Source organism: Bidens hawaiensis, unplaced genomic scaffold (genome assembly GCF_021521415.1).
Source record: "Bidens hawaiensis isolate Kalapana, Puna unplaced genomic scaffold, B.hawaiensis_p1.1 tig00010056_1, whole genome shotgun sequence".
NCBI classification, from domain to species: Eukaryota; Viridiplantae; Streptophyta; class Magnoliopsida; order Asterales; family Asteraceae; genus Bidens; species Bidens hawaiensis.
The window spans coordinates 431,078-487,588 of NW_027491759.1; the positions used below are offsets into that span (position 1 = coordinate 431,078).

The 56,511-nt window shown below is 38.1% G+C and overlaps 2 protein-coding genes across 2 annotated transcripts; both read left to right on the top strand.

Annotated features, from left to right (window-relative positions):
* Window positions 1–20,157: 20,157 nt before the first annotated feature.
* LOC143534070 (cysteine-rich receptor-like protein kinase 2) lies at window positions 20,158–23,899 on the top strand. The gene is made up of 7 exons (XM_077028666.1): window positions 20,158–20,899; window positions 21,330–21,443; window positions 21,666–21,805; window positions 22,180–22,390; window positions 22,484–22,718; window positions 23,271–23,421; window positions 23,527–23,899. The coding sequence occupies exons 1-7, from the start codon at window positions 20,158–20,160 to the stop codon at window positions 23,866–23,868; spliced, it is 1,935 nt and encodes a 644-aa protein (XP_076884781.1). The 3' UTR covers window positions 23,869–23,899.
* A 9,391-nt stretch (window positions 23,900–33,290) lies between these two features.
* Window positions 33,291–47,193, top strand: LOC143534084 (cysteine-rich receptor-like protein kinase 2). Its single transcript, XM_077028678.1, has 7 exons — window positions 33,291–34,345; window positions 34,440–34,553; window positions 44,215–44,354; window positions 44,469–44,679; window positions 44,770–45,004; window positions 45,772–45,922; window positions 46,555–47,193. The coding sequence occupies exons 1-7, from the start codon at window positions 33,553–33,555 to the stop codon at window positions 46,891–46,893; spliced, it is 1,983 nt and encodes a 660-aa protein (XP_076884793.1). The 5' UTR covers window positions 33,291–33,552; the 3' UTR covers window positions 46,894–47,193.
* Window positions 47,194–56,511: the final 9,318 nt, after the last annotated feature.

Here is a 56,511-nt window from a genome sequence, read left to right on the forward strand (position 1 = left end):
TTCACTTGGTGGTATTGGGATTTTCGGTTTGGCATGGTGTGTAAATTTGTTTTGCGCGTCAAGAATTTGAGATCGATCCACTGAAAGCTTGAATCAAGTCAAGTTCGTTACACTGATAAGTTTGACTAGGCTCTAAATGAAAATGTTATAATAACTCAGACTAAAGGGCGTGTGGTTTAGCGATATCAAGGTGTGCAAATGGCGTTCCTCTCATATGGTTGGTTGACAGAGCTTTTCGAATTCGAGAATCGTCAAAAATTTTTGGGCGGAAAGCAAGAAAAAATTTGGGTCTTAAGTAAATGTTTTTTTTATTGGGTTTAAACAAGGTATATTGGTTTTTATTAATCCCAACTATCACCTTTTGGTCACTGCCAGTCCCAACTATCGAATTGGTTGCTGACGGCCCCATCTTTTAACATATTTGTTCCCAATGGTCCGCTATTAACAGAATCCTCCTAAAGCCGTTCCTTGCAAGTCGCCAGAAAAACGCTTTTGGTCGGAAAGTTACATTTTTATCCGGAAAACTCCACCTGAATACCGCCCACCACCAACTAACTCACCACCAGGCAACTACCACACTTGAGCACAACCAACCGATTCCGACGATGGTTCTAGGGTTCCGGCAACCTCAATAATTAGGGCTTTTACTATAAAAAGGTTCCTAAAGGTCCGATCGAAGGTTTCAAAGATGTTTGGGACGAAAATGTTTAGTTTTCCCGTAAACATGTGAGTTTTCCGGCCAAAAACATTTTTCCAGCGACCTGCAACTACCGGCGTTAGAATTATGTTAATCGCGGACCGTTGGGAACAAATTGATAAAATGTTGAATCGTTATCAACCAGTTCATTAGTTGGGCCCGACAACAATACAAAAATGATAATTGAGATTAATAAAAATCAATACACATTTAAACAATTATATTTATATAATATATATTAAGAACATTTCAAAATTTTTAAAAACCAAAAGATTGAAGCTATGTAGAAGTTGACTATTCAACCAATTACAAAACTGGCCGGTCTAGAACAATAATTGATGTTATGTGAATAATGCACGAAATATATGCATCAAACATCAATGTCAATATGTCACTATGCCATAGCTTGGCATTGGGTCTAACTATTGTCTTTTATATATCATAACATAAAGTGCATTTTGATCACTTTGTTTTACCTATTTGGATTTCCATAATATGCTTTCAGCCGTTCAAGGACTGCTTCAAGATTTTGATCGGTGTCCTAGTGTCAAACAACGCGTTGTAGTTGTCGATGGAAATTTCATAAACGCAAGTGTAATTTAATTTGATCGAAGTAGCAATATGATAAAATTGTGTACCATCCTAAGGAGTAATTGAAGTGCATCCTGAACAAATGTCCATTAAATATTATGCAACATATGCTAACAATTGCGTAACATATATTAAGCCTTTGTACGCTTTATACGTTAAGCTTCCTTTGTGTATGTCCGAAAACAACCTGTGTTAATAACTGAGGTTAGTGTAAGTCCTAAATCACCAAATCTGAAACGATACCCATTTACACAAAAACAAGATTCTTTTTTTTTTAATGAAAATTGATTTTGGCGAAATTGGGAAGTCCATTATCAAGTCCTAAAACACCAAAAGTGAAACGATACCAATTTTAATTTACACAAAAACAACACTCTCTTTTCAAATGAAAGTTTATTCAGAATTTTTTTTATATAACCAAAGCCTGGACAACTGAGATCACCCCTGGCAAATGAAACAACATTCCGTCTGAAGAACCGAATGCAATGATCCCGCCCACTCATCAAAAAAGAAACCCATAACTGGGAATAGGAGTCTTGCGTGAAGCATTTTGTTACGGGTTAAATAAGAGTCTTGCCTAGACCATAGCTAAGTTCAGTTTTTTGTATTGCTCTTCTCTCATAATTCACAATGATTGATCAAACACTTAGTTGAACAATAACATCAAAATTAGAGTATAGAGTACAAATTTGAGAAGAGCATTTTGTTTTATGTTGTGGATTCATGTGGCCTCATGTTCTAGAGAACTCACCTCTCAAATGAATGGGCTTAAAGTAAGACAAATTATTATTATTGTTATTATTATTATTATTATTATTATTATTATTATTATTATTATTATTATTATTATTATTATTATTATTTTTTCAGACTTTTAACTTCATGGGCTACGTGGTGTCTACTGGATCGCCAGTGCCATACTGCCATGTACTAAATGCAAAGTTGATGGCATTGAAATCCACATCTCATCACAACTCAGAATGAGCAAATTTCGCACCGAGTGTTTTCGGTATTAATTCGGTACTCATTTTTTAAGATTTTAGGATCAACACATTATTACTATTTTGTCTCTGTATACCGTACCGAACCGATACCATACTTTTAGAAGATTACAATCTCAAAGGTAAAACACATATCATCAAAACGCCCCTAATCAACATGAAGTGATGAAACTTAAGTGTAGGTCAAGAAGCTACTTAATTGTCAAAAACTATTATTTTCCCTACGTTGATGATTGCTTCTAATCTTCCTATATATCTCATAATTCACACTCTCTCTAAACGCATGCACACACTTGACTATGATGAGATATATGTCTTCAATCTTGGAACCCGATTTGAGGGTCGTCTCCAAGAATTTAAATACCTCGGCCGAACCCTAATGAGTAACGGAATATATAAGCTAATTTTATATATAAATGACGATTAACGTTATAAATCAAGTTTACTTCGCTTAACCTCATAAGCCCCTGTAGATTCAATAGTGACAAGTTTTACCCCATCTAATGATGCTATTGATTAACAACCCTAAGCTTATTAATAAGATTTATTTTACCCTAGTCATTTATGTAAACAACTAAACATCATAACCCAAAGTCATTGAAATGAAAATTAGTATCTTATTTATAAGTTATAATAAGAGCCATAAATCTTTTAACGTATGTTAGTGAAAATGAGGACTATGTAATAAACCATAAACATAAATAACAAATGATGAGTAAAGATGAAGGACGAAAGATGTAATTCATGTATAGTTATAAGGATAAAAAATGTAATTTACTTTTTGTTATATTTAGTTATTTACTCAACTTTGGTAGGTCTCATATGGGGAAACCATGGCTACTTCACAAGGTTACCGGTGTCGGTGACTCCGGTAGCAGTGATACTAGCAAATCATTATTTTCCACCAAGAACACAATGTGCGCTAGAAAATCAAGAAAATAGGCGGAGACAGACACATTCCTCCTCATTCTTCTTCTCCTTCCTTGGGTTGCATGAGTGCCATTTTCCATAAGTTTCATACGCACAATCGTCACCTTCATTTTCACCAATCTTCTTTCAACTCGGAAACTTTCATTATCCATCAACAACCAAGCAATATCATCAAAGGTATCCTTCTCTCTCAATATATATATGTATCTATTTTATCTATAAATGTTTGCAATAAATTTATGCAGAATTTGAAGAGGAAAAAGAGGTTCATGAAGAGGGTGCTTCAATATCTTCATCTAAACTTAACCAAGAAACAAACTTTAACATTTATTTAAGTTTCTTTATTTTATCTTTTGAGTGTAATAAAATAAACAATTAATGGGATTTACTAAGTACGATGATGATTATTTATTGTCAGATCAAGAGTGGAATTGAAAATATTAAAACAAAAAGATCAAGATTGATAGAAGATCAATATGTGTCATCAGAATCATGTTGTAGTTCACCTAGTACAAAAACACCTAATCTTGTTGCAAGATTAATGGGTCTTGATCTTCTTCCAGATTATACTAATTTATCTCCTAGATCTTCTTTAACTAATTCTCCAAGACCTTCATGTTCCCCATTAAACCCTATAATTTCAAGAGTAAGCAAGAAAAAAGAACCAAGAAAGGATGAGTTTCTTGAGGTGCACAAGACAGAAGCCATGGAGAAACCAAGAAATGATGATCAAGGTAAGTATTATTATTATTATTATTATTATTATAAAAACATGAATTCGCCAATAGTATTATCATCAAGTTATCAAAGCTCCATCAGGGTGTCCGGATGAAGGATCAGGATGCTGGTCACGTCAACAAAATGATGTAAAGAAAAGATGTAAAAAAAAGGAGAAAATTTCGAGGAAATGGGAACTCCGAGAGTGTGAACACCGCCCCTCTCCATATAGTAGTGATCAAAATTCCTTCCGAGCGAAAGTCCCCAAAGAGCGCTCCGTCCAGCCTCGGCGAGTGAAAAATATGACAGAAGGAAAAAAATGGACCCAAAGAACGTCAACACTACAACAAAGTTTTTATCTTTAAAGAAAGACCTGGCATCAAGTACAATATTAACTAAAAAACAGGTACTTGCCTAACCTAGTACCCACATGCAACACTGTTAGGCTGAGGGGTGTGGGGGGCGCGAGAGGGGGCGTGAGTGGGGGCGCCAGCCAATAATATTGTGACGTGTGGCAGAGAGAGAAACTTGATAAGATGGGTGTTGGTAGTGGTGATAGCGCCCCGGGCCATGGTGTGGAGGGGCGCGAGAGGGGGCGCGAGCGGTTTATTTTTTTATTTTTTTATAAATGTATTAAAAAAACGTATTATTAAAAAAACAAGAAATTATTTAAAAAAACACACATTAATTAAAAAAACACATTAATATATAAAAAAAAATTAAAGTACTAAAGAAAAACATTATTCTTATTATTCGGCTTCGTCTTCTTCGATCAACCTCTTCCGGATACGTTCCTTTTGTTTTTCCATCAGCATTTGGTCGACCGGATTTAGGTGGCTGAAGTCTCTTGCAAGGAAGTCCAAATCTCTCATTCTTTTTTTTTTCCTTTTTGTCAATAGAGACCACCTCCATGGTTTTGTTGAATTTATTGAGGGATTCAACAAGATCGTTGATGTTTACGGCTTCCCCCTCAGCCGGTTTTTTCCCCCTGGCGTCCCTTCCCAATGGCCGCCTCCTCGGCGGTGAAGACGTTTCCTCCCCCGCAACGTTTAGGTCGAATCCAACCCGGCAATCCGACCCGGCGGAAGTGCTGTACGCTCCAGACGAACTGGTTTTAGTCCGTTTCGGCCCTACTTCCGCATCAAGGTCCGGCGCCACTAGCTCAACCCACTTGGAACACCTTCTCAACCTCTCCCACACCTTTACATCGTCCCACGTCTTCACCGTCCCATACCTCCGCAGGCACTCCTGCCTCCACTCTTCGACAGTGAAATTATAGACCGCCAAATCGTCACTGCCACTTGGTCTCATACGACCGACGTTCCTGTTGAACAGATTAGTAAACAAGCCGACAAATTTTCTGATTTCGGTCCACCGACCCGAAATCATATCGGCGTTCCGCTCTGTACTCCCAACGAGCGAATAGAACGTCTCCCTAACCTTTGTCCAAAAGACCTTGCTCTTTTGGTAGTCCGCTGCAAAATGCATAATAAATTTGTATGTCATTTAACTTTTTTATTTAACTTTTTTATTAAAAATCATTTTTAAAAACGTTAAAACAATTACCGCAACGCCGATCCTCAGAAGTGGCTATCCAAGCCCGACACAGGGCTTCCTTCTCATCCGATGACCACGGAGTGATTTTCCGTTTCGCCCTTCCGGTCGAAGCCGAACCCGACCCGTCCGTTGCAACTTGTTTTTTCCGGTGGACGCGTCTTCTTTGTCCCGCAGCTTCACCTTCTGGTTCTGGTTCTTGTGTCTCCGGAACTACAAAGTTAGGAGACGGTTGTATGTTGGATGGTTGAAAGCCGGATGGTTGTTGCGACCCCGAATAAAACATCGGTTGGTCCGGTGCCGACCATAAATCGTCGTAACTGTAATCTGATTCTAGGTTTGGGTACCAATTTCCAGCCATGTTTTTAAAAAAAGGTTTGGAATATGGGGTGATTTCGGGTTTTGGGTGTGGTATGTGATATTGGTTTTGGGTGTGGTATGTGAGAATGGTTTTGGGTGTGGATATATGTGATATATATTGTGATATATATAGAGGAAAAATTTTTTTTTTTTTTTATTCACATTTAAGCCTCCAACGGCTCTTTCACCATTCCCCAAGCACCCTCACGCGCAACAGCTCCCGCGAGCCCCCTGGCGCCTGCATCGTTTTCCGCTCTCGCGCCCCTCTCGCGCCCCTATCGCGCCTCGGTGGTGTGGTGCTCGCGCCCCGGGGCGCGATCGTCTGGCCTCTTGCGCCCTTCCTAGCGCTCCACACCCCTCAGCCTTACTTATAGGAGGATCAGTCTACACCCAACAAAATATTTTAGAGCTAATTAAATTATTTAACTAAATTATGCATTAAATAAAAACTATAATTAAGCCGTGTGGATAATCAGTTTCATACGCAAATTGACTTTGACAAAGACAAGATGTAATTTCTAATTTTACTCTTATTCAAAGTTGAACTTGAGTCTCAATCAGATTGATTGCTAATAAAGATAAATATTATATCAACTTGGGATTAAATTACATTTATTTAAACTTGTTCCAAGCAGTATGATTTGGACATTTAGCCATCACCACTTTTATGGAGCGGTTATAGAGGTTTTTACAAGAACTTCATAGAGAGATCATGAGTTCGAGTCATGTAAAACTTTTTTACCCATATCTCCTACATTATTAAGAGTGTTGGTTGTAAAAGAAAAATATATGATTTGGAAATTTGATTGGAATGAAAATATAATTATGCACACATTAAGAGTTAGTATAATTTAGTTGAGACGAAAAATGTATATTTTTTAGCAACAAAGGGCCAGACACTTGGGATCATCCTGACAAGTGATAACTTTATCATATTTCTATCCGAATAATAGAATGTGGTGACTCGGTCCATCCTCTCAAGAGAAAACCCAAAATTAAGAAAGCTCAACCTATCACGCTGACAAATATGAAAAAATGTATTTTTATATTTGGAATTTGACTTATGAAAACTAAAACTGATATTAAATGAAATTGAATTAAACTAATTCAATTTCAACTGACAAACGTACAAGGCGCATGCGTTGTTTAATAAACTTGAGGAATGAAGTTCAGGTTCACGGTCACAATATAGTCAACTTTGAACCAAACCATGAATAATGTGTTTTCTTTTTTGGAAGTTGAGGGTTCGGTCTTGTGATGGATACTAGTGTACTATTATTACTAGTAGATTAGTTTGTCATTAGAAAAAATCAACCTCTAATATTTAATAAATCCACTTACATTATTTCAAATGTTTGATGTTATACAACTTATTAAGAATTTTGTGATAATTATAATTTTCATTGTGCTCTCTATAATTTTATTTGTTATTTACTATTTTATCTCTAGTATAAATAGTAAGATAGTTATTAAAGTTTTATTAACATTATCCTTACCCTTTTCACTATAATCTTTTCCGTTTCTTTTGAATATAAATTATTTCATTCGTTTTGCATAAATAGAAATTTTCTACGTAGTTTTTAACTTTTTATAGTTTCATAAAATTAAAAAAATAATAATAAAAAGGTAAAAAAGAGTTCTTAGCATAAAGAAACTGCACCATGAGTTTTGGTCGGACATGAGACAACTGAAATCCCGTCATAGGTAAACTCGAAAAAATGCTGATAAAAGAAAGGTATGTTGGTTTTTATTAATTTCAACTATCATTTTTTGGTCGTTGTCGGTTCAACTAATAAATTGGCTAATAACGATCCACTGTTGGGACCGACAACAACCAAAATATAATAGTTAGAATTAATAAAAGCCAATATACCTAAAAAAATACATAAATTGCAAAATGGTGTACAGTCCAGGGAGTGTTTTGTAACATTTGCAAAGTGGGTCCCACACAAATTCTGAATTCCATAAAGATCGGCTTCTAGTTCTCCTTATATCATTTGCTTATTGCGTAGTTATCGTTTACCTTTAACTTGATCCATCAATCCATTAGTCTTCCACTTCTATTGTTGACTCATTCTATACATATACATATGCATATATATATATATATATCACCAACACTTCACCATTATATATTATAATCAAGAACACCACAAGTTCAAGAATCAAATGAGAGTTTGAGGATTCAAATGTAGACAAAAGGTATGATCATTCTTTTAATGTTAGTTTGTTGAGTTATATATATGTTTATGATGTTAGTCAGTTAGTTTTGGGTTGATATTATTGATTTGATCAAAACTGAGAGGTGTTATGGAGTTATGGCTGTGAATTTTCACGGGTTTGGGTTTGGTATAAACGGGTTCGGGTAAGTTTCTGGTTGAAGCTACGAACCCATTTAGCTAACGGGTTGGGTAAACTGGTGAATATGCGAGTCGTGTTCAGGTTTTCGTGTCTTTCACAATTTTCGATGTCGGGTTGGCTAATGCAAGAACACTAGTAATCGAAAAATATTTTTTTATTAGTTTATTCATTTAAAACTATTTTTATAAATATATTTTACCATTATTTGCTATTGAATTAAGTGGACTAAATAATAAAACTTAAATAACCATTATTTCGTATTCAGTTTTATTGAAACCTGAAATTAAATTACAGATTTTGTTTGGTTTAAAATGGAATTAAAAACCAAATATTGATTCGATATTCAGTTTATAGCTGAATAACAAAACAACATATACTTTACACGACCAACCATTAAAGAAATTAACAAGTATATCTCAATCATAAATAACACATTTACCAAATATATATATATATATATATATATATATATATATATATATATATATATATTCTTTTAAATGACATGTTTACTCCAATGGTGTTAAATCACCAATAAGGTATACCACAAGCACCACCCGCGCCATTTCATTAACATGTAACTTAAAAAGAAAATGTATCAAATCCATAACATAAATTTACCAAATCGATCAACTAGGTAACTAATTCGTCATTAAAGTATCCTCTATATATTGTATACTATGTTATATATAAGTTTGTACATGTAACTTAACAAGAAAATATATCAAACCCGTAACATAAATTTACCAAATCAATCAATCAATCAAGTGACTAATTCGTCATTAAAGTATCCTCTATATATTGTATACTATGTTATATATACGTTTGTACATGTAACTACCAGAGTCAAAAACACAGGCAAGAAAACTATGCTGTAAAGCACTGAACTATCAACTCATCGATGACATCCTTTACAGACGTAACTTTCTTGGCCCCCTCCTCAGATGCGTTGACGACCAAGATGCCAACTACCTCCTAAGGGAAGTACACGAAGGCATCTGTGGGATACATGCAGGTCCACGCGCAGTTGTAGCTAAGCTAAACAACGCGGGATACTTTTGGCCGGGGATGCATACGGATGCGCTGGCGTACATCAGAAAGTGCAGGTCTTGTCAGCTCTACGCACCCAACACGCATCGCCCGAAGAATGAACTTGTTCCAGTCACCTCTGCATGGCCATTTCAGAAGTGGGCCATCGACGTGACAGGCCCATTTCCCACAGCAGCAGGGAACGTCCAGTTTCAAGTGGTTGCCATCGACTACTTCACCAAGTGGATAGAGGCAAAACCCTTAGCCCAAACGACCGCGAAACATATCAAAAAATTCATTTGGGAATTTATCATTTGTCGTTTCGGGCTTCCACAGAATTTGGTGAGCGATAACGGCACCAACTTTGCTGACAAGAAGTTACAACAGTGGCTTAAAGAACTTCAAATCACCCACACCTTTACCTCGGTGGCGCACCCGCAGGGTAATGGTGAGGTAGAAAGAGCAAATAGGAGCATCGTCGACGGCATAAAGAGAAGACTATTGGAGCACAGATCCGGCTGGGTGGACGAAGTTCCACACGTACTTTGGGCACACAGAACGATGAAAAAGGCAAGTACGAGAGAAACCCCGTTCAGCCTCGCTTATGGCACTGAAGCCATGGTCCCGGTCGAAATTGGTCTACCCTCACCAAGGGTCATGATTCAACCAGAGGACAATGATGCGGAAAGACGGTTAGACCTTATGTTAACCGAGGAACGCAGAGACTTAGCCGCAGCGCGTGAAGAGAACTACAAACGACAAATGCAAAAGTACTACAACACGCGGGTAAAACTCTGCAACTTCAATGTAGGAGACTACATATTGCGTAACAACGAGGCTTCAAACCAAGAGCGCCCAGGAAAGCTGACCCCTGTCTGGGAAGGTCCGTACGTTATCAAACAAGTACTGGGAAAGGGCGCATACCGGCTCGAAAGGCTCGATGGCACTCCCGTCCCACGAACATGGAACGGAGCTCAATTACGCAAATGTTACATGTAGATCAATTCCAAATTTGTAAAGGCCCAGAGCCACTTCTAATGGAAATGATTCTCCTTAGAACATCGACGCTGATGATTTTACATTTATACTTTTAACTTTCCACACGGATATGCCGGTCTTCACCGCATACATAAGTGAAAGAAAGCCGTTGCGTGGGGAAGGCGGTAAAACCCGCATAAACCCAAAAAACGGCAAACCTTCACGCAGGTCAGTCATAGGTAAACTTTGGTCATCCCACTAAATGAAAGTGCAGGTCCTAACCGCACAAATCATGAGAGGAAACCGAACCTATTGACAACCGCGCGTCGAACGGTTAACTTATCCAAAACACTGGGAAAATTGCTAAAATAAACTAAAATATGCATACGCAAGTCATGTAACGTTTATAACGCAAGTCCCAAATATTCAAAAGTAAGTGGGAAAATACCACTTACCTTGGCAACCAAGTAACTATAAGACGGGTGCGAGTACAGTGTTAAGGCAAAACCCTTCACATACTTAGCACCTGCAAGGAATTGAAGCCAAAAATACCTCGGCAACCAAGTAACTATAAGACGGGTGCGGGTACAGTGTCAAGGCAAAACCCTTCACATACCTAGCACCTGCAGGGAATTGACGCCAGGAATACCTTGGAAGTAAAGTAACTATAAGACGAGTGCGGGTACAGTGTCAAGGCAAAACCCTTCACATAGCACTCCGCAGGGAAATGAAACCAAGAAGGATCTTCTGGGCCATGCTTGCGGAAACGGGAATAACATCCCAGCATAGCAGGAACGTCGAGAACTAGATTGTTTGAAGCTTCAAGATAGAATTGGTGGTTTTAACATAATTGATCACTATGTTCAAAACTACCAAAACCTCATGGAGAATCCACACAACTAGGACTCAACGCTCCTGACTTGCGAGGAGGTTACAGACCTACCCGCATCATACCCAAAGATCAAGCAGGAAAGTCGGGAATTTCTGCAAGTGACATTAGGACTTCCGCGGGAAAAATCCCCATGGAAAACCTTAAAACTAAAACCTTTTCAAAAACCCTTTGCTTAAGTCCAAAAGTTCACCTCACTTTATTAAACATTCATGAGAAGAACATTGGACTGGGGGACTTGAAGAGGTAGGTCCCAGCAGAGCCCAGTTGGACCCGTAAGACTCACCTCAAAGAGAGATGTCTGCGCAGTTGGACCCGCAAGACTCACCTCAAAGAAGGACGTCTGCGCAAAGACCAAACTCGCAAGACTCACTTCAAAGAGAGACGTCTGCGCAGAAACCAACTGGATCGGCAGAACCCACCATGCTCAGAGACGTGACGTCCTTACGCGCAGTACGCTAGCTGTTCCCGCAGGAAACGCCTCCCAATGGTTTCCAAGTACTCCGCCTGTTCCCGCAGTTACGGATACCAGCCATCAGGGAAGGCTACCCGCGCAGCAAGGCTACACGCACAAGGCTTAACACTCATAATAATTCAGTAGTCACCTGAAGGAATGAGCAAGCCGGGAACAATCCCGCACAAAGGCGGGAGGGGGAATACTCCCGCCCAAATGAGCCAGTCCGTACGATACTGAAAGATCTTTTGTACTGTACCTGACGAGGTATGGGCAAAAGATCTGACCAAAGATACGACAGCTCATTGACAACAGTATGGCGAGCAGCATGCTCTTGTACTGTATGTCATTATTAGCCGCTACCTACTCACCAACTCCTGTCATACCACGTGCATAGCCGGCAGTTGGTGGAAAATGAATAGTACACAGCAGGCCTGGTCACTGTCAGCCGCTGCCTACCCACCAACTACCAGCATGGCACGTGCGTAGGCCACAATTGGTAGAACAGGAATACTATTCAGCTGGCTACACCTCCTTGGAAACCTACCTTCGGCTATAAATACCCCAAATGGTATGATCATCTCATCTTATCATATACTATCTTGTATCTTACATATTATACCTGATATCTGCTCTAGCAATCTCTTAATATACATTTATATTCAAGAGCAATCTAGTCTGATTCTCACGCCGGAGGGTGGTCACAAGAAGGAACCCCCCCTTCTCAGTGACGAGCTCACGGTGTCTGTTTTGCAGGTTATCAGAAGAACCATCTTTGCAGGATCTAACCTCTCGTGGGAAACATCTATCTAACCCCCAGATTATCCGTAATCTGCCCGGGGTCCATTAGTGTTTCTTCAAAAATATATCAAACCCGTAACATAAATTTACCAAATCGATCAACCAGGTAACCAATTCGTAATTGAAGTATCCTCTATATATATTGTATATTATGTTATATATAAGTTTGTACATGTCACACCTATTAATTGCTAGATGTGAATGCATGTTCCACAACCTTTTGATAATCAAATAGGGTATTACTTTATACATAACGTAATCCAACATTCAATAACATGGGCCTACATATTTAATTGCAAGACACCTCACACATTATGACATTATTACACATAAACTAGTTGCACCTAAAAACAGATAAGCATTAAGTCAACAACAACAAAAGTGACTTGAATTCACACTTTAGACATGTCACAAGTCACAACTAATACCAAAGTCCACATTATTACACATTATTATTATTATTATGAAAGTTGACATTCTTTTGTCACAACTTTTTTTTTAATGGCTAACAAAACTATATATAATATACATTGTTTGAATTAGTATTCGCGTGTTTCTTGTACTCATTTTTTCAGGTTTTGGTATGGATATATAATATACATCTTTTGTCACCTCAAAGATGATGAAAAAAAAGTAAGAATAAATAGAGAACTAGACATGTATATATTCGGATGAATAAATGGTAACGGGTATCACTTGTACTCATTTTTTCAGGTTTTGGTATGGATATGGTATTAGTATTTTATTAATTTTTTGCTTTCCAGTATTTTTCAGTATGAAAACCCATTTTTAATTATTTTTAATATCAGTACCGAGCTCATTTCTATATGTATATTTTGTTTTAGTTGTAACCACCTTGTCACTATTTATCTCTTGGTTGAATTAGCTAAATACAATATTATATGATTATTTTCTTATTTCTTAAATTAAAATTGGTTTCATATCCAGTGTTATATTTTTAAAGCATTGTAAGTCTTTGACATTTATCAAGCAACCATGAGGTATTGAGGCTTTAATCAATGAATACCGCAACTTCTCACAAAATTTTGTAGCTTTTCACAGTTGTAAACACGTAAATTCGGACATTGATATTTCATTCATGTGAACAGTTTAAAATAGAACAAATTATATTTTGTAAACTTTCACCCGTGCTCGTCCCATGCTCGCAAAAATTTTTAAATCCTAATTTCATATCGGCTCATACCCATCAGATTTCGAATACACCCGTACCATATGTTTCAGGCATGCCAATCGAGATTGGACCGTACTTTTTTACCATCCCTCTGGACTCAATGTTTTCCAACTACAACTTTAATTCGGTTCATCAAACTCTCTCAATAATTCATACTCGATTCATGCTCTCAACCTGAGTTTTATTCGGTCAAAGCATTTGAGTATTTGACAATCACATATAGTTTTGATTTGAAAGTACTCTGATGAATAGTTCTGATGAATATACACATATAGTTTTGATTTGATTTGACAATCACATATAGTTCTGATGAATATACATACATGTTTTTCTGCAAAAATTCCCCAACACAAACATCTCTCTCATATACATTGCTTCTCTGTGTATATAACACAAGGAATATATAATCTTAATTATATAATATAATGTACACCCGTACCCATCATAAATACACAAGTAACAACATGTTCTTGTCTTAAAGTCTATTTAATGATATATATATTTAACAGTATTCATATTCTATAATATAAGTTGTCTACTAAGCCAACTCTGCCAATTTTATTTACTTAAATATTTAGAGCATTCTCATCCAACTCCTCATTTAATGTGAGGGGTGTTTTTATAATTTAAAGAGTGATTTAGGGTGTTGTGAGTGAAGAGTTTTTATATTTTAGAAAAATTAGTGATTTTTCTGTATATTTGAAAAGTTACTGTTCATCCCCTATAATTTTTTAATATATTTTAAGAGTGGTTGTGAGTGAAGGAAAGAGAAAAGGTATAAAAAGTATTATTTAATTGAAATAGAGAGAGAAAATGTAGTGAGTTTTAGTGTAATTTTTGGCTTAGGGATAAAGGGTGGAATGAGAATGCTCTTACAGCTTGCCTTCAAATTCTATATCATTCTCCTTGACTGCCTTAGGTGTTGTTTGTTTTTTAAGAGGTAAAATGTCTGCAGTCTGCGGACCACATCTGCAGACATCTGTAGCAGAAGAGGTGCACCAAACCTCTGCAGTCTGCAAGAAGAAGACTGTTTGTTTTTTAACACGTCTGCAAACTGTTAAAATGAACAAAAATTTAAATAAACTGAATTTTTAAACATAAAAAAGGTCTTCAAACGACTTAAACTTTAATAATTGAACAAAAACTAATAATAATTCAACAAATCAAATTCTAAAAATCAATTTCTTAAAAAAAACTAATAAAAATTCAACAATAAGTGAAAAATAACTCTCGAGCTCTCGTAAGTCAAAACGAGCCAAGCTCAAGCACGTTTACACAAAATAAACCTAAATTGATATACACGACATCAATAATCACTCGACGAACATCAATTAAACTTGATTTCAACAAATTCTGATCTTATAAACTTTCAATAGTATAATCCGATACACAAATTCAAATCGATTACATCACAAATCATACAAATATAGGTAAAGTACACAAATCAACAAAACAATAATACCCGGACTGGAGTTGTGGATGTGTGGCAGCGGGCGGCGGAGACGGCGAACCTGCGGCAGTTGAAGGACGGTGGAGATATGGGGTGGTCGGAGAGAGGGCGATGGAGGCAGGGGAGGGGCGACGGAGGTGTAGGGTGGCTAGATAGGGGACAGCGGCGCAGGGGTGTGGCGGCGGAAGTGTGGGGTGGCTGGAAAGGGGGGGGAGGAGGTGTGGGGTGACCGGAAAGGGGGCGGCGGAGGTGTGGGGTGGGCGGAAATGGGGCGATGTTGGAGAAGAGAGGGGAGGGGTGGAGGAGTTGCTAAGGTTGATGGAAGGGTTTGATGAGAAGATGTGGGAAGATGTTAGAAGTTGATGCAAGTCTTTTCCAAGAAGAGGGCGTGCAGACGTTTTTTAATGAAATGTCTTCCAGAAAACAAACAGCCTTCAGACCATAACATCTGCGCGTGGTCTGCGCGGCGCAGACATAAGATGCCAGGAAGATCTTCTGGCAAAAAACAAACAACAACTTAGTCTATACATACAACTTATTATGTATATCTATTACACAAACATCATCATCATCGTACTCGGCAAATCCCATCAATAACAAAGCTGTGGTAGGGTTTGAGGAGGGTAAGATGGTGACAGCCTTACCTTTACCCCTAGGAATAAAGAGACTGCTTCCGGTGATACCCCCGACTCGATAGTAGTTTTGCATCAAGCCTTGAACATAAGACACATAACACTCAACCATTGCTGTTTTCACGAAATTAATAAAATAACATCAAAATTAGTGTAATTTTATTTTTACCCGCTCTGAGACCCACACATATAAACATTACACATTTACGGTATTCATATTCTATAATATAAGTTTTGTCTACAAAGCCAACTCTGCCGACTTTATTTACTTAAATATTTTCAGCTTGACTTGGAGTTGTATCATTCTCCTGAGACCACCTCCTTGACTGACTGAGTCTATACACATATAAATATATACACAACTTATATTATGTATATATCTATTACACAAGTTGTCACCTATTAGTTATGACCTACTCGCCACCGTTGTATTTTATTAATGAAACTGCAGACAACTTGAACACGAAATGAGCATCCAATCAATCAATCTCTTTGGCCTGGGATCATGATTCCAATATAAGCAAATTAAGGTATGAACTCTGATCTGATAGACTGATATTATTAATTCTATCTTGTTGTGTGTTTGTTTTTGAGGCTTTAAATCTATTACTTTGATTACAAGTTTCGTTTGTAAATCGATTGTTTATTAAAGCAGAACTGATTATTGCAATTTGTTTGATTGTTTATTAAAGCAGAGATGAGGTTTGTATTTAAGTTCCATACTTCATTTGCCAAAATTTCTGAAAGTAAGAAACGAGTCCGAGCTCGGCATATTTAACTTACAGAGAGCTCAAGCTTGAGCTTGGCTTTTTTCGAACTCTATTTTCAAAGTTTGAGCCCAGTTTGTTTCGAGCTCAAAATTTTAAAGCCCAAGCAGCACAAAATTTTAAAGTCCGACCTCAGCGTGTTTTGAGCTCAAAAATTGTAAAGCTCGAGCTCGGTTTTTGAGTAGTTTTTCAAGCTTGAGCTCTGTTCGGGCTCGACTTGTTTATTGTTTATTAATTAATTAATATATATTTATAATTACTTTTATGTATTTATTTATAGCTATTGTTATATATTTATTTATTTTTATCATAGTTTTATACATAGCATTTATTTAAAAAAATAGATTTCCAATAAATTAAATAAGAATTATATAAAAAACCCAGCTCGTTTAGGCTTGCGAGCCAGCTAAAGCTCGATAAGTAAAGCTTTGGTTCAGGCTCATATACTAAACAAGGTTATTTTTAGGTTTGGGCTCGTTTAACCTTTGCTCACTTACTTTTTTTCAAACCGATCTTGAGTAGCTTGGCTCGTTTACACCCCTATGTTTTACAACAAAAATAGATATGCCGTACAAGACATGCCTATCTTTGAACATAATCTGGTGTTGGTTTAAAACCGGCTTGTGTCTTAGTCATGATTAAAGTTGATTTAGATACCAGCTTTTAAATTTAATTTTAGTCATAGTTAAAAGACTTTAATCTAATAACTTGTTTGTGAAGTCAGTTTAATCTATTCTATTTCCTTATCATTTAGATTTTTGGATGTATGTTTTGGTACTTGATTTAACAAGGACAATTTTGTCTTTAGGTATATGTTGATTTATAGAAATTGATGGGCAAGGCATATTGAATTAAACGTTTTATTTAAGTTTGTGATAAGTATGTGTGTAGATTGAAAATATATTATTTCTGCCCATTGTATTTTTCATACCATGACAAAAGTTCTTGATACTTGTTTGCTAGATTTCATCGTACAAAATGTAGTCTAAGGCATTAAGGCTGAGGGGTGTGGGGGGCGCGAGAGGGGGCGTGAGTGGGGGCGCCATCCAATAATATTGTGACGTGTGGCAGAGAGAGAAACTTGATAAGATGGGTATTGGTAGTGGTGATAGCGCCCCGGGGCATGGTGTGGAGGGGCGCGAGAGGGGGCGCGAGCGGTTTATTTTTTTATTTTTTTATAAATGTATTAAAAAAACGTATTATTAAAAAAACAAGTAATTATTTAAACAAACACACATTAATTAAAAAAACACATTAATATATAAAAAAAATTAAAGTACTAAAAAATTAAAAAAACACATTAATTAAAAAAAATTAAAAAAACACATTAACATTATTCTTATTCTTCGGCTTCGTCTTCTTCGATCAACCTCTTCCGGATACGTTCCTTTTGTTTTTCCATCAGCATTTGGTCGACCGGATTTAGGTGGCTGAAGTCTCTTGCAAGGAAGTCCAAATCTCTCATTCTTTTTTTTTCCTTTTTGTCAACAGAGACCACCTCCAGGGTTTTGTTGAATTTATTGAGGGATTCAACAAGATCGTTGATGTTTACGGCTTCCCCCTCAGCCGGTTTTTTCCCCCTGGCGTCCCTTCCCAATGGCCGCCTCCTCGGCGGTGAAGACGTTTCCTCCCCCGCAACGTTTAGGTCGAATCCAACCCGGCAATCCGACCCGTCCGTTGTGCTGTACGCTCCAGACGAACTAGTTTTAGTCCGTTTCGGCCCTACTTCCGCATCAAGGTCCGGCGCCACCAGCTCAACCCACTTGGCACACCTTCTCAACCTCTCCCACAACTTTACACCGTCCCACGTCTTCACCGCCCCATACCTCCGCAGGCACTCCTGCTTCCACTCTTCGACAGTGAAATTATAGACCGCCAAATCGTCACTGCCACTTGGTCTCATACGACCGGCGTTCCTGTTGAACAGATTAGTAAACAAGCCGACAAATTTTCTAATTTCGGTCCACCGACCCGAAATCATATCGGGATTCCGCTCTGTACTCCCAACGAGCGAATAGAACGTCTCCCTAACCTTTGTCCAAAAGACCTTGCTCTTTTGGTAGTCGGCTGCAAAATTATGTAAATAAATTTGTAAGCCATTTAACTTTTTTATTTAACTTTTTATTTACAATCATTTTTAAAAACGTTAAAACAATTACCGCAACGCCGATCCTCAGAAATGGCTATCCAAGCCCGACACAGGGCTTCCTTCTCATCCGATGACCACGGAGTGATTTTCCGTTTCGCCCTTCCGGTCGAAGCCGAACCCGACCCGTGCGTTGCAAGTTGTTTTTTCCGGTGGACGCGTCTTCTTTGTCCCGCAGCTTCACCTTCTGGTTCCGGATCTTGTGTCTCCGGAACTACAAAGTTAGGAGACGGTTGCATGTTGGATGGTTGAAAGCCGGATGATTGTTGCGACCCCGAATAAAACATCGGTTGTTCCGGTGCCGACCATAAATCGTCGTAAGGGTAATCTGAATCTAGGTTTGGGTACCAATTTCCAGACATGTTTTTAAAAAAAGGTTTCGAAGATAGGGTGATTTTGGGTTTTGGGTGTGGTGTGTGATATTCGTTTTGGTTGTAGTATGTGAGAATGGTTGTGTTTGATATGTATTGTGATATATGTATTGTGATATATATAGATGATTTTGTTAAAAAAAAAAAAATATTTTTATTCATTATTAAAGCCTTCCAACGGCTCTTTCCCATTTCCCACAGCCACTCACGCGCGCGAGCCTCCTGGCGCCTGCCTCGTTTTCCGCTCTCGCGCCCCTCTCGCGCCCCTCTCGCGCCCCGGTGGTGTGGCTCTCGCGCCCCGGGGCGCTATCGAAGTCCCTCACGCGCCCTGACTAGCGCTCCGCACCCCTCAGCCTAACTGGAATCTTCTATAATCTATTTCCCTGTTTTTCAGTGTTATGGTCACCAGATTTAGATTATTTATTTATTTATTTATTATATTTTAACTTTTTTTTTTCTTTTAAAATCTTATTTTCTGATTTATTTAGCACCCCATAGCATATTCACACCAAAACCTTAAGTTTCTTCATATTTTAATTTGTATTTTATGTATAGTGTTATTTTTTATATTATTAATGATATATATAAGTTCTTAAATCGGGTTTGATCGGCGTACCCTTAAGACGACCGGTTCATTTCCCGGTCTGACTACAAAAACATTTTCGTTTGCTTGAAAACTTATAAATGTATTCGAGTGATAGATTGATTCCTCTTATGAGGAATAGTTTTTGCTGTTTACCGGAATCCGGTGATCTAGCTTATGATCTTCTTTGAGAATCACTATAACAATCAATCTATACTTGTGTAAGACAATACTACAAAGGTGCCATAATGCAGCGGAACCCACACATTGAATTTTATGCTGGTATATTTCTTAAAATAAATATTAACATATGTAAAAGTTGTTAAGCTGTATTATACAGAAAACCTTACTATAAATCACACGCAATAAGTCTTTTACAATATTCAAAAAAGTAAAAGTTGTTTCACCACCTCATACCAAATTCAAACATTGATACCTTTTAAGAGCAGAGGGACCCACAAAGCACTATATTCATCAACTTTGAATTCAAGTTAATGTTCTTTTGTTGAAAATAATATAAAGTCTTTGAAAGTGTCCAGAAGCCAAGCTTGACTTACATTATTCACTTATGTACCCACTTGCAACATTAATAATATATATCTTGATCATATTATTAACACTCTTTCTCTATAGACAACTCTAATGTGCCACAATATGAAGATCTTCATCACTTTGATATTAATTTCAATATTAATATCCAAATCAAAAGGTGATGGTAGAGCCAAGATTATCAAGTTACATTGTGACAATGTGTTAAGTGCAAACTCATCAATATTTGTCCAAAACTTCATACACGTAATGGAAATAACTAGCACCCAAATCCGAACTTCTAACAACTCGACAGCGTCGGTTGGTAGTGGACCCGATGCACTCAACTCGCTAGCGCAATGTTACGGTGATTTAACATCACAAGACTGCATATTATGTTACGCCGAATTACGTACCTTTTTTCCCACTTGTTATCCGCATAACGGGGGCTATGCATTTCTCGACGGGTGTTTTATGCGAATACAAAACTATAGTTTTTACGACGAGTATACTAGCCCAAACGACACGACGGTTTGTGGGAATGCAACGAGGAAAAGTGATTACTTTCGAGAGGAGACAATGCGGGTGGTGGGGAATGCGGTGAGGGGTGCTTTGAGAAGTAGTGATTATTTTGGTAGAGAACAAATGGTGGGTTCGGGTGGTGGTGATTCGGTTTATGTGTTGGCACAATGTTGGCAGACGTTGAGCCCGAGTTCGTGTCGGGCGTGTTTGGAGAATGCGTCGGTGGAGATGTCGAAGTGTTTACCGTGGTCCGAGGGACGTGTGTTGAACACGGGGTGTTTTATGAGGTATTCGGATACGGATTTCTTTAATCATGTACTGGTTTCAAGCTGCTCTAGTAATAAAGGTAACATTTAGGATGGTTTGTTATAACTTATAAGTTTTTATTAGTTTATTATGTTTTGATACAACAATAATTACTTTTAGTTAAACATTTTTTTTTTATTTGGTTAGGTATTCGGTTACGACTGAATAAAAAATCATAACCGAATAAATTGGAAACTGAACCGATGAACATCCCTAGAAATCATCGAACTGTCTTTCCCAGTAACTGAAATTAACGAACCATTTGTAACGGATGCCAGTCAATTATATAAATTTAAAAACGACGCATTTGGTTATAAGTACGTTTTAAGTCATACCGGACCCGACCCATGTTACCCCTAGTAAAAATAATTTTTTACACGTCACCTTGTTAAGTTATTATATATAGTTTTCCAATCTAATCATTTTTGAGATGTTAAAAATTTTAAATATTATTAATGATTTTTTTGCAGGGAGGATAATAGCTATAGTATTTTCTGTTGTTAGTTCTGTGGTGGTTTTAACAGTTGCTTTGTTGATTATTTTATACATCAAGAACCGTAGATATGTAACGCAAAAGAGAAAAGGTATAGCCGTATTGATCATGTTTAATATTTAGGCTGTGTTTAATTGTTTATCTTCTTATCGGCGTATTGTGTTTCGATACAACAATAAGTTGTTTTGAAACAATTTAGGATTGCTTATTAAAACTACTTAGTTAAAAGAACCATAAGCAAACGAGCAGTTTTAGTAAGCAATCGCGCAATATTTAATGAACTTATAATAATGATTGCTTAAATAATATTCAGGTTCTTATGATGCCGAGAAAATGGCAAAGATTCTTAACGACAGTAGCTTGAACTTCAAATACTCGACTGTTGAAAAAGCTAGCGGATATTGGAACGAGTCCAATAAGCTAGGACAGGGAGGATTCGGGACGGTCTACAAGGTACTAACTTTTAATACAAATTGGGAGGACGGGTTGGGATGGGTCCAGGGCGGGGAGGGCGGCTGTTCCTGTCCCGTATTCTTAATATGTTTAATATTTAAACCCAATTATCCAATTCAGTTAACCTCATTTTTTATTATAAAAAAAATTAATTTTGAATGGTCCAAACCATAACCCGATAAGGCCATTTAAAAATTTAATTGTTTAAACACAATAAAAAAAACAGTTTTATTTAAGGCCCAATTTTTTTCTTACCCCAGGCCCCGGCCCAAATTTTTTAACAATTCTCGGGGACGACCCTCGGTAACAGGTCAAAACTGATAATTTGGGTACCCGCCAAATCGAGCTGGGCTGACCCGAGATGCGCTTTTCAGGGGGTTCTTTCAGATGGAAGAGAGATCGCAGTCAAGAGACTTTATTTCAACAACAAATTCCGAGCCGTTGACTTTTATAATGAAGTCAACATGATTAGCAGTGTTGAACACAAAAACCTTGTTAGGTTGTTAGGTTGCAGTTGTTCGGGACCCGAAAGCATTCTTGTATACGAATATTTACCCAACATGAGCCTCGACCGCTTCATTTTTGGTAAGTTAGTTTTATAGTTTAAACCAGTTAGTGATAGCGTTAAATACTAATCACGAAGCTAATGATTTACATTGTATTTTTTAAAATTTGTAGACCAAATAAAAGGTAGGGAAATAGTGTGGGAGAAGAGGTTTGATATTATTATTGGTGTAGCAGAAGGCCTGGTATACCTTCATGAAAATACCAAAACGCGGATTATTCATCGAGATATTAAGGCTTCTAATATCTTATTAGACTTGAGGTTTCGTCCGAAAATAGCCGATTTTGGGTTGGCCAGATCTTTTCAAGATGATAAAAGTCACATCAGCACTGCCATTGCTGGAACACTGTAAGTTTCAGTGAACTGTCTATGAACCATTTGGCCGAAAGTTTGTTCATGTCCCTTTGTTTTTATAAACGAACGAACATAACGCATGTCTCATTCGTTCATTTATGTTCGTGAGCGTTCGTTTATGTTCATTCTTTACATTCATTTATATTCGTTAGTTTTTTTTTTTTTTAAGATTGTTCATTTGTGTGTTTGCTTCAAAATTTTAGCCCATTACAACTTTAGCTTATTTTTATGAATTCTAGTTACAATTTAGTCTAGTTTCAATAACCTTTGTCCTTTAGGCCTAATAGATTTATGTGCATGTTTACATGTAATTAGTGCACGATCAGTTATGTTCTTTAGTGTATGTTCAGTTATGTTCGTTCGTTTACGTTCGCGAACCATTCATTATACTATTAATGAACAAACATGGTACGCAAACACACCAATTTTCTTAGTGAACGAACATGAACAAGAAAACCTCGTTTGTTTAATTGTTTGTGTCCGATTAGTTTTCAATTAAAGTTATTATAGCCTAATAATTTAATTTTTTATATTTTATATCACTAGTGGGTATATGGCACCAGAGTACCTAGCCCACGGTCAGTTAACCGAAAAGGCAGATGTCTATAGCTTTGGTGTTCTAATTCTTGAGGTGGTCACCGGCATGGAAAACAACAAAAGCAAAACTACAGAATATACTGACAGTTTACCGTCAATCGTAAGTTTTCTAGCTATATTATTAACCAAATTGTAGTTGAGTTATTATTTCTTAAACATTATTCCTTAAAACAATAAAACTTATGTGTTACTAATTTATTGGTAGGCATGGAAGCATTTTAAGGTAGGTACAGTGGATGAAATATTTGACCCAAACTTAATGATGCACATTTATCCCAACATTAATTTCCAAAAGGATGCTATAAAAGTTGTACATGTTGGACTTCTTTGTACACAAGAAGATCCATCTTTGAGACCGTCCATGTCAGCAGTACTAAAAATGTTAGCAAAAAACGATGAACCGTTACCTGCCCCCTCTAATCCTCCTTTTATAGACGAAAATACTATGGAACTTACCCACATCACAAAAAAGTTACTGAATCACTCGGACCGTGATGATTGTAGCTCGGTTGCTTCGGTTTCTCACAGCCATTTCTACCCTAGGTAACACTAGTTAGTTACTAGATCTAATTTTTGAAAATGTTTATATCTTTGTTCATATAAAATGTGTGTGTGGCTTTTGATTTGTGTGAAGGGTATTGAATACTAACCGCGCTTTTGATGAGTTGTAACACGTACGTATTATTTGCACATAATAAAATACGGTGTTTATTGTTGTTCCTAGATCAAGAATAATTAAAGAGAGAACAAAATTGTTTTTAGTCTTTGATTGTTAAACAAGGAATCATAAATATAATAAGCTTATTAAGAGCAATTTATCAATGTATCGAGCCTTTTTATCGCGTAGCAGCCAAGTTGGCCGTAAGTCCTCACCTATCACAACGGGTTCATAATTAATACAAGTAATGCCCGAACAAAAGTAAAAACGGCTTGGGTCTTGGTCGGGTTGGATTGACCCACACGAGATTTTTTCCTAATACGTATAATTGCATAAACTACATTGTTATTTTATACTTTAACATAAAACATTTTATGAAGTTGTGATTACGAAAAATACCACCTTTGATTTGATTCGGTTTACAATCAATAATAATGGTGCAATGATCCTTCTTAATTAATGATTTATATCAAGGCTAGACATCAAGCCATTATTATGTCCGCCCCATCTAATTGTCTAACCAAACGATGCTCATTGGTTAGAGCCAACCCGACACTTTCACTGTGTTCCAGAGTTTCATTTTAAAGAAGGAAATTGAAGGAAAAGGAGGGATGGAGAAAATATGTTGTGTTTCCGAGTTTCATTTAAGAAAGGAAAAGGAAGGAAAATATAAAAAGGGTGTTCTCGAGTTTCATTAAAAGAAAGAAAAAAGGGGGAGGGGAGAAAAAATGATGACTAAATTAAGAGAATTTGTATCTTTTCAATTTAGAAAGATTTGGAAGGAAAATAAATTGAAGAAAATGAGGAGATGCCAAAAGAAAAGATAAGAAGAGAAAACTTTCTTTTCCTTGCTTTTCTTTTCATAAATGAACTTGAGAACACAGCGAAAGCTCGAGTCTAGACGTGCACAAATCGGGTATTTAAAAAACCCGGAACCGGGTAGGAACCGGTTCCGGGTATGGTCAACAAAAGTCAAACCAGGTTCGGTTCCGGAACCGGTTCCGGGTATAGTCGGGTATTTGACCGGGTTTTGACCAGTTCCGGGTCGGGTTTTGACCGGTTCCTCCGGGTTTTTTCCACCGGTTCCGGGTCGGTTCCGGTTCCGGAACCGGCTCCGAGGAGAAATCCTATACCCGGTCAGGAACCGGTTACGGGTATGGGTTAGAACCGGTTCCGGGTCGGTTCCACCGGTTCGGTTCCGGAACCGGTTATTTTGTGCACGTCACTCGAGTCATATGATTTTATTGTGTGGGCCGTGATGATAGAATTATTGATTAGAATTAAACACACTTCAGCCGTGGCCCATTGTTGGTTCTTGGCCCAGTCAGGAGGCTAACCATCGGCCCATTTTCTTGCTTAAATTTCTTGTTGCAACAATATTGTTCCAAGTGATATCATGGAATATTTTTATTTCATTTTATATAATCAACTAAATTACCCAATGTTGTTTTTTTCTTTCTATAAATGTGATTTAAGCAGTTTCTTCATTCACACCATTCACGCTTGTTCTAGCTCGTCGACGACAACACCGTCGTTGTGTGTGGCATTTATAATTTCGACCCGTCATCCAAAATCATGTCCCAGGCTTCTTTTATCATAATTCCAAATGCTTAGTTATTCTCCGCAATCACTTCATACCTCCAAAAACAATATAACAGACTAACAATCAACAGTATATTTCGTTTCATCAAAACTAGTGTTGCGTGAAATAATGAGATAGAATATGATAAATGCATGATACTGGTAAAAACTGAATGTTTAGAGTGATATAAGTGTGTCTAAAAATGCAACTAACATTTATACGTTGGTTATTTAAATAACCTGGTATTTGTAGCTGCAAGTCATGAATGCATTATGAACACAAAGACAAAAATCAATAGAAATTGAACTTTAAACCATTCATTTAAGTTTGTTTGTATTTGATTCAAACACTTTTTTAAATATATAGTATAATAATTTTTTTAATTATCATGTATTAAAATACTCACATATGCAAGACAGATGTAATCATTTAATGTTATAAAACTAATATCATATATAACAAACTTGTTACTTCTTAAAATTAGGTCCCAAACAAGTCACTCTTGGCAAACTACCAGAGCCATTTGAGTAATTAACTTTTTTGTATGACCACTTTCAAAATAAGTGAATATAAATAATAGGAAAGCTGTTAGAGACCCAACCAGCTACCAATTGAGTTTATTTGAATAACCTTAATTTATTTTTACTTAAATGCTGATAAAAACCTCTAAGTAACTCCAAGAAATAAACTTGATTGATGAACTTTAGAAAAAAGAGAAAAGAAAAGAAAAAGAAATATATACAAAAAGCATATTAAGATTGAAACAAGTCATTTTTGATACAGCCCGGGTCAAGGTTGGATGGATAGACTTGTAAGCACTTTAGATACTGAACAATAATTTACACTATTATATAACACTAATAGAGGTATGGTAAGTAAGAAATCAATTTGTTGGTGGTGATTTAAAAAATACTATATAACGTATGAAAAACTATATAATCATATTGTATTTAATATGTCCTTATTATTGTGGTGTATAGGTAGGAAGTATGAGTTTTTTAATAGAAACCTAAGTTTAATCCTTACTCACAGTACTGGGGGGAGGGGGGGTGATGAGTGGCTCAATGAAGGAAAAATGGGATCCTTGTCATTTCCAGTTCGATCCTGAGAGCGTCGGGGTTTTACCACCAGTGGGCCTTTGGGCGGGTGGGTTTCCTCGGAATTGGAGATAACCTGGAGGCGCTTAAAAGGCTCCTTACGGCTGGGTTGGACCAGCTGGCGATGACCTTTTGTCATTGGGCCACCCCATACAAAGTAGGTACGCATTCTATGTTTGTTGGTCGTTAAAAAAATTATATTTAATATTTGCATTACTTTTGATATTTAAATAAAAGAGACTAAAACGTGTCAAGTAGCAACCAGAACACAGAGACTAATAACAAAAGAAATATTAATTAGTTATGAAACAAAACGTAAATTAACTTTCATTTATATTTTTGTGTATTTTTTGGTGATAATGTAAATATTATAGTATAATGACTAGTTGCGTACCTTTTTAATCAAATGCAACTTTTTACTTGTAAAAACCATATTTAAAGTTGTTCTAAGTGGATTCACCTCATAGATTATTATTTGCTACTTTATTTAATTATAACACGTAATGTCACACTTAACTCACATTTTTATTATAAATTAAGAATGTTAATACGGTAAATGAATCAAACATTTGATAAATTGTTTGCGAATTGTTTGACATAAAGGTAGTTTATGCTCGTTTGTTTAATAAATGGCGAACATGAACAAAGAATATTGTTCAATTAACTAACTGATCGGACACGAACAGCGCCCATGATTGTTCAAATGTGTTGATGAACATTCAATAAGGTGTTTGTTTATGTTCGTTAATGAACAAACACAAACATAAATTTTTGCTCGGATAGGTGTTCGAGAACCATTAACTTATTTGATAAAAGTTTAACGAACGAACATAAACAAGTTTTTGTTCAATACGGTTGCATCCAAAGATATTATTTTTCTTCTAATGACGTCATATAAATTGATTTTCAACATTCAAAATTATCCTTACACAAATTAAGGTGGCACATGGTTGGAATATTATACGTTTGTAAGAAAATGAAGGAAAGATAATATATGACTTAAAAATGTTGATTGTTGATTTGTTGAAGTTTATACTCAAGGTTTATGACCTTGGATCCAACCAATATTTTTTTATGGTCTTAAAAGACGGGTGAAAGCTTATCTTGAAACGAATTAAAATAGGTTTGTGTATTGGCTTGACTTGTTGGTCGAGTTGGAGGCTACTATCTCTGGATGATTTGAGTAAAAGAAATATTAGCGTTCATTGGAATTGTGCATGGCATGTGGGGATCATGTTGAAACCGTGGAGCACGTTTTCGTGTCGTGTGGGTTTTGCCAGCCGACTTGGCAAGTGGTGTCTACGTGGTGTAAAGTTTCGCACGTTTACACTTTTAGTGTTCGAGACCTTTTGGAGCTCTACAAATTCACGAATTTTTCAACGAGAAAAGCTAAGGCGTTTCATGCCTTTTTCTTATTGCGTTATGGATGTTATGTAAAGCAAAGTATGATTTGGTGTTTAATAGCATGTGAATTCGGTTGGATAATGTGGTGGGGTTTTATGGGGTAGTGTTTCTTGTTTGGGAGGATTGGAGTTGTTTCAAGTTGAAAGCGTGATTGGTTGATGTAATTAGTTTGGCGGGCTTCTTGCCTTACTGCGATTATATATTTACATATATCTAGTTGACCCTCATAAGCGAAAGAAAATCAAAGAGATTAAAGTGGCAATTTGAATGTTTTGCAAGCTTTTTTAGTTTGTTTGAATATGAATATGTCGAAGTTAGCAATTTGAATGGCTTAGGGGTGTCATTGTAAACGCGTCAAGAATTATAAACGGTGAGAATCAATCTTTGTTAAGATCAAATTCCGTGTTCATGTTTTTTGTTTTGATAACTTGGTTTCTAATAACATCACAACATTTGGTTTAAACCACAATAAGACACCAAAACTACACTTCTAGGCATACTATTGCGACTGTCTAATTAAAAAAGCATAAGTTGACCAAACAAAAGTTATATATTCCATTCAAAAGAAACCAACTACTCCCACAAATATATCTTGCTTTAAGCCTTTAAATAACTTTCTATTTGAAAAGTCAATTAATTTGTGCAATGTTAAATTATAAACAAGTTATTGACCTAATATGTTGACAATATATAGATTTCTAAATAGGTTAAGCCTTTTATTTTATAGTAGAAAATTTTTAGAACCATCCGTAATAACTAATTTCTACAATACATTCATAAATTATTTAAATTTATGTTGGGTGTATTGACCGATCGTTTCAGATAATGACCCGGTTCTCATATTTGAAACATGAATTGAAATCGGTTTAAATCAATACTGGTATTTTAAATTCGTTTAGAATAACTTAGGTGCTGTTTGTTTTTGCAGACATAAACTGTCTGCAAGCTGATTTCATCTGTTTTCATGTCTGCAACTGAAGATGTGGTCTGAAGATCTGCAAGCTGAAAATATAAGACTGTTTGTTTTTATAAGCTGATACTGTCTGCATAACTGTCAAACTTATCTCACAAGATAGAAGTCATTTATTCAAGTTACATCTAGTTTTTAGTCTTTGCTTGCCATGCCGATTTGGTTTTGGTGGGTGGTGGAAGGTGGTGGTGGTGGATGGTGGTAGTGGCGGCGGACGGTGGGTAGTGGCGGTGGATGGTGGTGGTGGACAATGGGTGGTGGTGATGGATGGTTTTGGTTGGTGGTGGACGGTGGTGGTGATGGATGGTGGTGGTGGTGGGTGATGGATGGTGGTGGTGGCGGTGATGGATGGTGGTGGTGGTGATGGATGGTGGTGGTGATGGATGGTGGGTGGTGGACGGTGGTGGTGATGGATGGTGGTGGTGGTGGCGGACGGTGGTGGTGATGGATGGTGGGTGGTGGACGGTGGTGGTGATGGATGGTGGGTGGTGGACGGTGGTGGTGGCGGTGATGGATGGTGGTGGTGGTGGGTGATGGATGGCGGTGGTGGCGGTGATGGATGGTGGTGGTGGTGGCGGACGGTGGTGGTGATGGATGGTGGGTGGTGGACGGTGGTGGTGATGGATGGTGGGCGGTGGACGGTGGTGGTGGTGGTGGCGGTGGATGGTGGTGGACGGTGGCGGCGGGGTACGGGGGTGGTGGTGGCGGCGTACGGTGGGTGGTGGTGTTGGCGGACGGTGGTAGGAGCAGTGGATGAGAGGGTGGCTGCAAAGGGAGAAGAGTAGGGTTTTTTTGTGAAGATGTTTTAAGCAAGATTTCCTTGCTTTTCTTTTAAGATGAAAGAAGATAACTTCAGATCTGTTTTAAGAAAAAAAACAAACAGTCTTCAAGGGTAATGTCTGCGCGCCTGCAGACATTAGCTCCTTGAAGATGTTTGAAGAAAAAACAAACACCCCCTTAGTAACACTCAATTTGTGAAATTGTAAAATGATGGGAAATATAGTTCTAGGTTTTAAAAATAGTGAATTATTGGCATAAAAATATAAAGTGAATAGTGAATACCATGACAAATAGCATAATAATAATTATTATTTTTAAAGTATCTATAAAAGACGGCAAAAGAAAATGTTATACCAACCATTGACTAAACTACTGGACACCACCAAACCCAATTTGGTTACTGTCATGTTATAAAGGTACACCAAAAAGGAAACAAATGTCTTGTTATTTTAAACTGATATAAAATTTAGTTTTTTTTAAACAACTTTATTATGTGTTAAGTCAATACATTGTTTAATTTGGAGAGCCCGTTTACTCACTCTAGTCAGACTATGTTGTCTTAACCGGACTCACGCCGGCTTCAGAGTTTGGCTTGGCGTTCCCATGGGAAACCATGTCGTCGGCTGCCACTTGACAGTCATTATGCCACCACAAGAGCATAACTCTTTAGCGTAACACACGGTGACGCTAAACCCCGGGTGGACTCGGGATTCGAAATGATAACGTTGCAAGGTCTAGCTTAAATCCGTCATTGTAAATATCCAAACCAAAGTGTCACTCCATTGAATAACCCAAACATTTTACCACTAGGCCATAAGTGGGAATAATTATATAAAATTTAGTTGATGGTTATACTTAATGTAATTATATAATGAGATATAATTTAGTTGATATGTATATTTAAATAGAATTATTTTCCTAAAAATTGTCTTTAACAGAATAATTTTTCTTTTTTTTCACTTTAAAATCTATCAAACCTTGCATGTGAAAGAATTCAAAATTTTGAACCAACATCACTTTTGTAACGGAAAACACGTTAACACTGACCAATAATAGGTCATGGGTTTCTAATGCAAAAAATTAATGTTGTTTCACAATATGTCTCTGCTAATATGTTTTTAATAGTTGATAAAATAAGTCGAGAACCCAACATCACATCATGGTGATCAGAAATAGGTATTATAAACTAGTCGTAACGAGTAAATTATGTTAACATACGAGTAGTTTACAGAAACAAAAACAAGTCAAGTTGCCATAAACTAACCGTGATGAGCACGTTCATTAATCATTTAGTCGCCACGACTAAAGAAATTGCATGTCTCGTAATCAACGCTCACGAGTACTGCATAAACGTTTAGTCACAACGAGTAGATTACAACTTTTTGAGACAAGAGTAGTTTACTAAACTAACCACGACGAGTTGATTTGTTTACCAAATGCATCGAACCGGTTAGTTTTACAATAAACCAACTGGACTGATTAGTTTGAAAGCTCAATTAGTTATTACGAGTAGACCTTGGTCAACGACTAGTTCTTCCGGTATGCATTTCCTATACGAGTGGTATATTATCAGTTAACTCGTCGTGACTAATTTGACCTTACAATCTACTCGTGGCTACTTGTTTTAGCGGTGATATGATTTATTTAAAAAATATATAAAAATATTACCCAATCCCTTATTTTTGTCATTTAAAAAGATATTATGTCATGCCCTTATTTTATGTGATTCTCTATTTTTTATGTCACTTTTCATAAAAAAAATTATTATGTCGTGTATCATATTTTTTATGATCCCTTATTTATATATCATCTTTTATATATATTATTATGTCATGTCTCCTATTTTTTTGATCCCTTATTTTTATGTTATTTATATGTTTTGGGAGCCTTTGTGCATCATAGGTTGCAAACCTTGCTTCATCATTTGTACACTCTATATCTTGTTTTTACATATATACAATCCCAAATAAGATATAAAACAAAAAATTTAATTGGTGTGTTGGAAAAGTTGTTGAGGGTGAAAACCCAAGTCTCAAGTTCAATTCTTAAATTGGTTGGTTTTTGTATTTTTTAAATATAAATGTTCAAATAAGTTTGTTTTTACACGCGCATATATATACACTTTCAAGTAAATTTTTAAACAAAGAACAATATAAATGTTCAAATAACTTTGTGTAAATAAAGCAAAATTCACACACACACCACCACCTCAATCCAAAATCCATCCAATAACAATAATCTGCTCCAATTCACAAATGGTAAGCAACCACTTCATTTCTGAAATTAATGCATCTAATTATTATTATTCATGCATTCATTCATTCTGTTTTCATCAAATTGAATGTTAAAACCTAACGATAAGTTCAATTTCGTTAGCTAATTTGGAAACTGAGCTTACTAATGCTGTTCGAGCTGCTAATTGATGTGTATATCAGCTGATTATTATCTATTCTGCTTAGTTTTTATAACGGATTGTGATGACGTTATCAGACAGAAGATGACGCACCACGCCACCACTTCGGTACTGCTTTAAATGCTATTTAATTACGAAAATCGTTGCAGTTAGGGTTTGTTATGATCAGTTAATGTATTCTAACTTAAATTCTTCGATTAATACGTTTTGTTTGAATGTTAAACCTAATCAGAGCTCCGTAATTACAATTTTGTTAGCTAATTTTGAAAATTGAACTTGCACAGTTGATGTGTATATCACTTGATTATCTAATTTGCACGGTTGAATCGTATTTTGTTTAGTTTTTGTAACGGATTGTGTGACGGTATTGGATCGGAAGATGACGCGTGATTTTGTTGATTTAGATGTTATTTAATGACCAAAATTCATTGGAGTAAGGGTTTAATGTAATCAATTAATATATTCTAACAGACTGTGTGTAAATTGTAGTTAGATTGTAGCTTGAATTTTTTGAGTTTGTTACTCCTGGAAATTACTGGCACGGAAGAAGAGGCACGGAGTTAAACAAGTTTAGGTTCGTGTTCGTGTTTGGTAAAAACGACACGGTTAGTTTTCGTGTCGTGTTTGTATTCGTGTCTAGCACCACAGGCAGTGTTGTAGAAATCGGGATTAATTGAATCAGACTTTAATTTACAATTTTCAGTTTTATATATGTACACACACATTTTTATATGTGATTTTCAGTCTTATATATACACATATACATGGAGATTGGCCAGAATCTCGTCGGAAACCACTGATTTTGGCCGGATTTGACCATTGGCCGACTAGCCCAAAATTAATCAGTGAGGTGGGGACTAGCGATTAATCGGGGGTTAATCTTCGACTAGTCAGGATTTTTGCAACACTGACCACAGGTGATCGTGTCTTATCGTGTCGTGTCTGACGTATTATTTGAACGCTAGTTGTGATGGCTGATACCAAATTTAGGATATGGATTAATGTACAGTGCTCCACTATATTGCTTTAAATGCTATTTAATGACTAGCATTCAGTTGGAGTTAGGCTTATTGTATCTAACAGGATTTATGCAAGTTGTAATTAGATTGTAGTTTGAATTTCTGAATTTGTTAGGGTTGCAATTAATGTGTGTGAAAGTGATGGTGTCACAGTATCATTTATGATTTTGCTTTGCTTCAGTCTGAACTGTATTTATTTGCTTCTACTCAAAGAATTTAACTAATTCATTATTGCCTCTTGACCAGCCACACCACCAGCATAAAGCCACCATAGCAAGGCCTAATTCAATCTGCATGTGAAGAGGCAGATGATCCAAATTTCAAGATCTTTATTGAAGATGAAGAGATCAACAGAGATATCTTTTGTTGTTCTTATGAATATAATTATAGTTTTAGTTATGGTAGATAGATCAGAGGGAGTTCCTAGAAACCAGATCATTGGCTTATCATGTGATAATCAGACCGAACACAATCAAACGGCTTTTGTAGCAAACTTCATCCGAACAACGGAAATGCTTGGCAACGAAGTTCGATCTTCAAATTTTGCAACAGCAAATGTAGGTGCAGCACCTGATGCTAATTATGGACTTGTTCAATGCTATGGTGATCTTTCAACAACTGACTGCATCTTATGCTATGACTCGGCACATTTTGTTATTTCGCGTTGTTTCCCTAGTACTGGTGGTATTGTTTACCAAGACGGTTGTTTTATGAGATTCCAGAATTATAGCTTTTATGAGGAAATTGAGGGACCTAGTGACACTACTATTTGTGGGAATACCACAAGAAAGAGTAGTGTGTTTCAGGATTCAGCAAGGCAGGCTGTGTCAAATGCTGTTAGGGATGCGTTGACAGGTGGCGGTTATTTTGCAAGAGAAGAAGTGACAAGGCCTAGGACAGTGAACGAGTCAGCATATGTGTTGGCGAATTGCTGGCAGACGTTGAGTGCAAATGCTTGTAGGGCTTGTTTAGAAGCGGCATCTGAAGCTGTATTGCAATGCTTGCCTTGGTCTGAAGGGCGTGCGTTGATGACTGGGTGTTTTTTGAGGTATTCGGATACTGATTTTCTCAATCCTGTGCCAGTTAGATCCAAAAACAGAGGTAAAGATGAGTTCTTTTTACAAATTTGATACCATTGTTAAACATGTTACTGGATATTATAGATAGTTACAATGTTTGTTGATTGGTTTTTCAGGGAAGATGATGGCTGTTATTGCATCTGTTGTTAGTGCCATTGTGATTCTTGTATTTGCATTGTTGATTGCTTTGTATATCAGAAGACGGAGATGGTTAGAACAGAAAAGAACAGGTCATGCAAATTGGAAACAATCTTGACTTAACTTTTTAATACTAAAAGAAAGCATGATTCAGTACTAGGTAGCAAAATGGGTTGATCAGGCAAGTTGGGTAAGATTTGGGTCTGAAGAGGTAGGTCCCAGCAGAGCCCAGTTGGACTCGCAAGACTCACCTTGAACAGGGACGTCTGCGCAACGACCAACTGCTCCCGCAGGACCCACCATGCTCAGATAACCTTACGCGCAGTACGCCAGCTGTACCCGCAGGGAAAGCCTCCCAATGGTGAAGTACCCCGCCTGTTCCCGCAGTTGCGGATACAAGCCATCAGGGAAGGCTACCCGCACTAACAGCAAGGCTACACGCACAAGGCACTAGCTATTTCAGTAGTCACATGAAGGAATGAGCAACGCGGGAATACTCCCGCCTAAATGAGCCAGTCCGTATGCTTCTGGAAGATCTTTTGTACTATACCTACTAAGGTATGGGCAGAACAGACGATTTGACCAGAACAGCCCATGAACCAATCACAGGGTGACAGCTCACCGACAACAGTACGAGGAGGAGCACCCTCTAGTACTGTTTGTCACTATTAGCCGCTGCCTACTCACCAACCCTTCGATAGGACGTGCGCAGCCTACAGTTGGTGGAACAGTGCGTAGCCGGCAGTAAAGGAACAGTGTACAGCCGACCTTGTTACTGTCGGCCGTAGCCTATCCACCAACCAGCATGGCCTGTGCGTAGTCCACTGTTGGTGGAACAGGAATACTATTCAGCCGGCTGTACCTTCTAGGAAACCTACCTTCGGCTATAAATACTCCAACACCTTGGAATGGTAAGGACATCATCTGATATCTCTCTTATCTAGCAATCTCTTAATATACACTTATATTCAGAGCAACCTAGTCTGATTCTCACGCCGGAGGGTGGTCACAAGGAGGAACCCCCCCCCTTCTCAGTGACGAGATTACGTTGTCTGTTTTGCAGGTCCCCTGAAGAACAACCTTCTCTGCTGGACCTCATCCTCGTGGGAAACATTACTTAACCCCCAGATTATCTATAATCTGCCCAGGGTTCACTTAGTGTTTCTTCATTGGCGCCATCCGTGCATAAAAGCTAGAACTAATTATTAGTTTTTTCAAAATTTCTGAAGAAATGGTTAACGTTACTCCGGTCCCAAGGCCAGTAATCGACCAAGAAACCCCGGTAACCACAACCCCAGCAACTGGGGGGAACACCGGCGGTTATACAAATCTTACGAACACTACCCCGGTTACCCAAGCCGGGGCAAGTGCAGTAAATATTCCACTGGGGTTCACTGATGCCCAGTTGGAAAAACGAACGAGGGTCCCTCGCCAAACACTAGATCAAGTTAAGGCGTGGGCCGAAGCACGTCAGAAAGAGTTCCAAGCTGAATTGGATGAACGCTTGCGTTCAGTTCAACAGGCTGACGAATTCGGCAGTACTCGCCAACATCTCAATATGAACAGTGAGTGCGAGTACTCAGACGATGAGAGGGAAGAATCCGATACCGACGCAAACCCTCGCCATAAGGCGAAAGGGAAGCGTAAGGAAACGGACTTCCAACCAAAAAGGAATTTTGGGGAAGCCTTTAAACCAACGAATGCGGAGAGAAACCCGCGTGACTTCTCCAAAACCTTTAGACCAACTGCTACAAATGCAGGAAAGTCAAAGTTCGCAAGGGACATTGCGGAAGCAATCGCCCCGAGAAGTGCCAAACAAATGTCCAACATTGGCACTTATGATGGTCTATCCGACCCAGACGACCACTTGAACAGATTCATTGCGGGGGCAACCGTCAGTAACTGGACGGAACCCACGTGGTGTTATATGTTCCAGATGACTCTGGTTGGAGCGGCCAGGGCATGGTTCGATCGTTTACCGGTCCACCACATATATGATTGGGCGGACTTTCAAAACAAGTTCAGCCAACACTTCAGCCAACAAAGGAAATATACTGAAGAACAGTGGACGATCCTCAACTGCGTCAGAGAGGAGGATGAATCTTTACTAGACTTCATCACTCGCTTCAACTCCAAAAAGCTAAGTCTGGGCAACATAAGTGAAGATCTTGTTCGCGCCGCTTTCATCCAGGGCGTCGAATACCCAGAGCTTATCCGCACATTGACGGGTAAGGACGGCATGCCATCCACATGGGATGCCATCATGACGGCAGCCAAGCGCTTTGCCGAGACGGAGAAGCAACTGGGAAGGGATCTTCCCCAGAGTACACACCTCTACACGCAAAGGACCAGAGAAAACAATGTTCGGATCGCCCGGCAGAACAAAAAGAGGAAGCTAGGTATTTGACAGTCAAGGGTAAACTTTGACACCTCATCCAGCTCTCACCCTCTTGTTGGCGGAAGAAATAACACACACCCTTCAAGCCAAAAACACCGGTGGACGCCACTCACCAAAAGCGTCACGGAGATATTTGTCACTAAAAAGCTACCATGGCCAAAAGCTCCAATGATCCGGCAGCGACCTAATGCGGATCAGAGCAAATCCTGTGACTTCCATGGGACAAAAGGTCATAGTACGGAAGAGTGTACATCCTTGAAGAATATTGTTGAAGCATTCATCAAGGATGGAAGACTGGCACACCTGGTGGCATCAATCAAGAAGGGAGGAAGGAACGACAACCGGTACCGAGGCAACGGACGAAAGCCCGTTGACATCAGCATCAACATGGTTCATGGTAAGATCAGAAGAAGAAAAAGGCGAACGACAGAACCATGTGCGTGGAAGGAAGCTGAGGTGCGCTTCCCGCGAGTGCCAGGAGGACCCAGCAAAGAAGGCCCTATCGTCATCAAAAGCCAGCTGGGGCACTACATCACTTCTCGCACTCTTGCTGACAACGGCGCCTCGTCAACGGTGATGTACAGGCAGTTCTTCGACAAGCTAGATGACGAAGACAAAGAACGCCTGGAAACGATCTGCGCCTCGATGGAAGGGTTCGATGGCAGCACAAACACCCCCCTGGGTATCCTATCTTTCCCCGTCACTCTTACGGACGGGAATCACTCACGCACAGAAGACGTGGATTTTGTCGTAATGAGGAAGCCACACCACACATACGACATTCTCTTCGGAAGAGACGGGATGGCAAGATTCAACGCCGTGGTATCCTCAGTCCACGGCATGATGGGATGGCCAACAGCTGAGGGTGTAGCGATGATCACCGGCATTCCCCAGGTATGCATCGCATCTGTCTCATCTAAACCCAAACCAAAGATGGCTAAACCAACCATCACCGAACCAGAAAGATGGGCCCCCTTCAACGGCAAATACCCTGACCAGGCCGTCTCCATTGGCCCAACAGTTGTTGATCCCACACGCACCTTACTCAAGCGCTTATTACAAAAAAAACGCTGACATCTTCGCGTGGACACCAGCTGACATGACTGGTGTACCCCGAAGTAAGGCAGAGCATAAGCTCAAATGCGATCCGGCTGTTACGCCAATCGTACAAAAGCGCAGAGTAATGGGGCCAGAACAAACTAACGCGTGTAGAACCCAAGTCAAGGAACTCCTTGACGCAGGCATCGTACGCGTTAGTAGATATCAAACTTGGGTTGCAAATCCCGTTATGGTACCGAAGAATAACAAACAATGGCGCATGTGCATAGATTTCAAGGACTTGAACAAAGCATGCCCCAAAGATTGTTATCCGTTACCTGAAATTGATCTTAAGGTGGATTCGTTGGCACCGTTCCGCCTTAAATGCTTCCTGGACGCGTATAAGGGGTACCATCAAATCCACATGCCCGTTGATGATCAGGACAAAACCGCTTTTCGGACGCCCGATGGCACATTTTGTTACCAAATGATGCCATTCGGACTTAAGAATGCCGGGTCCACATACCAACGCCTGATGGACAACCAGTTTCATGCCCAAATTGGGAGGAACTTGGAAGTCTACATGGATGACTTGGTCATCAAAAGCTCTGACCCAGAAGCGATGTTGAAAGACATCGAAGAAACTTTCAACACGCTCAGGAAGATAAACATGAAGCTCAACCCGAGCAAGTGTGCCTTTGGAATGGAAGAAGGGAAGTTCTTGGGGGTTATCGTCACTAAAGATGGCTTCAGAGCGAACCCTGAAAAGGTCGAAGCCATAATTAAAATGGAATCACCTACCACCATCAAACAGGCTCAGACACTGAATGGACGACTAGTGGCACTTAATCGCTTTTTGGCAAACCACGCGGATAAGTCGTTTCCCTTCGTGTCAACGTTGAGAAACTGTTTAAAGAAAACGCACTTCCGCTGGACACCAGAAGCGGAAGCAGCTTTTCAGGAGATTCGGTCACGCTTAATCGAACTCCCAACGCTCACAGCACCAAAAGCGGGAGAGGAGTTAATCATATACCTTTCCGCAACAGATAGAGCAACCGGGGCAGTCCTGCTAGTAGAGCGAAAAGGCATCCAGATGCCAATCTATTATGTCAGTCGTATCCTAACAGACGTAGAAACCCGGTACTCTACCCTCGAAAAATTAGTCTTAGCACTTATACACGCTTCACGCAGGTTAAGACGATATTTCCAGGGTCACCCAATCACCATTCTCTCCAACTTCAAACTTGCAAACGTTCTAGGCAAACCCGAGTTATCGGGACGCCTAGCCAAATGGGCAATTGAGTTGGGGGAGTACGCGATAAAGTATAAGCCAAGACCAGCCATAAAAGGCCAGGTTTTGGCCGACTTTATTGCGGAAGTGCCTGCATCGCGGGAAAAATAGTGCCAGGAAGAGGCTCAACCCTCTCCAGCACAAGACATCAATGATGTCTGGCGACTCTACACTGATGAGCAGCCAGTAACGAGGGTTCAGGCGCAGGGCTGAAACTAACCAACCCAGCAGGCCAAGAATACACTTACGCTATTCGGCTGGATTTTCCAAGTACGAATAACGAAGCCGAGTATGAGGCATTCTTGGCTGGGCTGAGAATTGCGCGTAAGATGGGAGTGAAACACTTGGAAGCCCACGTGGATTCCATGTTAGTAGTCAATCAAATCAATGGGACATACACGGCCGTGAACGACACAATGGCCCTGTACCTCGCACAAGCAAAATCCCTTATGCGCGATTTCAACGACTGCAAAGTCATACACGTCAAGCGAAGTGAAAACAAATCTGCGGATGCGTTAAGCAAGCTTGCATCGTTAGCCTTCACCCACTTAGGAAAGGACATCCGCATTGAACTCCTCGAGACACCTTCGGTCCCGCACAAGGAAATTTGTGTCATCCAAACCGGCACAGAAACATGGATGACACCAATAATAAAATACCTTGCGGCAGGTACACTACCAGAGTCAAAAACACAGGCAAGAAAACTACGCTGTAAAGCACTGAATTATCAACTCATCGATGACATCCTTTACAGGCGTAACTTTCTTGGCCCACTCTTAAGATGCGTGGACAACCAAGATGCTGACTACCTCCTACGGGAAGTACACGAAGGCATCTGTGGAGTACACGCAGGTCCCCGCGCTGTTGTAGCTAAGCTAAATAACGCGGGATACTTTTGGCCGGGGATGCATACGGATGCGCTGGCATACATCAGAAAATGCAGGTCTTGCCAGCTTTACGCACCCAACACGCACCGCCCTAAGAATGAACTTGTTCCAGTCACCTCTTCATGGCCATTTCAGAAGTGGGCCATCGATGTGACAGGCCCATTTCCTACAGCAGCAGGAAATGTTCAGTTTCTAGTGGTTGCCATCGACTACTTCACCAAGTGGATAGAGGCAAAACCCTTAGCCCAAACGACCGCGAAACATATCAAAAAATTCATTTGGGAATTTATCATTTGTCGTTTCGGGCTTCCACAGAATTTGGTGAGCGATAACGGCACCAACTTTGCTGACAAGAAGTTACAACAGTGGCTTAAAGAACTTCAAATCACCCACACCTTTACCTCGGTGGCGCACCCGCAGGGTAATGGTGAGGTAGAAAGAGCAAATAGGAGCATCGTCGACGGCATAAAGAGAAGACTATTGGAGCACAGATCCGGCTGGGTGGACGAAGTTCCACACGTACTTTGGGCACACAGAACGATGAAAAAGGCAAGTACGGGAGAAACCCCGTTCAGCCTCGCTTATGGCACTGAAGCCATGGTCCCGGTCGAAATTGGTCTACCCTCACCAAGGGTCATGATTCAACCAGAGGACAATGATGCGGAAAGACGGTTAGACCTTATGCTAACCGAGGAACGCAGAGACTTAGCCGCAGTGCGTGAAGAGAACTACAAGCGACAAATGCAAAAGTACTACAACACGCGGGTAAAACTTTGCAACTTCAAAGTAGGAGACTACATACTGCGTAACAACGAGGCTTCGAACCAAGAACGCCCAGGAAAGCTGGCCCCGGTCTGGGAAGGGCCATACATTATCAAAGAAGTCCTGGGAAAGGGCGCATACCGGCTCGAAAGGCTCGATGGCACTCCCATCCCAAGAACATGGAATGGAGCTCAATTACGCAAATGTTATATGTAGATCAATTCCAAACTTGTAAAGAAAAGGCCTAGAGCCACTTCTAATGGAAATGATTCTCCTTTCACAATGTGTTGATAGCCTTACCTTTATACTTATGAACTTCCCACACTAATGTGCCGGTATTCACCGCATAAATGGGGGAAGAAGTAAGTCGTTACGTGTGGAAGGCGGCAAAACCCGCATAAGCACAACGCTAGAAATCTCAAGTTTTAAGGAAAACCTACACGCAGGTCAGATGTAAGTAAAGTTTAGCCATCCTTGTAAGTGCAAGTGACGGTCTTACCCGCACAATCACGAACAATGAAGCAAAACTTCAACCTATCATCTACCACGTTCAAAGGTTAACTTATTCTGAACACTTAGAAAATTTCAAAGGAAAAGATGAGGAAAACTTCCACGCAGGTCAGATATAAGTAAAGTTAAGCTATCCTACTAAGTGTAAGTGACGGTCATACCCGCACAATCATGAAAGAGGAAGCGAAACAAACTTATAATTTGCTACGTTAAAAAGTTAACTTATCTAAGTACTAAAGAAATTGCTAAGTTAGATCAAAACATGCGTAAAATAAACAAGGCAAAGAACTAACACAATCTTTATTCCATCAAATTCAAATATTACAAAGATAGCTATACAAAAGCAAAAATCTACGCTAATGGTGGAAAGGGATCTTCAGAATCAAGCTTCAGGACCACTTCCACTTGGACCCGCTCCATCAGTAGAGCGTGGTGGTTTAAGGAAAGCTTTAAGGATAGCTAGCCCATCATCAGCAGCAGCGACTTCGTTCACCTTCTCCACCACCGGATGCGGGAAGGCGGCATACTGGTTCACTGCTTGGTCATAAACAGCTTCAGTATCCACATCATACAAAGGGAAGTTGGAAGGCGGGATGCCTTTCTCAACGAACCCTAGACCAAGCAGGAAGCCGGCCTTTTCCCCATCCTCATGAGAAGCGTTGAGGGCTGCGCTCATAGCATCGTCATAAGACGTCTCAGAGAAGACCCGATGCACAACCTACAAAGAAAAAATACAAGTATCAGAACCTTTTCTATTTACAAAGAAAAGCGTAAAGACATGAAAAGCTTACCTGAGACAACGCTTCTCGAAGAAGCCATTCCTTGGCAACCAGAGCTTCTTGGAGGGCGGCTTGAGCTTGGGTACAGGCGCGTTCGGCTTCACCTTTATTAAGGTTGGCAAGCAACACTTCCTTTGCAGCAGCCTCTTCGACGCCCTTTAGCTTCCGCTCAGTGTGGTCAAACACGCCCCTCTGGTCCAGGATCTCTTGGAGCTTCTTCGCGTCCTCCATCGCCAAGGCATCATGAGCATGCTGGAGAGCCTCTAATTTGGCTTTAAGCTCTTCATTCTCCACGCGTAGAGGCTCAGCAACAGCTTCAGCCTTGGTGGCCCTTTCAGTTGCGTTCCTAGCAGTTTCCTTAGCCAGCCGAAGCTGTTCATTAACAGCTTGGGCAGCCTTGGAGCGAGCCTCGAGACGGGCCTGAACCTCAACTTCAAGGGCCTTGAACGCCTTCTCCTTCTCCGCCGCCGCGGCGGAAAGCCTCCTATTCTCCTCCCGGACAGCCCGCGCCTGAGCTACTTCCTGAAGGCGAGCTGCTTTTAACTTGTCGTTTTCACGACAAAGCAGCTCGACGCGCGGCTGCATCCGGGCCAGGAGAACCCGAAGCTCATTGCTTAGCCTACCCTCCTGGTAGCTAGCCATGGCTTCCCCCAACGCACCACTGGGAGCAGCGTGACGAGCCCACTCCACGCACTCCACAGGGGTGCGAAGGGTTGTTCCTCGGCGGATGTTCCATCGTGGAACATACACTTCATTGGAATCCGACACTGCAAAAAACAAAAAGCAGTTAGGAAAAGATGATATATAAAAAATATATATATATATATATATGAAATAGGCCAAAAGAACCCTACGCACCTGTAGGGTCAATAACAGGCCGATAGCCGCCAAACCCGTCACCTGAACCCAAGGGAAATCCGTCCAAGAGGTCAGGTAGATGGGAAGGGGGCAGAGGTTGGCGAGAAGCCCCATGCGTACCTGAAGGATCGGCCGTCGAGGCCGATGACGGAGGAGGAATGGTGAAGTCCGCCGCGGTCGCCGCTGCGGAGTCCGCAGCAAACGTAACCGCCGGCTCGGTGAAAGATGCGGTAAAAATGGCACTCACAGCCGGCGGTTAAAAGACAATTTGACCAGAGCAGCCCATGAACTAATCACAGGGTGACAGCTCACCGACAACAATACGAGGAGGAGCACCCTCTAGTACTGTTTGTCACTATTAGCCGCTGCCTACTCACCAACCCTTCGATAGGACGTGCGCAGCCTACAGTTGGTGGAACAGTGCGTAGCCGGCAGTAAAGGAACAGTGTACAGCCGACCTTGTTACTGTCGGCCGTAGCCTATCCACCAACCAGCATGGCCTGTGCGTAGTCCACTGTTGGTGGAACAGGAATACTATTCAGCCGGCTGTACCTTCTAGGAAACCTACCTTCGGCTATAAATACTCCAACACCTTGGAATGGTAAGGACATCATCTGATATCTCTCTTATCTAGCAATCTCTTAATATACACTTATATTCAGAGCAACCTAGTCTGATTCTCACGCCGGAGGGTGGTCACAAGGAGGAACCCCCCCCCCTTCTCAGTGACGAGCTTACGGTGTCTGTTTTGCAGGTCCCCTGAAGAACAACCTTCTCTGCTGGACCTCATCCTCGTGGGAAACATTACTTAACCCCCAGATTATCTATAATCTGCCCAGGGTTCACTTAGTGTTTCTTCAGGGTCAGAACTAGCAAAATTTTCATAAGATTATAAATGGGTCGGGTCGGATTGACCAATAAAGTTTTTGTCCATACTTTTTCTTTACCCATTTCAATAATACTCTCATTTTTGATAAAAATGAATTAGATGGTTTTGTGCATTATAAAAGACACTTTAGATGAATTTTTGCCCGTTTGACCCATCGACCCTTTTTCTCTTAAGCTATTTATTTTGTCCATGAACTATAAAACATAACTTACTTGACCATTCATAAGTAAATAAGTAAAATTTGCCACCTCTATGGGTAGAGACCATGCTAGAATCTTGAATTGAAGAATCAGATAACCGATATATGCTAAATCGTCTATTGCATTATTGATGATAATCAGATTCATATGATGCTAAGAAACTGGCCAAGATTCTTACTGATAGTAGCTTGAACTTCAAATACTCCACAATTGAGAAAGCCACAAACTCTTGGAATGACTCCAATAAGCTCGGGCAAGGAGGATTTGGGACTGTCTACAAGGTACTACCTTATAAACATTATACATATAAAAAATAACAGTTCTTATTTTATGTTAAGCTGTCAAGTACAAATGAATTGAAACAAACATTATTTTTGAAAAATGAAAAATTTCAGGGAGTTCTTCCGGATGGAAGAGAGATTGCTGTGAAGAGGCTTTTTTTTAACAACAAATTCAGAGCAGCAGATTTTTATAATGAAGTTAACATCGTCAGCAGTTTTGAACATAAAAACCTTGTCAGGTTGTTAGGATGCAGTTGTTCAGGGCCAGAAAGTTTTCTTGTATATGAGTATCTACCCAACATGAGCCTCAATCGCTTCATCTTTGGTGAAGAAAAAATTTAAAAATAATCATCTCTTTACATTAAAAGTTCTGTGTTATTGAAGTTAATAAAATTGAAATGATAATATATTATAGATGCAATAAAAGGCAAGGAATTAAACTGGGAAAAGAGATTTGTGATCATCCTTGGCACAACAGAAGGTCTTGTGTATCTACACGAGAACAACAAGACTCGTATAATTCATAGGGATATTAAAGCGGCCAATATCTTGTTGGATTCAAGGCTTCGTGCTAAAATAGCTGATTTCGGGCTGGCCAGATCTTTTCAAGAGGATAAGAGCCACATCAGCACCGCAGTTGCGGGAACACTGTAAGTACCCTTTTTGGTTGCTTTATTTTACCTTGTAGTCCTATTCTCTACTATAAAGAGGTTCAACGGATGCTTGATTCAAATTATTTTTTTAACTGGCGTGTTTAATAGAGGTGACATTTTAGACATGTTTATTGATAAACGGGTCACATGGATATACTTAAGAAAATAGCCAAAATGAAAATGGGTAAAAAGTCACCCAAAGCGTATTAATAATATAGCTCTTTTAATCATTGTTTTTTAATGTATTAGTTTACCATACTTACAATCATATATATATAATTCAAGAAAAGCAAAAAAACAAAAGAGTGTAGAATAGGTTTGGGTTTGACCAAATGGCCGGGTTTAAACCCGTTTTAAGGCATAGGCTACAAACCGATTACAACCCTATGGTTCAGGTTGGATCCAAACAGGGTTCTCTCAAACTGGTTTCAAAATCGGGTTGGAAACCAGGGTCGGTTCTCAACTCGTTTGTTTGTGCACCTGACTCCTAACTATAGTAATCCAGATTACTCGTTTTTTTGTCCTTAATATTATTTCCTGAGCCCGGCTATGGGCCTAGCTAATCCCAAAGCCCAATAAAGTCATGAAAGCCTGCGCCAACGATTTATTTGGGCCCGTTCATTTCAAATGCACTAAAAATTGTCCGTTTTGATCAGTTACAGCCCATTTTGCCACCTCTAGTGTTAAGTGATAAGAAAGCGACAACATTAGACGCCATGTCATAATATAGAATCTGATACATTTTATTGTTTTGAATTAACCAGTGGACACATGGCGCCAGAATATTTAGCCCTTGGTCAATTAACCGAAAAGGCAGATGTGTACAGCTATGGTGTACTGTTGCTGGAGGTAGTTACTGGAATACAAAACAATGGAAGTAAAAACTCAGAATACACAGACAGCTTAGTGGCAATTGTAAGTCTTAAACTTCATTTCATTAACTATGATATTTCTTACATCCCCTCAGTGTTGTAAAAATCCCGACTAGGTGCCGATTAATCCCCGATTAATAGCTAGTCCCCACTCCACCGATTAATTTTGGTCTAATTGGTAATATAATTGGTCAATGGTCAAATCCGGCCAAAATCAGGATTTATTGTACTTATTCAGCCTTTTCTAACGAGGTTCTGGCCAAAATCAGAGGCTTTCAGCGAGATTCCGGAAAATATCAGCGGTTTTGAGCAAGATTCCAGGCAATTTCTGACGCAGCTTGTTTTCAATGTAATCACTACTTTTCAATATAAAAAAAATAATTTCCGACCAAAATGTGTTTGTGTATATATAAAACTGAAAATTAAATATAAAAATGTGTGAGTGCATATATAAAACTGAAAAGTGATACATTAAAGTCCAATCCGGTTAATCCCGATTAATCTCGATTAATACCGTTTAGTCGCTAGTCCTCACCCTACTGCTCGACTAGCGATTTCTACAACACTGCATCCAGGTAACCTGAAAACCGACCCGATTAAGACCCATAGTCAGAGATCTAACAGTTTTTCATAATTCTAACATTCTGCTTGTTGATTTGTCATTGAAACATACAGGCATGGAGGCATTTCCAACTAGGTACAGTGGAAGAAATCCTTGACCCGAACTTAATGTTTCACACATATCCGAACCATAATTTCAAAAAAGAGGCCATCAAAGTGGTCCATGTAGGACTCTTATGCACCCAAGAAGCCCCAACTTTAAGACCGACAATATCAATGGCACTAAAAATGCTAGTGAAAGACGATGAACCCTTGCCGACACCCTCTAGTCCCCCGTTTATCGACTATGATGAAATCAAAGAGTTAGAAGAAAATATACAACGATATAATGATAATGACGCTGATTTTGATTCAGTTGCTACTGTTTCCCATAGTCAGTTCTCACCGAGGTAACACATTACCGTTTAGGTGTTCCTGTTTTGCATAAAATACCAATGGGTTTTCACTTTCGTACTCGTTTTAGTCATTCTACTTCTGAGTTGTTGAAAGATGGTTTTTATATTTATACCATGGGTCATGAGGACAAAAGCTTTTCAGACCCTTCTTTTAGTGCTCAAATGTTTTTAAAAGGTAAAAATGAGATAAAAAGTGAAAGTACATTGTTGTTTTATGCATAAAAACCGCTAAAGTTTAGAAGTTTTCTGATCGATTGATCAAACTCGCCTCATCGGCATGCATATTTAGTAAAAACGAGTGTGAGAGTAGCGAGTTGAAGGTAACTTATGTAACAAAAACGCGTATAAGGAAGGTGAAAAATGGGTTGTAGCTAGAAATGAGTTTTGAGAGTTTTAATTTTGTATACAAAATTTGATTGTAAATTAATAGACTTCTTCATACATCTTACTTTGGTAGTAGTTTGGAATAGATATATTTGTATTGCTTATTTCGAACACACTATTTTACTTGTAAACGAGTGGTTCGAATAAGCAAATCATAACCACCTTCGAAACGACTTAAATAGAAAAAAACAGTTTTAATAAACAAATTAACAGACTTGGTTTTGCAATCCAAAACGGGCTACTGGGTTAGTGTTGCAGCTTGTTGTCCGTTTGTATTCTATTTCGCTATAAAAGAGTATGTATATTTGATTTGATTACAAAACATCTGAACAATTTGCATTAAACTATTTCAAGTAAAATAACTTTTGTAACATAATATATGTAATTTAGTTATTTTTATCAGAGGGTTTTGTATAGAGCATTAATTATTATGTAAATAAATATTTAACATACTAAATAAAGTTTTACATAAATAAAAAGTTCGTTAATTAAGGTCACGAGTCCAGTGAAGATCGAGCTCGTTTGTTAGAAGAGGTTAAGTGCAAACTTGTGCTCGAGCACAAGATTGTTTAATCTCAGCTGGATTCAAACTTTAATGGGCGGATCTCGAGTTAGCTCACAAACAGCTTGGCCCGTTTACACTGTTACCTTGGTCGACCTTCCATTCTGTGTTTTTTTTCTTGTTAAAAAAATTCCATATTGGCGAAATGCAAATAAATTATCAACAAGAGAAAATTCATTTACAAATCCATAATTTATGGTTTATAAATACAGTTTGTTTAATTGACAATGTAAATATATACATGCATGAAAGCATGCAAAATTAGCATATTTTAATCGTTATTGCTAGAAATACCACCCATGACGGCCAACTGCATGCTTTCGGGTGGACTCCAGTGTCGCTTCCTTTGATTTATAAACCAGTTGTTAATTTGCTTAGGATCTAATCCGGTTGTCTCTGCTAACGATATCTTATCATTTTATTTATGATAAAAAGTCATCAAGTACTATTAAACCTGCTAGAATATATATTCTGCTAATATGTGTTGAAAATTTGGATCATAAGTTCATAACAACATATGTTTAACGGGTTAAATAGGTAGATTAAGACCGAATTGGCTGTAGTAAAATGAGTTGAAACTTGTGTATTTAAATGTTTAAAACTAAAAATTGTTAAATTTAAAGAGTCTATAATAAGTATCAGTTCTATAAAAACCTGCAACTGTAGATAGTCCGTTTATGGTCTTATGTGATCACTGGCGGATCTAGAAAATAATTTCAGGGGTAGTGTAAAAAATTTTTTAACCGTTTGTTAAGACAAAAAAAAATTTTACCGCGGTTTCGCGTTTACGGGGTCCAATTACACGTTTCGCGCGTAGCGGAGCCCGGTAACGTGTTTTGCTCGTGCAGGTGTCTGGTTACGCGTTTCGCACGTCTCGGGCCCGGCTTCGTGTTGTAAGCGTACAGGCACCCGGTTAACCATTTGCAATGGCGGATTAAAACAAGTTGGTTTATAATGGGTCGCATCAAATAACCTAAACTTGTTTGCTTAATGATATTGTAAAAATTATTCAAACTTATTAACCTACTAATACAGTGATTTTATTGATATCTTTCGATAAGATCAAACACATATTGTTAATGAGTAGTTTTAAAGTTTACTCAACTAAAATATTGATAAACACAATATTTAATTAAATAAGAAAATAAAAGAGTCGCACATGTTTGAAGATGAAGATGGAATATTTAAACTTGGTGATGAACCAATGTCATCGTTTTCTCTTCTTTGACGTTCAAAAAGGTTGCTAATAAGAGGCTGTTTACTCACCTTTAAAGTTCCCTAAACAAAATTTGAACCAAAAACCTAATATCAATTCCAATTTACACATAAACCTAAAGGGCTAAATCCCTTATTAATTCCAACTAAACATAACCCTAAATACCTAAAAAATTCCAATTTAAACATAAACCCTAAATCCCAAATTAATTCCAATTTTAAGCATAAACCTAACTCCCTAAATACAAGAAATCTTACCGGAAAGAAGGAGAGGCCGGAGGTGGAGTGGCCGAGTGAACTGGTGGTGGCCTGAGGTGGAGGTGGCTGGTGGCGGACTGGCGGTAGGTGGCTGGAGGTGGAGGTGTCGTGGTGGTTGGTTGCTGTGTCGTTAGCAGAGTACCAGGTCTGAGGTCTGCTCCTTTTTTTTATTGTATTATTTGGGATTTTGGGTTATTGAGTTTTTTGGTTTGGGTTTTATAATTTAAGTGGGATTTTGTTGGGTTTAAGTATTAAATTGGCTAGGCTTAAAATACATAGAGGTAACGTTATTTTTTGTTCAGAGGTAACGAAACACGAAAACGGACCAAATTTTTTTTTTTTTACACTACCGGTAAAACGTTGAGGGGTGGGATAGCGGAGGCTACCCCTCCTCATATGCCATATCCGCCACTGTATGTGATTACTCTTATATGTGATTAAAAGTTACTTGAAAGATAAAACACTTAAGTATGCTCTTTAACAATTCATAAGTTTGATGATTTTAATCAGAATACACTTTAGTATACTCTTATAAGTTGTATACTATATTATTATATTGGCTTATGATACATGTAAGCAGGTTCAGATAATCCAACGAGTACACAGTCCCATATCTGAATACCCGTCCTATTAAAGAATTTCCCAACACTATTTAATAATAAAAAAAGCGAGAGAACCGATATCAATTTAAAACGGGGCTACGCTTCTTAATAAAATAATCGTGAAACGAAATCCTAACTTATTCTCAAACTCGATCATATTGTGCTACTATAGTTTTATTTTTAAACACTTTCTAGTGTCTCTAAGGGGGTGTTTGTTTTTTCTTCAAACATCTTCAAGGGTGCTTATGTCTGCAGGCGCGCAGACGTCACCCTTGAAGACTGTTTGTTTTTTTTTTTAAAACAGATCTGAACACATCTTATTTCCTCTTAAAAAATAAGACACGGATCTCATTCTTATAACATCTTCACAAAACCCTACTCCCTCTTCTCCTCCAACCAGGTACGCACACAACATCAGGCGCTCCTCCTCCGATCATTTTTCCGGTGACCTCCCTCTTCTCCTCCGACCAGGTACCTCCCTCTTCTCCTCCGACCAGCCCCTCCCATGGTGTTGATTGAAAAACAAAACCCTAAACTAGGGGGGGTCGGGTTTAGGTATAATATTACAACAGTTTAAATTGAGAAATTCCTAGCGATCACGAAGATTGAACCATTGAATCATTCTCATATTTTGATAAAAGCTTCATATTTTGAAAATTGAGTGTCCTTCTGTGTTTAGAATAAAAGAATAACTGTTGGTTATTTCCATGGTGTAACTTTGTTGTCAAGGGATATCTGCCTAACTGGTTGAGAAAGTAGGATATTGTAATTGATATTGTAATTGTTTTATTCTATTTTCTTTGTATGATTTTGCTAGCTATAGTCACCTGGAAAAGAAACCACTGGACCGATTGACCCCAACAAACTAGAAGAGAAAATTGAGAAATTCCTAGCGATCACGAAGATTGAACCATTGAATCATTCTCATATTTTGATAAAAGCTTCATATTTTGAAAATTGAGTGTCCTTCTGTGTTTAGAATAAAAGAATAACTCTTGGTTATTTCCATGGTGTAACTTTGTTGTCAAGGGATATCTGCCTAACTGGTTGAGAAAGTAGGATATTGTAATTGATATTGTAATTGTTTATTTCACTATTTGTGTTTTTAAACTTGGTTTTATTATTATATTTTCTATGTAACTTGAATAAATGACTTCTATCTTGTGAGATAAGTTTGACAGTTATGCAGACAGTATCAGCTTATAAAAACAAACAGTCTTATATTTTCAGCTTGCAGATCTTCAGACCACATCTTCAGTTGCAGACATGAAAACAGATGAAATCAGCTTGCAGACAGTTTATGTCTGCAAAAACAAACAGCACCTAAAAGACATAGTGATGGAGTAAAGAGACATACTTACAGTGGGATAAGGCCATGTATAATGTGAATTCCACCATTCAAATAAAATTGTTGTTGCCTCCTTTGGGAGCTTTCCTTTCTTCTTCTTCTTTGTAAATTCATGTTTTAGGGACCTTATGCGACGGCCTCCAAATTTACGCAACAACGTATCCTTCAATCCCTGTGTGTTATCCGCAGTCTCTCCTCCACTTATAACCTCTTCTTCTGATGACGAAATGCTGCCTTCATCTGAATTAAATCATCTTTTGTTATCGTTTTTCTTGGTATTCTTACGTATGTAACCAAAAAACAGAGTGTATAATAAGCATTGTAAAAGTGTTTATACTTTATAAATGCATACATTGATACATATACAAACTAATTACCATTACCAATTTTATGAAAAGAAAAGCTAGGCTAGCATCAACATGTGCATCTTGATTTAATTATGAACATATGTATCTAATTGATTTATATATTATCTTCATATATGACCAGACTATCTATTTGACTAATGCAATAATGCTCATTTGATATCTTTCCAAAATGTTAATGCAAAAACCCAACTCCCCGTTGACTTTTAATCATGGGATTTTTAGCTAAACAGATCCTGTCACTTGTTCAAAATAATCTCGTCGGAAGCGAAACTGGGGGGGGGGGGGGATGGAGATAATGATCAGAATATCCATTTGACTAATGTAATAAAGTTCATTTGACCAACCTCTTTCCCAAAATGTCCATGCAAAAACCCGTTGCCACGTTGACTTTTTAATCACAGGATCTTTAGCCAAACAGATTATGCCACTTGTCCAACATAATCTCGCCGAACCAATGGTTTTAGGACTTTAGGACAAGCAGCAGAATCTAATTAGCTAAAAATCACATTGAGTTAATGATTAAAAAACTGTATGAAAATTTTTAAACGGGGTCAAAATCTTGTACAAGTATATGCAAGGGATATATGATTTTCCAATGGTAAAACACTAAAATGTGTTGGTGCACAAATAAAGATATATGTTCGTACTTGGGAATAATAGAACACAAATAACAAGTAGCAAACGTCAAATGTTTTCAGGATTCTCATCGTCAAAGGTGGGAAGACGATGATAATGTTTTGTACTAAGCAAGGACAACTCTTCTTTTGGTTGTTTCAATGTCAGTGTTTTACTAACTTTAAAGTGATAGGACATAATGCACACCGATAGATTTTAAAAAAAAAAAAATTTATAGATACCCCAACATCAAATCAAAGTGTGATTTAAAACTTTTCAATTGCTACCTCACCAAATGTGTGATTTCATTAAAGCATATCGCTTCTACAACTAAATAGCCCGAATTCGCATTATAATGTATGAGCTTTTAGGTTGTGGCTAAGTTTTACTTTTTATAATATACATGAATGGAATTTGGTTTAGGGATGCTTTATTTATTTATTTTGAATTTCTTTTTTAATTCGGTTTTTTTCGAATAAACCGAATTTGAATAAGCTCATTATTAGAATCGTTTTATGCAATTTTCAAATTTGAACCCGATTCGAATAACCTAAATAATCGTAGTTAAATTCAATAAACACCCCTAATGACACATGACTAATTAATACTGTTTGCTAACAATTTTGTATGATTTAGCTACTTACATCTGTCTACTCAAGTTTTAATTGAGCTTGTATAGATGACAAGTTTATTTTTGCTTCCTCTTGTTTTGACGGTTCACCCCGGCCTCCTTGGTCACTATCGAGGGGTCAAGTGCGTTGACTAGTCTTTCTTTTTTTTTTTAAAGAACTAATAAATTATTGCTAAATCCACCAAACGTGTCTACTACAGGACTTGAACTCTTAACTTCTAAAAGGAGGGAGCACTGTTACACCACTAGTTACCTTTTTTTAGACATTTTTAACATTTCATTAATAAAATGATCAAATTATAATAAAGATGCATGTAAGCGGGCAACAAGGTGCGTCACAACCCCATTTGAAATGGCAAAACCGATTCTGCTGAAAACAAAGCTATGTTTCTTCGCCGTCAAGAGTTACCATTGTCCAAATGCACGTTGTTTGACGGTTCTCCCCACTAGTGAAGTAGTTAATTTGCATGTTTGATGATAAAAAGAATATATAGGGTTTCCTGGTCTCATGTATGATACCTAATTATCTAACTATGAAAAACAGTAGAGAGAGGGATGTCTTATTCACAACATGTCCCATTCCTAGACACTTGGTGTCCCATGTAATAAGAGTGAAGTATAAAATGGAGTGCAGTGTGCCACAACAGTAACCTAGGGTTGGTTGATCCACACGTGTGAGCTAGTGGGGATGAGAGCAGTTAAGTGTGCATTGAATGCTCAACACATAAAAAAAAAAAAACATGCAGCGGAAATTTCGGAAGTCCATGTGAAAGTTCTTGAGACCACCCGTTCTATCCGGGGCATACTTTCACATATGACATATCCGATTGCATAATAATATTATCTATACTCGTTATCATTTAACACTATATATGGTCTATAAACACTTGATAGAAATTACTATCTTGTTTAAAATGGTGTTCAAAATCAAACACCCTTAATATTATTAGTGAAAAGTTAACGTACGAATTAAATTAACGTGCTAACTGTGCGAATCAAGTGGTGTAATTATATATACAACATAGTGTAATTACACAATATATGGTCTATAAACACTTTAGAAATTACTATCTTGTTTGAAAATGGTGTTCAAAATCAAGCACCCTTAGTATTATCAATGGAAAGTTAACATACGAATTAAATTAGCACGCTAACTGTGCGAATCAAATGGTACAATTATATATACAACATAGTGTAATTATTTAATTACACGAGATATGATCTATAAACGCTTTAGAAATTACCATCTTGTTTAAAAATGGTGTTCAAAATCAAGCACCCTTAATATTATCAGTGGAAAGTTAACGTACGAATTAAATTAACGTGCTAACTGTATGAATCCCAAGTGGTATAATTATGTTAACTTTCCACTGATAATATTGTCAGGAGAAAGCTAACGTAAAAATTAAATTAACGTGCTAACTATATTATGTTGTAGATATAATTAATTTTTTTGTTCACACAGTTAGCACGTTAATTTAATTTTTACGTTAGCTTTCTCCTGACAATATTAAGGGTGCTTGATTTTGTGGATATATATAATTAACTTCTTGATTCACATAGTTAGCACGCTAATTAGTATTTGATCAAACCCATATTATCAATAACATATTTGAATGATTGTTAGTTTCTTATGTATATAGTGTATTTTTTTCTTTTTGATGAAAAAACGTCAATAGTAAGAATTTTAAGAGCTACGCCAAAATTAAACCAAAAGGAGTCCTTATATAGGGTGGGGAATCAATACTAACTAAGTTTTCGGTTATGCACAGCTGCCACTTGCCAACGAGAGTCGATCCCCGCCAAGGGGGTTGCCCCTTGGATCTTGCCAACGGGGTGAATGCTAAAAATGTTAGAAATGAACATAGTCTTGTACTTGTAATAGTGTACTTCACACCTCAGAATTAACTAGTAACAAAACTTATATTCATTAAATCCAACTAAACTAATGAAATCACCAACAAATTTCTTATCCCCCCCCTTTCACAACCTCCATTCGTGGGCAATCATTCCCGCAAATATCATTCATCGCCTTTCTCTCTCTCTTTCACATCAACCACGGACGATAAAAAACAATACGTCGGAGATGCTCTAATAGCTTTTTTTTTTAGAAAAAAAAGGTTTCTTTAGTTTTGAAATTAGTATTAATATGCTTTATACTTATAAGAACTAAAGTTGTTCTAATTCACATGAATCTCCAATGAATGTAGATGATAATTAAAGAAAACTAAAAAAAAAATAAGTGTTGAATGCAATATAAAGTCAAGTTAATATCAAGAATCTCCAAACATCTACTTGTATCTTTCATGTACAATATTCTTAGACCAGTCAACTTGACACCCTTGCTTCACAAACCCTATCCATACATCCTATTTCCAGCTTACTCAGTACTCCATACTTCAATTATTATTGTGATATTGTATAAATTATTTGTTAACTAGCAAAAATAGTAAAATACTATGAAAAATTTTATATTTATATATGAGGTCTGTAATTAATAATTTATAAATTGCACTCTCTTTATTGAAAGTCACTAGTCTTATAAATGGTGTTATAAAAATAGTTTCAACCTTCTAGTGAAGAGCATAATATTAGAATTCTAAATAGGATACAAGTACGAAATTAACTGGAATGGTAAAGAAAGTTAACAATTATATTAACATTTTAGCTTGCTTTTTAAAGTTTATTAATACTAGCTTCTCCTTTTAAAATTTGTATTCTTCAAAACTTAAAAGCTGTAGCTTTCATATTCACATAAGAGTGTCAAGCATGTGAAATGCACAAGCAACAGTTAATTCAAAGAACCCTATGTGAACACTAGAGAATTAATTTGATGCACTAAACATGAAAATCAACCTAAAAAATAAACCCTTTGACTAAATCAAACCTGGAGATAAAAGAAGGGACACACCCATATCTAGTAATGTTCCTAAATTATTTTTCCCCCCTATAATGCATATAAAAATTAATTTAAAAGTTTTACAAATATATAAATCTATTATATAATATATAACTAAATGATAAAATAAAATAAAATCTTAATTATCCAATGGGGCCAAGAAAATATTATTTTTCTTTATTAAACATAGGGCCTCCATAAAAAACATGTAGAAGAAACCATTTAATTTTTTATCAAGGGTTCATTATTTATTATATTAGTTGTATACTTCTTATCTACATATAAATAGTATATATGTTTAAATGAAAACCATCAAACTAATTTGTTCATATATCTTTTTTATTTTTATTTTGTACGCGTGTGTAATACGTAGGTTATGTAACTAAATTACAAATTTATTATTATACTCTCTGTGAGAGAGAGAGGAAAAACAACAAACGTTTCACTTATATCACTTTTTTATTTTCAAATTTTAAAGATTAGAAAAATGAATATTTCATGTAGTTCTATATGTGCTGGCAATATATATACTGTTCTATATGTGATTTATAGGGGTATATATTTAAGAGTGCATTTGCAACTTTAAATTGTGATAGAAATAGCTACTATGATAACTCGATAAGCAAGTACGCAGTTTTAGCATCCAATCCCGGACGCTCACTAAAAGTATAATCAACAAGAGAGACTTGGATTAAGAGAATATATGGTTGATAAAAAACTGCTTAAACCGGCCA

Excerpts from the sequence above, each read along its gene's own strand:
- LOC143534070 (XM_077028666.1), top strand. The coding sequence starts at position 20,158 with ATGAAGATCTTCATCACTTTGATATTAATTTCAATATTAATATCCAAA. Across the intron at positions 20,900-21,329 it reads AAGCTGCTCTAGTAATAAAG|GGAGGATAATAGCTATAGTA; the intron begins GTAACATTTAGG and ends ATTTTTTTGCAG. Across the intron at positions 21,444-21,665 it reads TGTAACGCAAAAGAGAAAAG|GTTCTTATGATGCCGAGAAA; the intron begins GTATAGCCGTAT and ends AATAATATTCAG.
- LOC143534084 (XM_077028678.1), top strand. The coding sequence starts at position 33,553 with ATGATCCAAATTTCAAGATCTTTATTGAAGATGAAGAGATCAACAGAG. Across the intron at positions 34,554-44,214 it reads GTTAGAACAGAAAAGAACAG|ATTCATATGATGCTAAGAAA; the intron begins GTCATGCAAATT and ends GATGATAATCAG. Across the intron at positions 44,355-44,468 it reads GATTTGGGACTGTCTACAAG|GGAGTTCTTCCGGATGGAAG; the intron begins GTACTACCTTAT and ends GAAAAATTTCAG.